Below are 72,089 nucleotides of genomic sequence, written 5' to 3'. Positions count from 1 at the left end.
AAATTGTTATTATCCACTCAAAATCCAATAGTCCAGTGAGAATCCTCTTGGGGGTGTACAGCGGTGCCCCGCAAGACGAATGCCTCGCAAGACAGAAAACTCACTAGACGAAAGAGTTTTCCGTTTTGGAGGTGCTTCGCAAAACGAATCTCCTATGGGCTTGCTTCGCAAGACGACAATGTCTTGCGAGTTCCTGCTGGTTTTTTTTTCCTTCCCCCCCCCTTTTTCTAAGCCACTAAGCCACTTATCAGCTGATCTGAACAGCAGATAAGCCGCTAAAAGCAGCTAAAAGCCGCTAATAGTGCTAATTGCGCTAAGCCGCTTATCAGCTGATCCGATCAGCAGATAAGCCGCTAAAAGCCTCTAAAAGCCACTAATAGCGCTAATCCGCTAATCCTTCAATGGGCTTGCTTCGCAAGACGAAAAAAACCGCTAGACGAAGAGAATCACAGAACGGATTCTTTTCGTCTTGCGAGGCACCACTGTAATGATTTTAAACATGGTGCTGGTGGAGTGAGCAACTGGTTTTGGGCATTCACAAGCAAGGGAGCAAAGGCGAATGAAAACTGCGGCCCTGTGCTCACTTACTCGGGAGTAAGTTCCATCGAACCTCACTTGGATTCACTTCTAAGTATACATGCTTGGAAGCAAATTGCAGGATTTGAAAAAGCCAGGCTATGACTCTCATATAAAGAGAACATATAAACCTATAAGGAGAACTTCAAACTCTGAGAATGTTCATTGCTTGATCCTACCTCGAGCTTTGTTCAAAGCCAGATTATCAATTAGTTATTGATTATTATAAAGCAGGATGAGCCCAGAGGTAAGAAGCACTGAGTGATCCAAGCTACAGTCTTTTCTTCCCCGCTCTCTCTTTAAATCAGATTTTTAAATTAAAAGCAAAATGAATTTATGGTGTATCATTATTCGGAGACCTTATGCGGTGTATATACTTCACTGCCTACAGATACGACCTCAATCATATCTTAGCATTAAGCAGAGCCAGTGTCCCAAAGTGCCCTGCTTTCTTCATCCTTTTAAGAAAGGGCTCTGTTTAGGCAAGAGGTCAAAAATTGAGATGAGCTGCATGCTGCTCACAAGTCCCTCATCTGCCTATTAAGGAGAGAGCTTGAGCTTTATGGCTGCAAGGCTTATGTCAGCCAGCCATCATTAACCTAATTTATTTTGGGGGTGATGACTGATACGATGGAAACAACTTATAGCTACGTTGCCCTGACAATACCGTGTGTGTTTATTAAAAGCAAACCTGCCTCATTAAGTGCCTTCATAGTCCTCTCTCTGTAGAGTCACTTAAGGAGGCACAGCTACTTGTTATCATCCCCATGATCAAAACTTTCCTTCTTAATTCTTCCAGCTTGTCTCCCTTCACATTCTATTCTGAATCAACCACCTTTGACCTGTGCTCTTTTCCCTTCCGCCGCAGACAGACAATAACTTTACAGAGCGCTGCGATGAGGTTAATAGAAGCATTGTTGCCTTATAGAGGGTGCATATCACTTTGGATACACAGATTTTTTAGGTCTTTGCAACGTTTTACAACTTTTCCTGTCTCCATCCCCCCCCCCCCGACTTTATTCCTTCTTCAGAGTACGGCAGAAGCTTGCCATTTCAAAGCTCTTCCTTCCACTGGCTTATTGGGAAGGATGTTCTGAGCTGATAAAGGCTGGAGACAGAAAATGGTTCTCAATACCAGCTGCTGTTCTTATATTGTGGATCATCAGAACATCATGATACCTATTCTCATGACATATCCAGGCAAATATGTAGAAGTGGCAGCAGGATCCCAGCTCAGTTGGTTGTCTGCTGCGTGAGGTTTTCCTGTCAGAGGGAAAGAGCCTTTCATATGTACAATTCTACACTAGTAGACTCCATGAAGACATTCAACTGAGTGCATATAGCAGTGGCGTAGCTTGGGTTGCCAGTGCCCAGGGCAGCGTGTAGTGGGGGAGGGAGGGAGACAGAGTATGCATGGGCATTCAACCATGAAATATACTCGGAGTCGAGTGTGGATATTCAACTCAGTACATAACAAACCGCCTAATGGCGTCCATGTCACCCAGGAGATCGCAGCTACAGAGATAAGAAAAGAAGAGTTGCTCCATTGTCTGGAGAGGTCACTTCCTGGTTGGTGAGGAGAAGCCATTTTCAATGGAGCCCAGCAATGAAACCGCTCGGCTGTATTAAGGCAGCACTGGGTGTTGAATGTTTGCGCCCCTAACAATTCTGCGCCTGGAGCAATCACCCCTGTGACCCTGCCACACACAAACACACACACTATGCCACTGGCATATAGACATCCCCTCCACCGTCTGCATTTATCCACTCTATCCACTCTATGACAATCAAGTTTTCCAGACAATGTTGCATTTCCTTTTTCCAATAATAGCTTGAGTGTTGTTTTTAAGCCCAGGACTGTTACAAGGATCAAATGCAGTTTAGTGGGTTAACCGTGTGGGAGATCGTTCTGTTCCAGCTTTATGAACTAGCAATGATAGCACAAATATTTTCTAAAGTAAACATGAAAAGAGAAGGTTGAGGGTTTTTTAAGGCACGAAAGGGCAGTTGGGTGCTTAGCAGCCACTGGCGGAGTGGAAATGGACGTCTTATTCACATTGCGTCCTTTGAAAAGCTTCACTGAAATATTTTAACAAAAGGGGAAAATGTTCCGCAGAGAAATGTGAGGGAGAATGTCTGCTTTCAGTGGAAAAATATAATATAGGTAGCTACAAAGGCTTCAATTCTAGGGTCACACTGTAGGACTTAATCTAATTAGCAGGGCTGATTGAAAGGGGATACTTGGTTCAAATGGATGGGGGGAGCAGAGAAAAGTCTGCAGGAAATGTGTCTGATGGCTTAAATATTTGGACAAAAATGGCAAGCGAGGAAGATCTCCAATTGTGATTGTAATAAAATAGGATAAAAATAGTCGTGAATCTTCTCTCCCTCCACCTCTTTGCTAACAGCAACACAGAGAGATATTCACAAAGTCCTTGACATGCAGAGTTTGGTCCCTGCACTTTGCGACTGTCACATATTATCTATCTATTGTGGTTTGACCAATTCAGTATTTAGTTAGGGAAGGCAGGGTTCTGGATGCTAGTATGTCCTGCTGCCTTAAAGGCTCCTGCACAGTTACAGACTTTTCAAAAAAAATGCCCTGTTTCCATGCTTTCATGGGTAACCTTGCCCAATAAGCAGAAACAATTTTAGTGCCGGGCTGTCTAGGCGAGGAGGAATGGTTGGAGGCCACAGATGGGGAACCCCCTAGGGAAGCATCAGAGTGGGAAGGCTCCAGGAGACTGGTGGTGGGATACAGGAGACAGGTCAGAGGAGGAAGGGTGGGGGTGGGTGAGTTGGAGGCTGAGGAAGCAATAGGTTTAAGTGAGAGTGAGGCAGCAGAGGAGGAAGAGGAGGCAGAGGCTGCAACAGGTCCCCAGCAATTTGCCAGTTCCACTGTTACTGTCTCCCCTCTTCCTCTGTTCCCAAGAACCAGGAGGGTGTTAAATGCAGCAGAACAAAAGGCACAGACAGTCCCTCCTCAATGGAGTTTGCGGCTGTCAGGAAGGCAGCTGAGGAGGAGACTTTAGGAGGACATGGGAGGCCAGCGGCGTAGCGTGGGTTATCAGCACCCGGGGCAAGGCAAGTAATTTGCGCCCCCAAACCCGGGGCAAGGCAAGTAATTTGCGCCCCCTAACCCCTAACCATGGTCATTAATACTGACGGCTCTACTCTGGGGCAAACGTCGTGGTGACTACTGCCCTCCGTGGTGTTGTTTTTGCAATTAAAGGACCCCTGCCTCAAATAAAGCATCTTGGGGATTGGGGACTGGGATTTGCCAAGGGAGCTGGAAATTGCAGTTCAGTGGCGGGTCAGGGGGAGAGGGTCCCTTCCGCGTCTGGGTGCCGCGGGCCCCTTTGCGCCAAGACGCACATCTTTGGGCGTCGCGGCGCAGCCTTCTCAGTCTCCCTCCCCGGCCCGGCTAGTCCCGACGCGGCTTCTTTCTGGCGCGGGGAGGGGGCGGCTCTGGGGCCAGTGCGTCGGCCGGCCTCCGGCGCGGGTGAGGGGGGCCCGTCAGGGCGGGTGGGCGGTCTTGGCGCGCAGGCACTAGAGCGCCGCCGATGGTGCGTTTGGCGGGCTGCGCGCGTCCAGACAGCGACCCGAGCCTGGGCGGCGTGGCGCTTGGTGCCGGAGCCTCCGCCCGCAGCGCCCCGTCGGGAGACCCGGCCGGAAGGAGCCTCGAGCCGGCTGTCGGACGCGGTTGAAGCAGCCAGGGTGGCATGGCAGGCGGCGTGCACCCCCTGCACCCCCCACGCTACGCCACTGCTCTCTGCCCCACCACCAGGCTTCGGAGCAGCCTTCCGAAGGCTGGCGGCGGGAGGAGGTCTCTCCGCCTGGACAGTGGGGTTCCTGCTTCCTCAAGGAGGGCCGGCCAAACGTGCCCCCCCAAATGTTGCGCCCGGTGCGGCTGGCACCCCTGGCACCCCCCACGCTACGCCACTGTGGGAGGCTCAGATCCTCAGTTCTGGCAACTGCTTCATCGGGCTAGTCCTGCCTGTGGAGCTCTCTGTTGTGTTTTGCCTCTTTGAATAAAGAACCAACTTCTTTACTGCTCATCTCTTGAGTTGTTGTGCTGAATGGTAGCTGAACCAGCCATTCCATTTAGCAACCTAAGAGGTGGAGCTATGACTCAAGAAGTCTTCTGTTTGAACGTTGACTCCATCCTCAGTAAACTCACAGAATTCACCCGAGATGTGCTACACACACTCTCAGCTCTGCTCCCCATCTTCAGTACACCCAACCCCCAACAAAGCAAGTCCTCAGGGAGCTTTTTGCATCACCCAAAACTTCTGGGTTTGCCCCACCTGATGACGTGCATGAAGATTCCACACTTTTCTGCTACATATATCTCGCTGAAAAGTGTGTTTTAGCTCAAAACGTATCCGGTTTGTCAATAAGCTCTCCCCCCCCCCCCCGCCCCACTCTTTCATTTTGTGCACCTCTGACTTCCTTTGACTCTCCACCCTGAGTGGCAGCCATGAAAATTACAGCAGCCATGTCGACAGCAGCGAGATACAAGACCCAAATCAGCCTCTGGTTAGATTCTAAATGGGTTCCAGCTCTGACAAATAAATTTCCCTTAGTATTCACAATTACGTCCAGAGATTTCATCACCTCTTGAGCTTTTCTCAGTCTCTCTGCCTCACCAATTTCCCATCTCTTTTCAGATCTCATCAGGAAACTCAGCTCATCCCCACTGCTTAAAGCTCTTAATTTCTCTCTCCCTTTTACCATTATTGCTTAGCCGCAATGGCATTATCTAATTCTACAAAGCCTTTTGAATTACGGTAGTTCCTATGAAAGGCACAATACAAAAACTGTAAGTATTGTACTACGCAGTGTTCTTTCTTTGTCTAGACTGTTACTTGAAGTCCACTTAGTTGTCTGTTCACCAAGACAGTCAATCTGTAATGAAACTTCTGTGGGGCTGGTTCATAGGCAAATTAGCATGTTCATCCTACCAAATCAGGCCACAGAAGTGAACCCTCCCTGCCATACACCATTTATTGTGAACAAAGCCCTCTGTTCTGCATGCAGAATGTCCTGGGTTCAACCCCCAGTATCTCCAGGTGAGAGATACTCCCTCCAGGTGAGGGAAACCCCAACTGAAGCCCCAAGCAGCTGCTGCCAGTCAATGCAGACTGAACTAATGGACTGATGGTTCCTGTCTTTTGTCCAGATTGAGTTAATTGCATTTCATGGCTCCATTGGACCAGCAAGGTACTGTGGGCAGCACTTAGTTCCTCAGGCGTTTTAATATTTAAGGGTTTATGCATGCAGGGAGAAAGGGTTGATTCCGGTGTGCTGTTTAATTTGGGCACCTGCAGCTAGCAAAGCATGGGAGAATGAGTCAGCAAGTATGTCTGCCACAGAAGGGCAGAACAACTGTGTTCATCTGATCTTAGTTCTGTACTATCCAGGTTCAGAAGCTCAATATTTTCGCAGGCATTTTTTTTGTACTTGGCAGGGGACATATTGTTGTCAAGAAATTCCTGAGCAGCGGAATTGTCTTTGTTGTGTTAGCCTTTTTTATTCAAGGACGTTAGCTGAAGTGCACCTCAGGGAGAATGCATGTCCAATAGCTTAAGGGGAAGATGGATGGCCGCTGACTGATGGAGACAACTTTGCAAGCTTTCAGTATAGGCAGGGCTAGTACCTACACACACACACACACACACACACACACACACACACACACACACTTCTTTTCACCTTCCAATTCCACATGAATGGAATCCCCCAATTACCCTTGTGTGTCATGCAGACTTGTAGTCGGCTTCCACTGTTTCCTTTTCTGCCTTCTTCTGACATCCTCTTCCTTTTTCCTATTTCTGCCAGTCCGTTCTCATTCCTCTGCAGGATACAGATGGTGCAAGGTACAGCAGCCAGTGCTACTCTTGCTGGGTTTGAGCTCCAAAGCTGAAATGACCCCCTGATTATTGTTGAACATCAGCCATCTTGCAACCAACTTACAACCAACCTGGCTCCCACCCAAACTGATAGCAATTCCTGCACTAACTGATAGCAAGTTCTCTTCAAGCCCATGGAACATGTCCAGAAGATCTCATGCTCCCAGAATCCATCAGCTCTAGAGTCCAGTACCTGAGAGGCAGGAGGTGATGTTACCTGATCCAAACATGTGAGTACAAGTTGGGGAGGCTGAATCAAGCTATCTGAGGCTGCTCATTTCCCCATGGGTACCAAAGGAGAAAGATCAGTTCACGGTCATTCAGTGACTCCACAGTAGCCAGCTCTGATCCAAAGTGCTACTCTTTTACATTCCCTGTAGTTTCATTTGACAAAGAGGACTTTAAAAAAAAATAATGAAAAGTTTTTATTGTTAAAATAATTCAGCATTTATACACACATATTACGAATATACAAGCATACAAACATACATTTCATACAATCCTTAAGAATATTCAAACATCCCTACATTCAGTCCCACAGATAATTCCTTTTCCCATCACTATCCACCACCCCTCACCCCACCTTTGTGTTAGACTTCCAATCTACTCAATTGCAATTTCTTTCCACTTCTATTACTTTCTTTCACACACCTTTAACCTAATTTCATGCTTCTTTTTCTATTACACATTGTTATCCATCTTATTTAGTATTTCAGTATTTAAAACGGAACTTGTTTATTCTAATAGGAGTTCTGATTTTTCAATATGGTTTTGCAAGTATCCTTTAAACACCTTCCAATCCCTGTCTATCTTCTCTTTTGAGATCCTTCCAATTTCTCCCATTGTTTTGGATATCTTGTAGTACTCCAATAATTTGGCAAGCCACTCTATTTTTGTCGGTATAGTACCACTTTTCCAATTTTTCGCAATCAATAGCCTTGCGGCTAATGTTGCGTACAACATTTGACAAAGAGGATTCAGCAGTTCTACTTGCAGATATGAGGGCTTATCATCAGCCTTTTCTGGGGTGCTCCCAAGTCCTGCAATCTGGACACACACACATAGTGCTGGTGATGCCATGAGGTTGAAGGAACGTTCTTTCACATGTGGTGGACCTGTAAAAGGGCAAAAAAGCATTGGGAAATAATCCATAATGAACTGAAAAAAATGTTTTAATGTACTTCCCCCCCCCCAAAAAAAGAGTCCTTTTCATTGGGGATAATTCAGACCGAAATTCCCAGATGTCAAAAAAAGGTTATTTATGTATGCCACTACGGTGACCCGTGTTTTGTTAGTCCAAAAATGGAAAACAAGCAAGAAGAACAGCAACCTAAGCTGACAGAATATGCGCAGCTTGCAGACTTAACATATAGAATAAGAGAACAAAAAGAACATGCATTTAGAGAAGATTGGAAAACATTTATTGAATATATGGGGGGGGGAATATTGAATGATTTAGTTTTTGTAAAATATGCAGGGATTTATGATATGCAAAATGAACAATGGAAAGAGAAGAAGGGAAGTCATTGATACTTTAAGGATGTTTAAATGAGTATTCTAAATTGTAAAACAGAAAATTTAATTAAAATATGAGAGAGAGAGAGAGAGAGAGAGAGAGAGAGAGAGAGAGAGAGATCTGGACATACACAGTATGTGGGGCAGAGATGCTTACTTGACTTCCCAGCAGGTGAGCCACTGCTGCTGGGCAGGTGGAGGCAGCGTCAGGAGTGACAGATTGGCTCCGCTATTGTATCTACATTGTGCTGCCCTCCTCAATGCCTCATTGCTCCACTTCCTCCCAATAAGCAGCCGTGACGCATCTTAGCACAATAGTAGCTTCTTCTGCTGGATGGCTCCTCTATTCTTTCATGTGACCATTCAAGGGGGAAAAAGTGCTGGGAGGATATCCAGCAACTTTCCACGAGGCAGTCAAATTTTAAGCATTTTCATTTTAACTTTAAACATGATGTGGACAAGGGTTTTACTCTCTTTCAAAAAAAAAAAGTATTGCTGCTATCTCAGATGGTGGTTTGCATGCTCTCAACATGCTCTCAACAGCTATGCTGCTGTGACAGAATGCGCCACGGAAACAATGCTGCATTGTGATGTCGTGTCATGACCAGGAGAATCTTTAGAGTAAAAAAGATGGCTGCTTACATTAGCCAATACTGCTGTGCTTAGAGGCCTGCAGGCTTGAAACCTGAGTGGAACAAAGCACATGAGATCTGCGGTGTTGGGGAAGGCAGCAGTTCGGTTCTAGAGCTCATGCTTTGAGTGCAGAAGTTCCCAGGTTTGGTCCCTGGCCTCTCCAGGCTTAGGTGGGACAGACACCTCCCGCCCTCTAAAACCCAGAAGAGTGGTTGTGAGTCAATGTAGACAATACTGCACTAGATGGACCAGTGGTGTGGCTTGTAGAATTGTAGAAGTGGAAGGGAATCATTTGCCCAACATGGGGCTCAAACCCACGACCCTGAGATTAAGAGACTTGTCCTCTACCAGCTGAGCTGTCGGTTTTCTCTGTTCCACATGCAGTTCCAAAGCCAACAAAGAAACCAGGCATTGCAACCAGCTTCCCCACATGGATGTCTCTCTTGTTCTGTGGATGGACTCTTCATCCTTAACCTTAACCTTGACAACGGCATATTCAAGGTAGCCCCTCGCTGCTATCATCATGGAATAAACAGACAGATTCCTAAAAGACTTGCAAGGTGCTCTTCTCATATCCATTTATGAGCTTAACACACTTCACGGAGAATAAAACTCTCCTCCCTGGTCCTTGACGTCTGGAACAGATTGATTTTTATAGGTGCGACTCAGAACCAGTCATAGTTACAGAAATTAAAACCACCTTCTCTCCATCCGAATATGATTTTCTTCCAAATAACCCTGATAGATATTCCTGTCTTTTTCCTCCCTCCCCTTCCCTGCTCTACTGTAAATTAGCATTTTAGGGTGAAGGCACCACATTTTTCATCCAGTACACTGCACAGAGAACGGGAAAGCCAGCATGCTGGAATTTCAGCTACCCCAGGGTCCATCAGTGGGGTGGAGGGAAACAAAACAAAAATAGTAACTTAAACAATTCAAGGAAAGCAACATGTGTACCACAACCCGTTACAAAAGTGTATTTCTAGAAATGGCAGTGACTCTGGTCCTGTTGGGGGGGATTGGGGGGGTGTTCTGTGTCCAAATGAACAATACAATGAGAAATGTGTTACTTGAAACATGAACAGAAGATGTGGACAGGAAGGGCATGTATGTATGTATGTTTTTTAACTGCATGCATCTTTCAGAGTTATCTTACACTTACATTGACAATTGCCCTGATGGATTGAATTAACATTCCATCTTGACCACCATTCTGTTTCTGACATCGACTATTCAAATGCTTCTAGAATCTCACAAGTATATATGCAGAGGTAGAAGGCCAGCTAGGTCAGTGGCGTAGCGTGGGGCCCACGGGGAGGTTGCCCCATGTGCAAAAAATTTTAGGGGCGCAAAATTTCAACACCCAGTGCTGTCTCAATACAGCTGCATGCTTCCGTTGCAGGGCTCTGTTGAAAACAGCTTCTCCGTTATAAGAATTTTAAGGTTTCAAATATAGAATAAATACTCATAAAGGCACACATATCTAAATATATGAACCATGTATATGAAATAGTATGGGAGAGCAATCCTGAAGGCATTTTGACTCTCCCATTGACCTCAAATATTCCTCTGCAGTAAGGGAGGCAAATGGGCAAAGCCTTCCCATTGTCTTTTTGCTTACAAATATTGTCTTAAGGGCATATTTGTATATGAATAGGGTGAGCCTGTGACCTGGATTCAGGAACTAAAGTATTAACCATCACAAAGGAATGGCCAGACTGCCAAAGTAATGCAATTAGTGGCCATTATCAGGTATCCTGGCAAACAGGATTTCTGCTGTAGACCGCCTCCTTCTGTGATGTCTGTATGATGTTTTGGGGGGTGGTCTTGGGCTACAGGGTGGGCAATTTCAAAAGTCTATGTAAGGGCTTGCACACCATTGTTCAGGGTTCTCCTTCCTCCTTCCTCCTTCCTCCTTCCTCCTGTGGGGACCCTATTGCAATGAGTGGGGACCCTATTGCAATGGTTCCTTTAATAAAGATTTGGCTTACTAGCCTGTTTGCTTCTCAATATACTCTGGTTGGCCTCTGTTATTTTCTCCTACTGATAGGGAACCCACTTAAGGACTCTATACGCACTCTGGATTACCCCATAAGGGAAAAGGAACAGTTTTTGTTATAACACCGTGCAAACCAGGAAGTGACTTCTTCAGTCAATGGAACAACTCTTATTTTCTTGTATCTGTGGATGCAATCTCCTGGGTGATACGGACTCTGTTAAGCAGTTGAATGTGCCTGCCTACTCCTTCCCTCCCACCCCTCCACACAGCCCTGGGCCCTGGCAACCCATGCTATGCCACTGAGCAGGGTGCTTGTAACTGAAAGTTTCTGTTGAATCAACTCCATGAGGCTGTTAGTGAACAAACTAATCTGGGACATAGATCCACCACTCTGCATGGACAGCCATCCAGCGCCAAAGCAGTGGTGAGGTTGGAACTAGCCGGAAGATAGCACACCATACCATATTGATGCTGTCTAAATAACATGTCTGATAAGGGCAGCAGTAATTGCCCGACATTTTGGAGCTTGAGTGAATGCCGAAAGCCCTTGACACAACCTCTTAAATCCAAAGGGTGTTTTTTTGTTTTGGTTTTTTTGCTAATTGAATTTAATTAGAATGACCACCATGCAAATTGGATTACTGCCCAATAAGTGAGTGAAATGAATCACAAGCATTGAATAAACTAAATACACATCTGCTTGCTCCCAGGTGTGCGTTTTTTTAGCCAGTTTGTTATGGAGTGGTTGGCTGGGGGGAAGTTCTTCTGAAGGCCAGGTGGCAAGATGTCAGGCCTTGGAAATAAGCAAAAGCCACTCACCAAACCATCCAAAACAAAGTGGCTCCAAGGAGATTGACGAAACACTTCACCACCTGAAAGGAAACCTCAAGAACCTATTTCAAAGATGCCAAGCTGGTGGCAAGTTTATTATGGCCTTGTCATATATTTGGAGGGGGTGTGTGGACACCCAGTGTTACAACAGATGAGATTTAGCATGAGCTGAATCCCATGTGCTCTAGTTGCCTGCAGTTCCTTCAGGGAGGCCTGTACCCTTGCAAAATGAGTCAGGCCATTGCCCAAGCTGCCACTGAAAGCTATAGAGTTTTGAAACCTTTTCAGCTCCATGGGACTCCCAAGGACGAACCAATCAACTCTTTCAGGAGGCCCAAAAGGACCATGGGAAAGCGACAATCCTGCTCCCACAAAAGTAATGATTCAACCCTGGAAATAAACAAAGAATCAAAATGCCTGTTTGGGGAGCCTTACAAAACAGCTTGCCGAAATGTGTACATTAGTCAAAAACTGCATACAAAACATATTATTAAAATTATTAATAATCATTAATTTTTGTTGCTGCTGCTGCTGTTATCTGCAGTACCTGCTCTTCCCCAGCAGTTCCCTAATATGGAGAAATTTGCACTAAAATGCTGAGGAGTTTTTACAAGAATTTCTTTTCTTTTCTGCAGAAATGTGGAGAACTGAATTTAAGGTTGGAAAAAGAAGAAACTGGGAGAACCAAAATTGACAGCTCCTTCCATCCCTTAATCTAGGAGGGGCTGAGCAGGAACTGCCTTTTGTGTATAGTGGATATTTATGGGTGTGTTTATCACGCCTTTTCATGGTTACCATGGGAAGTACCAAAAGGCACACTGGCACCGGTGGTCATCATGTTGGTTACCTCTACACTAGTTATTTTCTAAAGGAAAAGATAGAGAGGTCAAGCATAGCTGAAAATCGTACCCCCTGACCTGGAAGACCAGTCCAGTAGTCTCTAATTCCCAGATAATTCTCTCACCCATTTCTTCCTTTTCCCCGACTCCGGCTGGGATCGTTATCATCTCCATGATGTGCAGCACACCTGGAATCCTGCTTTTCACAAGAAATTGGGGGGGTGGCTGAAAGGACTGGTTTGCACGGGGGCAGGGGGGGAGAGAGAGAAACAAGAGAAGCCACTTCTGACTCATCTCCCTACAGCAGCAGTTTGCAGAGGTAATCTCTGGGTTGCAACCTGGCAGCCCTGGAGATAAATGGTAAGTGGTTTCTGGTGAGATAAATAATGCACCGTGAGGGCTGTGCCGCTTCCCTCTGCCAGCCGTGAGAGTTTTGTTACACAACAGACATTTTGGCACAACCGTTTTCAGAAATGAGTGTCAGGAAACTGGGGGGGGGGGTAGCCCTGTTTCACCCACCCTCCCATCTGCTTGCATCCCTGAAATTCCCCCATTGTTTCACTTATCGCTTCTCCCACATCTTTCCTCCCCGCCGCCCCTCCCTCGCACGGTGAGCGTAAGTGCTGCTTGTCAACGATAAGCCTGTGGCTCAGAGAGCTCCTTCAAGTGGTCTTTATAAATGTAAGTCTTTCAGATCATCCTCTCCTCCCGCATTCAGCAAAGATCAGACTTCCCATTTAAAATGGCTGATTGGGAGCTGGGTGCGGAAAGGAAGCAGTATCTCCTCCAGACTGGCTCTCCAGGGTCACGGCAGCGAGTGTGGCATTCTATTGTACAAGGAGGGGCAGAGCTCTTTTGAGCACAGAAGCTATTTATCTGCCAGCCTGCGCATGGCTTGCATATTTGAAAAGCTGCTCTCTTTCTTACAGCCGGCATGTTCAGAGCCATTTATTTCCTTAGCATTTCTCCCTCAGCATCTCTTTACCCTACTGAGTTTTTCTCTCCCTCGCACCCCCAAATCCGAAACTACATCCACCCCAACCGCGACAGCTCATCAGAAATGCCAGGGCTGTGTGTGCACCAAATGGCACCTGTGGGTGGTTTTCAAACAATGCCCCAAGGAACTCTGGGATTCCTCGGAAGCCTGGAGCGGTGAGTCCTCAGTGAGAAGCTTGATGATGCTGGACCAGCAAGCATCCCAGGTGGAGGCAGAGGGCGGCATTCGACTCTTCAGGGACAGCCTGGCTGTGCCTGTTGCCTCACAGTCCAGGTAAAGAGGGAGGCCTCCCTCTCTTGACTTTGGGAAGGAGGCAGCAGGGTCCCAGGATCCAGTCAGAGCATCACACCTCCTTCCCTAAGCTGGGCAAACACTCCCTGGGCTTGGGGAAGGAGGCGTGATGCTCTGATGGGGTCCAAGAGCCCTCCCGCCTCCTTTCCCTACCCAAAAAGTCCCCCCATAAACATTGCATACTGCCAGGGAAAAAGCACTGGTTGTAATAGCTCAGGATAAATTGAAGAGGACTTCCGAGAGGGAGCAAGGGAAAGCTTGACCCAAAATTTTCAGCAGCAGCCCTGCGTTCTTTGTAATGGGAAGGTTGGAGTATTTCCTCAAAGGAGAAGATCAAAAATGTACCATAGCAGCAGTTGGTTCCTGAAAGAAGAAGAATGAAAAACAGTGAAGGATTATAGTCACAAAACCTAATTCAAGGGGAGATTAAAGCATTTGGATTTGCAATTCTGTAGCTACTGACTTCCTTATCCACAGAGCCTTCCTGGAGCTTTTTCCCTTGCAGACAGTGTCTGCTGCTGGTGTCTGTCGGTGGGCAGGCTGAAATCCCCTTTGACTGACCAGGGCTCTGGCAAGGGTTATTGTGATCTCAAGGAACGCCTGGTTCCTCCTCAGGGCTGAGCGAGCTTTGCCCATGACCGTCGCCATGTCAGGCAGGCTGCTTTGATATGCCAGTCACATCCCAGTCCTCCATCCATCCAGGGACCACGTACCGGGGACCTGTTAAGAATGCAAGTCACATCGGCCAGTCGGCTGCCGCAGTGAACTGATTCATGCTGGGGACTTGATGCAAATAACACGGAACGAAGGCCAGGAGATGTAGGATCCTGTCTGTACAATACAGATGCTGTTCTTTTGAGCTGGAGCGCTCCGATTGCTCCCTCCTCTTGCAGCTACGCGGTGTATTATCGACATGGGTTCTTAGCCTCTGGCTGAAGAATGAACCTGTGCAATGCAGAAGGGAAAGCCAGAACAGGGTGGGCACTGCAGGGAGAGAAAACTAGGGACAGCAGGAGGGAATTTAATCATTAAGCAGCTTCAGGTGTGTGTTTTTTCACTGCCGTGACACAGCTCCTTTCTCTAGAAGTGATGTGTCTTCCCCACATCATTGCCAATGAATGAAACCCTCTGAGCTGCCAGTTAAATACGGACCCCGTGGAATCCACTGGGCAGAGTATCCTGCCACCAAAATAAACAGATTTCCTTAGCATACACCAGGGGTAGTCAACCTTTTTATACCTACCGCCCACTAATGCATCTTTCTTGATGGTAAAATTTCCTTGCCACCCACCTGTGCTCGATGGAAGAAGGTTTCAGCTTGTGTCGTAGAGCCCCCTACTGCCCACCTAGAATCCTGAAACGCCCACTAGTGGGCAGTAGGGACCAGGTTGACAACCCCTGGCATACACTGATTTGTTCAGATTTCTTGACTACCGTGGGGCCTAATCCATCAGGAATTTCCCCCATGCAAGTTTCGCTGGTGGAACTATCTCCGACTAAGAACTTTTTGTCAAAAAGAGCTGTTCAACAGCGGGATGGCCTCCCTCGGAAGGTGTGGACTCTCCTTCCTTGGAGGTTTTTAAGCAGAGGTTGGATGGCCATCTGTCATGGATGCTTTAGCTCAGATTCCTGCATTGAAGGGGGGTTCGACTAGATGACCCATTGGGTCCCTTCCAACTCTGCAATTCCATAGTCTATGGTTCTATCTGCAACTTGTTATTGAAGAACGGAGACCCTTTTTGGAATATTTAAGAAAGAACTATAGTCAAATGAAATCACAAAGCAGGATTTGAATTATGAGCAGCAGATTGAAAATGATACAATAATATATAATAATAATTTATTATTTACACCCCGCCCATCTGGCTGGGTTTCCCCAGCCACTCTGGGTGGCTTCCGGCAAAAGATTAAAAACACATTAAACACATCAGTCATGAAAAACTTCCCTAAACAGGGCTGCCATCAGATGTCTTCTAAACGTCAGATAGTTGTTAATTTATTTGACATTGGATGGGAGGGCGTTCCACAGGGCAGGCGCCACTACCAAGAAGGCCCTCTGCCTGTGTGCTGGTCCCGAGGGTTAACCGTGTGGCGAGGTCCGAGTCCAGTCCGAGGTCAAGGGTGCGGTATGGAGGCTGTCCATCAAAGCTGAAGCGGGGTCCAAGGCAGGGAGTCGGGTGAGGTCGGGAACTCTGGCAGAAGAGCAGGACAGGGTGCAGGCAGGAACAGGCTACCAACTATGTTGCTCCCACAACCTGGGACTGGGCTGGCTGGCTTTTATCTGCCCCGAGGCATAGGGTGGCCCCGGTCCACAGGTGACTCGCCTCTCCTGGCCTGGAGGCGAGCACTCCTCCTGCGGGAACTTAGTTCCCTCCGCCTCTCTGCCCTGAGCCTCTGCAGCTCAGGAGAGGCTGGAGGGTTACCGGACCCAGAGGCAACCTCAGCTTCCCCTGACAGGGCTGAGAGTGGAGCACCTGCAGGCAATGGGTCCTCCATCACCTCAGGAGCCAGAGCTGACTCAGCTGGTGCCTGCACCTGAGGATCCAGCACAGATGAGGACCCTTCAGGCTCAAGCCCCAGCCCCAGCTCAGCTGGTTCTGGAAGCAGAGACTCCTGTGCAGGCTGGGATTCCTCAGGTTCAGCCTCCGAGTCCGAATCCCAGGCCATCACAGCCTGGTTCCCTGTAACTGTGCTTCTCGCAGTGAGGGAACCACCAGAAGGCCCCCGGCGCTGGACCTCAGTGTAATAAATGTAATAGTGGAAATAAGTATTAGATATATTTTGACATATAATGCAGCAGAATCTGGGTTGGGAGTGAACCTTCTTCATTTTTGTAAGAGGAATGTATATTGAATTGGGAGCTGATGCATGTAAGTTTTCAAAAATGAATAAAATTCACACACACACACACACACACACACATATATGATTCTATCAGTGACCTCCCTCTGCTCTATCATCCTACACTGCCAAAAGTCTTCTGCTATCTTAAGTGACTCTATTACATGACCTTCCCCTGCGCTGCAGTGCCCAGAACTTCCTGGATCAGTTATGTAACACAGTCTCTTTCTCTCTCACATACCCAGACACTCTCTCTCTCTCTCTCTCTCTCTCTCTCTCTCTCTCACACACACACACACACACACACACGGGTGGCGACATGGTCCAAACCACTGAGCCTCTTGGGCTTGCCGATCAGAGCTCCTGTTGCTCTGTCCCAGCTCCTGCCAACTTAGCAGTTCGAAAGCATGCCAGTGCAAATAGATAAATAGGTACTGCTGTGGCAAGAAGGTAAACGGTGTTTCCGTGAGCTCTGGTTTCTGTCATGGAGTTCCGTCACACCAAAAGTGGTTTAGTCGTGCTGACTACATGACCTGGAAAGCTATCTGTGGACAAACACTGGCCTGAAAAGCGAGATGAGCACCGCAACCCCATAGTCACATTTGACTGGACTTAACTGTCCAGGGGTCCTTTACCTTTACCTTTTACCTATGAGAAGCCCATAAGCAAGACCTGAGTGCAGCAGAACTCTCCCCTCCTGTGATTTCCAGTGAATTTCAACTTTAGTTATCATTGCACTTTAACCCTCTTGTTTCCTGTCAGTATCACATCAGACTTGGCTTTCAGTCCAGTTAGCACACTGTTTATCCCCAACCCACAGATCAAAATCTAGAAAGCTTGATGTCCCTTCCCTTGGGATAAGAGGAGCCAAAGTTTCCAAGCACTTATTGTTGGGAGCTGCCTTGAAGTTCCGTCTGAAAGGTCCAATTTCTCTCTCTTTCTGCACTTTCGGTGACTGCTGGCAGTAGCTACCATCTCTCAGCTCTCCATCTGGGCTTGCAGTCATGAGCACAGCCTCCGCCCTACAAATCTGGCTCACACAGCCGGTCACACATATGGAGGAGTTCCTGATCTAAGGAACCCCTGGGATTTCCATTGTGCGTTTGAGTGACAAATCTAAACAAAAGCAGCTATAAAAAGAGAGAGAAAGATCTGGGTTTGGGTGGGTTTCAATGCTGTTTTCTTGTACCCCAAGCTCTGGACGTTTTACTATGTAAGAAAACAACTGGGGGTGTCAGATAAACCTTGTGCTTGTCTGCAGTAAAGACCCCAATGAAAGCCTATGTGGTCCCTGTCCAACAACAGCTCTTTACATATGGGGCTTTTCTCCATAAGGCTAGATAGAAGGGAAGCAACACATTCACAGCTGTTTTGCTGGCCCAATACACAGCAGTTTCCCACATCCGCATTGTCTCTCACAGCATCAGACCCAAGGTATAGGGGAAATGGCCTCTTCCAGCCAAAATTAAGAGCTGGTTCACTCGTGAATGTGCATTACCTTATTTTTCCAAATGACTCCCAGCTGTGAATCACTTCTTTTAATCTTCTGTCCATGATGCTTCTGCACATATGAAAGTTGCCACAGTGCTGAAGTGATCAAATGGTGTACACTGAAGTGTGGGGAACCTGTGGCCTTCTAGATGATTCTGGACTACAACTCCCATCATCCCTCCTCATTGATCATGCTGGCTAAGGCTGATGGGAAGTGTAGTCCAACTAGATATAAGGTGTCTTATTGCTGTGCACACATACATACCAGATGTCCACGCATGTGTGAACAAGCCCTTGGTGAGTGAATATGTGAATTAATTCCACTGAAATGCAATACATCTAAGGTGGATATGGACATTCTGTCTCTGCTATTAAATCAGAACAAGAAAGAACCTTCCATGTCATTCCATTGCTGCCACTCCCAAAATAAGGTAAGTCTGTCCCAATTCCTGAAAAATCTAAATGGAAAATTGGACCCCAAATAGTATTCATCCATACCTCTGTTCCACCATCTACTTATAAGCATATTTAGATATTTGGATAAATAATTGCCATCATGTGGAAATTTGGCATTAAAAATTTGGCTATTGAAAATATGCAAGCTACTAGTCCAGAGATGGAAAGAAGGGTCCCTACCAGAGAGGAATGGCAAACTAAGCTGTTAGACTACACTGAAATGGCAAAACTGACTGGAAAACTCAGAGACCAAGAAGACAAGAGATTCAAGAAAGAATGGGGAAAGTTTATAATTTATTTAGGAGACCATTGTAAGCAGATGAAAACATTAGCAGGATTTTAATCTCACTTGTAATGTAACAAATACTATGGACAATATGGATAGACCTAAAATATAGATTACGAAATAATATGCAGTTGAAAATGCTGACAGCCATGGAGGGGATGGGAGGAAGTCCCAAGATTCAGAGTAATCTCTTTATATGGATGCATATTTGGTAATGGTTATTAATTCATATTTATAAAATCAAATAAAAGTGATTTGCTACGAAAACATGCAAGTAAGATGAGAATAGAATATTGTGGTGCACACCCCAATTTTCAAGTGGCAGGGGGCTCCAGGGATGCCAGCGCTTTACCTAGAGTTCTCTTTCTTTGGAATGAATGTCAAAGGAGACTGTGGTGCCCATAGGGTATATGGCTTTATTTGCACATATATATAACCTGAGCATAGGGCTCACCTGATGGAGGGGCTCACAGCATTCACACGCCAGCAAATCTTCCATCCCCATTAGGTTCCCAGGGAGACCTCCCAAGCCACAGCTTTGGGTCCAGCAGAGAGCAAGACAGGTCTCCATGTCTCTAGCTTACAGAATTAGCCAAAACTCACACACAAATTCTGGCTCTTCTTCTTCTTCTACCTTACACGGTGATGTCGCTTCTAACTGTGGGGGAAGGTCACCTCCATTTGTCTCTAGGACAACTGGGCCACTACTTTGGACATGTAAATGGAGGTACTCAGTGGTTAAGGCCATTATCTTTCAAAGAAACTGGTCTGACTAGTTCAGCAGCCTCTTCTACTAGATTCTAAACTTCATTAGATACAGAATTGTATGCCTGGAAGGATCCCATAGATATCATCCAGACTGACCCCCACATTCAAAGAAATATACAATTACTGCTTACCAAAATAATAATTAGAAAATTAACGAAAGTTGCTTAATACAGCAAGTAACCAACTCCCATAAATGAAAATGGGACTATCATGAATCAAGAAACAGAAACATATAATGAGATTACAATATAGAAGTAAAAATTAGCAACTGAAATATGAGATTAATAGTTAAAAGCCTTTATTAGCAGTTATAAGATTACAATACTTCAGAGGTTATATTATCAGTCAGCAATTAGGAGGATGACATGACTTAACTATAGACAAGAGATTTTTTACTTAAGCTTAATTAGAAGATTTTAACTTAAACTTAATAAATTGAGAAAGATTTTTATCAAGCTTAGCCAAAGCTATTTGCATCATAGACAGGAAGTAAAGAGGCAATTGTGTGGCACCTCATAAGATAAGGTGATAACTGAAAAAACCAAAAACAAGCCCAAATTCTCCTTAATTCTTCAAAGGCCACAGATGTTTGGGAGATCATGAGACCAGGTAACTAAAAACGCAAGCCTTCCTCAGCATACTACACACGTAAATTAAGCTCCATTAATAAGGTTCTGTTCGGGTTATCAATTTTATGCACACAAGAGTAGCCTTCATTCAAAGCAGGGCCTTTTCAGCAGTTGCCCCAATGTCACAAAATGTTTGATGCTCACTTGATGAATCCTGGAGGCTCACTTTGCCTTACTGTTTGCCTTTTTCCAGAAGCAGGGAAAACTAGGGTGGCCACTTCCATAGTGCCAAAAAAGAAGACTAGAGGGCACGGATTTGCATAAAGTTTGCACGTACCAATTTTTAAATATAGGGCTAAATTGGGGGGGGGGATAGAAATCCAATATCGTTTTTATTTTTTAATTTGGGGGGGATACAAATATACCCTTTCCTCCAACCTGAAGACATAGTTCAGATGTAAACAATAATAGCCAAATTTATGCAAGTGGAAAGAGACCGAAAGTTGCTAAAAAGAAGGAAGGAAGAGAAAGATCAGACCTACTGGTCTGTTCTGGCAGAAAAAGAAAAGAAAAGAAAGAAGAAAAAGAAATCAATACAATATCACCACAGTGGGATAGATTGTGAGCAGGTGACCTGTGTGTCTACTCAGTCTGCTGTCTGGGATCTAGTTGCTGGTAAACAACATCAGGGTGCCTGCTGTCCCTCCTAGTGGTTCATCATCTTCAGACCAGACTTGGACAGGACAGCCCTTCAAGCAGATCTCTTCAAACAGAGGACAGTCTCTTGATGACTCTCCAAAGAACACTGTGCACTGCAAAGGAGGACACATATGGATGAGTTTGGGGACCCTTAGGAGAAGGGTTGTAGTTCAGCAGTGAAGCATCACTTTGCATGCAGAAGGTTCTGGGGTCAACCCCAGGCATCTCCAGGTGGGGCTGGGATTGGCCCATCTGAAATCCCATTGGGAGCCACTGGCGATCTGTGTAGATGATACTGAGCTAGATAGCAAAAATCATGGGTAAGGAGGAACCTCTGGCCAGCTGGCTGTTGGGCGTTTGGGAAGTGCTGCACAAAATGCAAAGCCCCTTACACAACAACACTTCCCAAAGGCGCAACAAGCAGCTGATTGTCTGGTGTTTGGGGAGCAAGTGCAAGTTGACAGGTGTCAATCACGTGACATCATTATGGCATTATGACATCAGAGGATTGTTCAGTGGGTGGTCCCGCCCCACCTGTCAAAGTTGGCACAAGGAAGTGGAGGGAGATACAGGTCTGGCCAGCCAAAATTATTCCCTGCACCAAATAATCAGACCAAATATTATAAGCCAACTTCCTGTGTTCCTATGTACTGCTCTGAATAACATCGCTGGGGGGCAACAGAGTCCAAAAGGAATCTAAGAGGAAACAATTTGGGTTTTACAGACCAGTTCCAAGCCAGACTAGGGGGATTCTATCCATCACTAGTTGAGATGGGAGTGCAGACTCTATACACACAATCTCTGACTCATCAAACTGCAGGTTTCACCATTAAAAAGGTAAAGGGACCCCTGACCATTAGGTCCAGTCGTGGCCGAATCTGGGGTTGAGGCACTCATCTCGCTTTATTGGCCGAGGGAGCCGGTGTACAGCTTCCGGGTCGTGTGGCCAGCATGACTAAGCCGCTTCTGGTGAACAAGAGCAGCACACGGAAATGCCGTTTACCTTCCCACTGGAGCGGTACCTATTTATCTACTTGCACTTTGACGTGCTTTCAAACTGCTAGGTTGGCAGGAGCTGGGAGCAAGCAACGGGAGCTCACCCCATCATGGGGATTCGAACCGCCGACATTCTGATCGGCAAGTCCTAGGCTCTGTGGTTTAACCCACAGCGCCACCCGCATCCCAGGTTCCGCCATTAGGCACTTACAATTCAGTAGGCTCGGTTCCCGAAGAAGCAGTGACTGTGTGAAGGCCAGGGGTGGGAACATCAAGCTCAATCAGCTCCCTCTCCTATGCAATCTTCCAGACTGTGTGGAAAGGGATGGCGTGGGAGGCGATTCTGCTAGTATTTTGGGAACGGTGAAGGGAAAACTGGGGAGCAGATGAAGGAAGTCAAGATCAAGCCTATAGTCTCTCTCTGTCTGTCTCATTTAATATTCCCATGTGTTTTCTTGCAGCTGAACTAATCTCAAACACTCCTATTGTTTTGCCCCAGAACCTGAGCAAGACGCTGACATTTCAAAGAAGTGGACTGACTTGCCACCGCTAGCACATTATCACATAGCAAATGTAGTGAAACACTAAGGCGCCAGGGCAATTGTTAGCTGCTCCACGAAGCATGACATCAGAGGCCTGCTGATGCTATTTGATCTTCCAGTTTGTGTCTGGCTAATGCTCATGGCATTAAATATCACACAATTCACAGGGACGAGAGCAGAGCAAAACTCCACTGAGTAGACATTTCTGCAGAACTCAACTTCTCCCTGTTATTGACTCTCTGTCCAGAAGCTGGTGTGTGTTGCCTGGTACCTAAGTCACTTCCAGATGACCTGATTATTGACCATTCATCCTATTTTGTTTGCACAAAGCTTTGAGGGAGGTGATGTGATGTCTGCTGCTCTTTGTTGAGCATTCATTTGGATTCCTTTGTGGGGAGGTTATACCACAGGCAGGTCTCAATCTCTGAACACAATGCATTCTCGGGAAATCATTTGTTAGGCAAGCGTTTGCATGACAAATGGGCTGTTTCCCCTGATTCCTACGGGGAAATTTCTAATACATTCCCAATCATGGAATTTTCACCAGAGAAATGTTGGAGGGCATGCTGTCTTCCTCCCTCAACTCTAACGGCAAAACCCTTACAGATCTCCATCAGCAGTTCGAGTCTAATGCCCCAGGCTAGAAGAGCAGCACCCCAGGCAAACGGGGAATTGGGATTTCTAAGGAAGTCTGTTAAAGCACACTCTTCCCCAGACAAACCCCAAACCTCAGTTTTTCCACAGATGACGAAAAACAGACAGCAGGCCTCTTAGTATTTATCAGTGCTGCACTGAAAATTTCGCCTGCATTCTCTCCCCCCGCCCCCAATCCTGGCAAAGAAACTCACCACATTCTCCATCAATTAATGAGAAAAGAAACGTGAAATTCTCATGGACTGGTTACAGGGGTTTCTTCATGCTTAATAATAATGATGATGATGATGATGATGATGATTTATTATTTATACCCTGCCTATCTGGCTGGGTTTCCCCAGCCACTTTGGGCGGCTCTCAACGGGATATTAAAAAAACGATAAAAATAAAATATTAAAAACTTCCCTAAACAGGGCTGCCTTCAGATGTCTTCTCAAATTCAGATAGCTGTTTACTTCCTTGACATCCAACGGAAGGGAGCTCCACAGGGCGGGTGCCACTACCAAGAAGGTCCTCTGCCTGGTTCCCTGTAACCTCACTTCTCGAAGGCCCTTGGAGCTGGACCTCTGTGCCTGTGCTTACTTTACCTTTAAGGGCTCTTTTTGAGCATCCTTGCCTTCATTCTACAAGTCATTTCATGGGTGGTCTGTACTCTGTGACCTTCCTGGGTGCCCACCCTTCAATTAAAAGCCCACAGGTGGACATCATGACACAACTCTTCCCACAGAGCCTTATTCATACCAGAAAGTACAGATCATATGGGGCTTACGCTGCCCAGTCCTATTTCCTTCTGGCTGAAATAAACACAGTCCCCAGGCAAGACCATACTGCATACTTCGGCAGAGAATGCTCCCACATTAGCCCTTTTCTGTGCAGCTGCCATCATGGTAAAAGTGGTGAAAAGTCACCACTTTTTACACAACATTCACAGGGCACATTGCATTCCAATGTTTTGGAAATAATTCTTAGGGGTGGTTTTTTGTTGGTTTTTTTACATTTCTGGTTATTTTGTGTGTACGATCAAAAGCAACAATAACAGCAATCTGCCCACTGTGGACAGGGAAAGCAAGCTGGACTTACCGTGCCTTTAAAGTTAAACTCCTTTCCTTTGCATAACAGCTTGCTTTATTGCCCCCTGTTCATTTTCAACAAACGGCTTCTGAATTGCCCCAGTGTCAGTTTCCCTTGCCGCAGAAGAAGGTTTTAATGAAAGCTTTTCGGCGCTCATTGGCCGGCTGGTCTCACCCCCTGGGGAAAGCCTGTCCAAAACCTTCCGGCACTGGTCAATCACCGGCAGGCGAACCATCCATCCCAGCCATTCGCCAGATCACCGCTGTGACACTGCCCACCATAGAAAGTGAACAGATCATTACTCCTCCTCCCCCTTTTTTTTTAAACGGAGAAATTGCCGTTTGTTATGCTCATTGCCAGCCAGACAACAATGCAGACCTCCAGGTCTTCAGCTGCTGCAAACCTTCCTCTTCCCTGTGGGAGAGAGAGATGGACTTGACACGCACCACAATTCACCATGCTCAAGCGGAAAGCTTTGCTTTTCTCAAAAAGGCAATTTTGTGTTGTTGCTGTTGTGTGTGAAATAACGCTGTGATTTTCATAATGCTGAAATTTCCCTCTTTCCTAAAGATCCCCTGTACTACTGCTCTTGCTTCCCCATCGTGGATTCTGTGAAGAACATCCTTGGAGATCATTTGTAGTTATATTGATAGGGCTTCAAAGACCATTGGGAAAAGGTGTTCATATTAATCTGAAAGGGAGGGAGGCTGGGGAGCAAGAGGGAAGCATTCGCTGTGCTCCCCTTTCATTCAAAGGAACCGTTTCCTACTTTGGCACCCAGTTCCTTATTTACATTATTCAGATGCCTTCTTGTGTCATCAAAAGATTATTATTTTTCCTTACTGCCTTTGCTAACAGCTTGTTTCTGGCAACAAGGGACCAGAGGGGCTCTGAATAGAAGGTACAGTTTGTATGCTTTGCTTCGGCAGGGCCTGAAACCAGGGGAACTTTTTATGAAGCTTTTGGATTTGTTTGTGCATATAAATGCTCTGCCTTTCTTTCTGCTAACAAATGGGCTTTCTAAACATTGCCTGTTGTTGCTAAGATGCAGGTGCGTCAGATGCAATTTCTGAAAAAAGACAAAGATGCTTGAACATCTGGTTATCTTCCATAGCTGCCTCCAGTGACCATGGAAATGAGATAAATAAAATTGGAAGGGGAGGGGCTGGCCACCATCATAGCTGCGTGTATTTCTTCTTCTTCTTCTTCTTCCTGTTTTCTTCACTTAAATGTTTTAGATAATTTCCTTTCCTTTTTATTGTTCGCAGGTCTGCAGAGAGAGAGAGTGGGTATTTTGCCTGGTGAAAAACATGGCTTTGAAGTACTTACACAGTGTTCTGAGCTTTAGGTTGTGCTGTAAGAGAGGAGACATTGTGGACCCTCTCGCAATGAGCAAGGCCCAGCCTGTGAAGGCGAAATCACTGGACAAGACAAAATTCTGGAATTTAAAAATTGGCCGCAACTTTATTGGTTTCAGATGTAGGTTGGACTTGGCTTAGGCCAAGGTGTGTATGCCTCACAGCACCCCTGGTGAATGACTGTGGCATGACAGGGTCAGGCCCAAGATTAATGGGACCTCCACAAGATGCAGGTCTACACGGATGACCCTCTCAGGCAGCTGAAGGAAGCTCTATGGCCCATCTTCCGCAAACCTTGGCTTTTGGGCAGAGACTTCCGACTAGGGCGTGATGGAGGACAGCAACAACCGGGAAGAGATAGACGTACCATTTTACAAGGACAGGAAGAAACATGACGGACAGAATAATTGCCACACACAGGAAGAATAAGGATATAGATTGAGTGCCTCACTTGTAGCTTCATAAATCATTTAATGTGTCAATACGAATGGAAGTTGTTAATGTTGCTATTGTTGTTTAAGGGATTGTTATCTTGACTGGAATGTAATTGAAATTAATAAGATTTTGGAATGTAGAAATAAAGAAAATAATCAAACCATCAATTCTAGCATGTGGAGGGCCACCTAAATTATATAATTTGGTATCTGAATGATTGGCATTAGTAACTGTATTATTATTTGGCATTGTTATAACGAGGCTATTATTGGACTGTAATTAAAAACTAATAAAAAATTGATATCAAAAGAAAGAGAGAGAGAGACTTCCGACTAGACCCCTGTAATGGGGTATCCTGATATTGCACAGTTCTGAGGTGGGAATGATGTTAGACTAGAATACAGTGGTACCTTAAGTTACCTACACTTCAGGTTACATACGCTTCAGGTTACAGACTCCACTAACCCAGAAATAGTACCTCGGGTTAAGAACTTTGCTTCAGGATAAGAACAGAAATTGTGTGGCAGCGGCGCGGCAGCAGCGGAAGGCCCCATTAGCTAAAGTGGTACCTCAGGTTAAGAACAGTTTCAGGTTAAGAATGGACCTCGGGAACGAATTAAGTATGTAACCAGAGGTATCACTGTAGTTCTTGGGGTTGGATGCAGTCAGGATGGTGCTCCCAGGGGCGGAGGAAGGGGGTGTGGTGGGTGTGGGCCACCCCAGGCGTCACCACTGAGGGGGTGACAAAATGCTGGACAGCACTCACCGTGGGGCCTGCAGCACACCTGAGCCACCTGTCTCTCCTGGGAGAGATGCAGTGGCTTGGGCGCGCGCAGGCTCCGCGCTGCCCAAACGGTCCGACCGCTGCCTCCCCCCCAACTGTAGGGCAGCTGCATGGGAGGAGACAGGCAGACTCTGGGGGCCCTGCAGTGCCCCTATGGGCGACTTGCCTTGCCCCAGGCGCCTGAGCGGCTTCCTCCGCTGCTTGCTGCTCCATCCTATATGAGGCTCCAAGCCTCGTCCACTCAGCCCAGACGGATGGCCGGAATGGTGGGAGAGTCCATCAATCCCCAGTGGCCAGCTAGGAATTTCCCCAACAGCCAGCTGCTTGACCCCTAGAGAGCATTGCTCTCTAGGGATGGGAGCCCATCGCAACTAGTCACACCACCACCCACCCCGTGACTGGGTAAGCAGCCATTATTCCACCATCGGCCATCTCCAATGCTTAGTAGATCCCTCTCCTTTTTCTCATCTAGAATAAATTCAGGTGTTTCTGCCCATTAAGATTTAGGAAAGAAGAAAAGGGGGGGCAAATTGAGAACACATTTGCCCCTTTGCTCCACCTGACTCGGTTCCCCCAGGGTGAGGGATCAGATGGGAAAGAAAACAGCCCCTGCCAATGTTTTTCTTCTTGAGAATCTTTCTTTGTCTTCTGCTGTTTTCTGTAATGGTGGCAAAAAGGTCTGCCAATCTGGTAGTGGTCTCTATGTCCCCCCATTGTAGTCCTTGTTGCCTCAAGGTGCAGCATGGAGAGAATATGTATACCCGAAAACATTGGGAGAAGGGGCGTAGCTCAGTGATAAGTCACCAACAGAAGATCTCAGGTTCAGTCCCTCACATCTCCATGTAGCGTTGGGAAAGACTCTGGTCTGAGATGCTAGGCAGCTGTTGTCAGCCAAAAGAGATACTTCTGAGCTCTAAGGACTAATGGTCTAACTTGGTGTGAGAGTACTTCCTATGTCTGATAGCTCCCTGAACTGGATCCCACTCCCATCCCCTTTAAGGTTGCCTCCAGACTGTCAGTATTTTACAGGAGGCAATCAACTGTACGCTAGTAATTTAAGTTTGTGCAATTAAAATGGATTAAAGTGCTCTGTCGCAGTAGCACAACAAATCCCTTAAAAAAAATAGCAGCCTTTTTGTGTTGAGAGAAGTAGTGGTGAATTATTAACGGGAAGAAATATGCACAAGGTTTGAGCAAACCAGGACAGAGGTTCATTATTGCATAACCTTCAAACAATCAGAGCAAATGTTCAGCATAATCTAACCTCAACATAAGCTCTGTGCAAGCGAATCAAGAAGAACACCTCGTAAACAGTACATGGTGACAACATATCCCTTCTCCCTGTCTCGGTTTCCCCTTAGGGCTACAACTCCCTGCCTCACTTTCCCTCCCCAAGACTGCAATGTGTTCTTTCTTCCTCAGTTTCCAAACCCAAGAAAGGGTCACAATACTTGCCTATCTGCCCTACCTGCAAAGACCGCCCTCTCTCCCACCCACACCTTCCTCGAAAAGGACAACCTCTCCTTCCTCTTTCCACTCTCTGGTTTCCCTTTCTCCGTCTCTCACTTTCTCTCACCTGTGAGAAAAGTCATAAAGGTAAAGGTAAAGGGACCCCTGACCATTAGGTCCAGTAGCGGACGACTCTGGGGTTGCGGCGCTCATCTCGCTTTACTGGCTGAGGGAGCTGGCGTACAGCTTCCGGGTCATGTTGCCAGCATGACTAAGCCCTTCTGGCGAACCAGAGCAGCGCACGGAAACGCCGTTTACCTTCCCACCGGAACAGTACCTATTTATCTACTTGCTCTTTGAGGTGCTTTCAAACTGCTAGGTTGGCAGGAGCTGGGACTGAGCAATGGGAGCTCACCCCGTCGAAGGGATTCGAACCGCCGACCTTCTGATCGGCAAGTCCTAGGCTCTGTGGTGTAACCCACAGTGCCACCCACATCCAGAGAAAAGTCATACCTAGACCCTAAAATGTTCAGTGCGTGAATAATGTTTCTTGTGCGCTATCGTAGCCTAAACTTCAGGCTGAATGCTTGTAAGGACATGAATGCTAAACACAAAATGTAGTTGTCATCCTCAGAGTCCACATTCCTTTCTTGCTTGGGTGTTACACATTATTCAAAATTATGCAACATAACCACAGTTACTTTAGCCTTCCTGACCCCATATACTGGCGCGCACACTGATTTTTGCTTTCACGCTACACAGTTTCACAGAGGGAGAATGAGAATTGCATTCCGGGTAATCTTCCCATAAAGAAACATGTTTATTTAGGCTGGCAGTGTGGAGAGATGCTTTTAAAGTCACATCAGTGCCCCGCCACCTGTGGCAAGCTGCTTGTTTTTGCAACAGAAGAGTGCTAAATTTGTGGATGAGTGGCGGAAAAATTAATTAAAACTTGCTTTGGAAAACAAATGTGTCCTCCAAGTGTCTCAGGAAATGTATGGGCATCATCAAATTCATTAGCTGTTTAAAAAAAAAAAAGCAGGAGGGAAGATAAAAAAAAAATCTTTTAAACTATAAATGATGCATGTGTGCATTCCCCCCCACCCCTTAAGTTATTCAGATTCTCTTGGACCTTCCACACAGTTATAAGGCCCCTGGAGTGAGGCAAACATGAGCAACCATCTGTTATTTTTGCCTACAAAATGGCAACTTCTCTCTGCCTCCCCTGCCCCCCCCCCACGCTGAATCTTTGACAGCAGTCAAGCAGTGCCATTGAGTGACTGCCAGAATTGGGGGGGGGGGGAGAAAGAGAGATCTATATAGATTCAGGCTTCCCCCCACTCCTTCTTGCTCCCCCTGCAACGGCTGCCCCAAAGCCAAAGAGTTAGCTACCTATTTACTTATTAAAAACAAATTTTGTCTTTTCCCCTTTTTTATGATGCTCTCATTTAAATCACGGCAAATGAAAGGAAGTGGCAACTGGCTTGGGGAGGGGAATGAACGCAGGGAAGGGGGAGAGCAATTGAAGAGCCTCCTGAGGGAGCATTTGTAGCGCCAAAGAGAGGTTCATTTTCTACAACCATCTGTCATGATCTACTTGGAGCGCTCTTTCCCTCTCTCTGTTTGTTTTCTATCCACAGTCCCACTCCTAAATATGTATTGATATGGGGGAGAACCACCCTCATGGGGCATAGCGGACTCTCAAGAACTAATACCACAGCTATGGCAAACATGAACGAAGGCTGCGTACACGCCATACATTTAAAGCACATCCCTCCCACCGCCCCCAAAGAATCCTGGGAACTGTAGTTCACCCCTCACAAAGCTATGGATTCCAGCACCTTTAACAAACTACCATTCCATGGATTCTTGGGGCGACAGGGGAGAGAGAAATGCGCATCAAACGTATGGTTTTTGCATGTTCAGTTGTTTTGGTTTTCTTCTTTGAGCTGTTGGAACACTTTAAGTCTTGTTTGTTATACATTTAAAAATAAATAAATTGCTATGGGTGGAAGGTCTATTTAGACCCGTGCTTCCCAGTGTGGGGCACATGTCTCACAGGGGGGCAACTTGATTTTTAAGAGGGGCAATTTGAGAATGAGTTTTAACAGTTAATGGCCTCATAGGCTTCCTCTACGTGGAAAGTTCACTTTTTGAATAATAAGAATTATATGTTGGGGGGGCATCAGGATTTAAGAGATGCTTAAGGGGGGCATGGCCAAAAAAAGGTTGGGAACCACTGATCTGAAGAGTCCGCCATGAAGTTCTCTCAGTGACCTTGGGCCGGTAACTCTTTTTCAGTCTAACCTACCTTACACGGTCAGACCTTCCAAGTCTATAATTCGAAGCGTCCCTATTTTCCTAGCACAGTGCCGGACTGACAGAAGCCGCCCTGGTTTCTGATTTGACCCCGAAATGTCCCGCTTTTCCTTAGGACATCCCTATTTTCATCGGAGAAATGTTGAAGGGTATGGAGTTAGGTGATTGCCGAGCCAAGGAGATAAGTAGCTATGTTGGAACCCATTAATTTATTGGAAGCTGCCCAGAGTGGCTGGGGTGACCCAGTCAGATGTCTGGCATATAAATAAACAAATCATCATCACCTTTAGAAGACATCTGAAGGCAGCCCTGTATAGGGAAGGTTTTTTTAAAAAAAAAAATGCTTAATGGTTTATTATGTTTTTATGTATGTTGGGAGCCATCCAGAGTGTCGGCAAGGCTTACTGGGCATGGGCCAGATCACTCCCACAGAGCTCCTCCATGGGCTGGGCCAACGCAGCATGACGCCAGAAATTGCGTCTGCGCATGTCCATGGCTCCGGAAATCGCTTCTGCACATGCCCAGATGCTGAAAATCGCTCCTGCGCAGAAGCAATTTCCCCACGCCACGCTGTGCCCATTTAGTGCAGCGCGTGGGGACTCGCCAAGTGGGCGGCTCGGTTGGGGGGCAGCTCATGGGGCCAGTTAAGCGACCCTCATAGGCCGCTTCCGGCCCATGGGCCTTAGGTTGCCGTCCTCTGGTTTGGGGCAACCTAGTCAGAGGGGCTAGGGGTAAACTAATAAGGGCCGCCTTCAGATGTCTTCTAAAGGTTATATAGTTATTTATCTCCCTGGCTCGGGGGTCACATACCTCCATATCCTCCAACATTTCCCTGATGAAAATAGGGATGTCCTAAGAAAAAGCGGGACAATCGGAGATCAAATCAGAAACCAGGACAGCGTCTGTAAATCTGGGACTGTCCCTGGAAAATAGGGGCACTTGGAGGGTCTGTTGTTATTCTCTAAAATATCGCAGTTGGGGGGAATCAGTTTTTCTTTGGCTTAACAGCTAATGCTGCTGTAATAATAATAATAATAATAATAATAATAATAATAATAATAATAATAATAATAATAATTTATTTATACCACCACCACCCAGCCACTCTGGGCGGCTTCCAACAAAACACTAAAATACAATAACCTATTAAACATTAAAAGCTTCCCTAAACAGGTCTGCCTTTAGATGTCTTCTAAAAGTTTGGTAGTTATTTTTCTCTTTGACATCTGGTGGGAGGGCGTTCCACAGGGAAGGCGCCACTACCGAGAAGGCCCTCTGCCTGGTTCCCTGTAACTTGGCTTCTCGCAGCGAGGGAACTGCCAGAAGGCCATCAGCGCTGGATCTCAGTGTCCGGGCTTCATTGGAGCATGGTTGCTTGCTTAAATGAACATTGCTGGCTTTTGGTGGCTGGTGGCTACTAGCTGTAATGTACTTCACCAGAAGCCTGGAGAGAAACACTTTGCCAGCTAGTATATAACCACTAGGGAAGGCAGAAGTCTGTTTGCGCCAGGCTACCAAGAAGCAGGCATTGTCAAAGTCCAATGTGCTTCTGCTTTAAAAGCTAATGCTAGGAACCTGCCTATTCCCAAATATTGCAAGCTTCCAATACTCTTGCCTCACAAGGAAATGGATACCCTAAAAGGTCGAGCCTTGTAAATTCCTACCACTCAGAGAAATTGAAAACAGCATAATACACTTTCCAAAGTCTGGAGTCTTGGCAAGCGTAAGCAGCGCTTAAACATTGTGATAAATTTACATTTGTTTGTACCACATCAAACATCATAAATGAAAGCTTTTGTTGTAAAAACTGAAGTACAATTTGGTGTGCTTCACCTCTTCAGTTGTGCTATTAAATCATTTCCCCCTCTTTCCAGAGATACACATGTTGAGGCATAAGGAGCAAACTGTTGACAGATGGCGCTGAAACACCACAGTCCCATAACTGAGGTTTATTTTCACACAGCCTTGCCAGTTCGAAACCTAATTGCCAATAAAACAATGCTGTGATGGTGCCACATCTAATTCCGTCATATATTTCTCTAAAGCTATCCTGAAATCTACTAGCAAATCCTCATCACCCAAACACTAGCGTTCCCTCCCATTTTCATTTAAAGGAAGGGCCATAAATCTAGGAGCAGGAATAATATTCTGAATGAGAACTTGTTCACTGGAGCCCCAAAAGAACTCTTGTGTGGTTCTTGCTTGGGCCATTAGTAGGGTAGAACAATATTTGGCCTTGGCAAACACGTGTTTCAAAAGCCACACAGGCCACGGGGACATGAATCCAGGAAGTGACATTTGTAGGGGAGAATCGTTGGGTGAGAGTGCTTAACCCTTCCCTGCCTTCTGTTTCTCTCTTGTAGGTGCCCACTGAGGCCATTCCCCTCACCCAGTATCCATGTTTACTTCCATCTCAGAGCCCGACTGAGTGGAAACAGACTACAAAAGTGGCTGTGGAAGGAGGTGTTTATCAGGGAGAGTCGGTAGGGATGGGTTAAGCACACTCGCACACTGACCACTGATCCTTCCCTGCAAATGCCACCCATTTCTGCATTAATATTATGAAGCCAACACTGGATTGGGGAAATTGTGTCTGCATTGTAACATGAAATTCAGCTCCTCCAACCAGACCACCAGCTATTGTTCTATGTCACTGAATATCAGTTGCTAGAAACTGCAGGAGCCAATAATGCTCTTGTGCTAAGCTCCTGAAATATACTCAGAGTCGCAAAGTGATTTCATGCTCTTTATTCAGCTCATAGTGGTGAGGAGGAATGAATGAAAGTCCCCTCAAAGTATCTGCTTTATATACATTATTTACACAATGGGCTGCACATGATTGGCTAATTCTGGAATTCTACTGTAAGCCAATCAGGTTGTGGATTCACTTATATCTGGAGGATGATTGGGTGGTTCCTGCCAACCAATCATACTGCTGCATTGTTCTAGGACCAATCAGACTGCTGCATTCTGAATCCTATTGTTCTAGGACCAATCAGACTGCTGCAATTTGGATCCTATTGTTCTAGGACCAATCAGACTGCTTCAGTTTGGATCCTATTCAACTCAGTACATAACAGCTCCTGTTTATGGGTTTCCCACAGGAATCTGGTCGGCCACCGTGAGTTACAGAATGTTGGACTAGATGAGCCTTTGGCCTGATCCAGCAGGCTTTTCTTATGTCCCTACTCATTTGCAGAACAGATGCAGTTTGTTTCCTTTTATCTGTGTGGCTATTGGAGGGTGGTATCCAAATAAACGCTGTTTACCTTCCCGCCACAGTGGTACCTATTTATCTACTTGCACTGGCATGCTTTTGAACTGCTAGGTTGACAGGAGCTGGGACAGAGCAATGGAAGTTCACCCCATTGGGCGTTTTTCAACTGCCAACCTTCTGATTGGCAAGCCCAAGAGGCTCAGTAGTTTAGACCACAGCGCCACCTGCGTCCAAATAAACTGTTTTGGTACTGCGAGCACTTTTGGTGCACAACAGAACTTCCTCTCCCTGCCAGCCTGCTGCACCCTTGAAATATATTCTGGGGTTCCCTCCAGAGTTCAGTCAGACTACACAGGGAGAGGAGAGGGAGTGGGTTTTCTGTTGCGCAGCCCAAAGTGTTTGCGCAAGTAAAACTGCTCAGTTGGCTGACGCCTTATATCCTGTCCTTCAGCCAGCAAGGCTCCCCAAAATGAGGTGGTTCATTTTAGCAGGGAAGAGTGCTGCTGGGGTATTTTGGTAACCTTTATTAACAGCACACCTTCTCTCTCAGAGCACCACCGCAGTTTTCCTGAGTATTTCCAGTTTGAATGGAGGAGGTTTTGGGTGTGGAAAGTGCTAACTAGGGGAAGAGTAAAGATCAGCATCAGGAAAAAGGTAGGAAAGAGCAACATGGGGAAGGAGCTTGGAGTGAAGATATGCCCATCCAGTCTTGGAAATCATTCACTCCCATGTTTTCCCATTCACTGCTTAGACACATGGAGTCCATGGGTATCCAATGGATTTATTCTGTTAGCAGAAGAATTTCGCCTCTCTAGAGCCGTGTCCTGCCCCTTCCCCAAATCTGCTCCTGAGGTTTTGGGAATTCCCACCACCCCATAGAAGTTGTGTGGGGAGAGGAGAGGGGCAAAATTCTGTTATGCAGGCAAAAGTAGTTGTGCTGATAGCTTGTTGAATACAACTATGCAACTGAAGCTGTCATGAAAAAGTACCTGCTAACTGGATGGCAAACTAAACTGTTGGACTACACCGAAATGGCAAAACTGACCGGAAAGCTTAGGAACCAAGAGAATAAAAACTTTAAGAAAGAATAGGGAAAATTTATAATTTATTTAGGAGACCACTGTAAGCAGATGAAAACATTAGCAGGATTTTAGTCTCACTTGTAATGTAACAAATACTACGGACAATAAGGATAGATATAAAATATAGATTATGATATAATATGCAGTTGAAAATGTTGACATTAGGACCCATGGGGGGATGGAAATGTGTATTTGGTTTTGTTATAAATCTATATTTGAAAAATAGAATAAAAATGATTTTTAAAACCACAAAGTAACTTCAGTCAAGCGCTCCATAGAAAAGGTTACATTAAACTCTAAAGTATAATCTAAGATTGAACTCCATAGATATCTTTGTAATGGCCAGTAGGATTTCATGTTGTAGGCGATATTTCCTTAAAATAAAGGACTTGAGACAACCAGACGAGATATTCAGATCAAGATGTCCGATCAAGAGCTTATCCTTAACACAAAGAATATTACATTGGCTAATCCCTTTTGTAAAAATGGACTCACGCTTCAGTATTAATACACACAAGTGAGATGGTATCTTCCATTGGATTAAATGGTGCTTGGGGTTGGTTTGGTACTGGGATTAGGTGTTTAAATTACATTAAACTCTTCTTCATCCCTAGAGTATGAGATCAAACTTGCTAGCAAGTCAGCTTCATTGTTTTCTAGTTGTGGGGGTTTATTAAGCCTCTTCCATAGTCATGGAGATAGCCAAGGTCAACTGCAAGCATGACATTCTGATGCCATGTATGATGTCATAAATGGGATAAGCTCCAAGTCTTGGCAAAAGGAAAGCAAGCTGACAGTCAGACAGAGGCTTCATGCTGTCGAGATGAGTCTCCGGTGCATTTTGCACCAGCCAAAGCTTCTGAACATATTTCAAGAGCATCTCTACACAAAGGGCACTGTGTCCATGAAGTTTTAAGCATGGCGAAAGCGAGAGGCTACGGGTATTAAAAGTGTCTGTGTAAGGTAGGAAGCATCTGAGAAAAGGCGTTAGAGATGGAAATACCAATGCAAATGCCAGACATCACGAAGGCACATAATCCTGTTTAACATGAAGCAATTGGTCACTAGGGGGACCTTTAGTATGTGATCTTCTATTACTTGCTGCAGAATTTCTTTCTTTCTCGACTCAAAGGCCTCTTTCCCTTAACATGCCCGGCAACCCTGAGCATTTGAAAGATTGAGTGTGAAATTTAGATGAACATTAGCACGATAACAAAATGTTTAATGGAGGAGAAAGACTATAGTGGGGTTACTGAGGTCTGCAGAGGAGTGGGGTGGGGTGGGAGATGAAGAGGATGTCAGAGAAATGGAGGCTTTGGCTTGCAGAAAAGACAGCCACTCATATCAACAGGTCAACCCATGTCATGTTCAAGGACCCTGTCTTGAAACTCTTTGAGCAACGTCATGGGCAGGGGGCTTCCAGCTACCCCACCTGCTGCCTTTGGAAGCCTGATAGGGGGACTGTGAGCAACATAATGAAAGAAGTGTTTCTGAGACCAAGGTGCGATTGTCCATCTCACTTCTTGTTTTGGCCATTGCCCGGGAGATTTAATGTAATCTTGTTATATCTATAGTGCTGAAATGTAATTTGGGAGGGGGGTATGTTGGTATATTTGCTATCATGTCGTTGTTTTATTATGTTATTACAAAAGTGTTCTTGTGGTGGCTTTTGAGATGTACCACAGTGGAACTTTGGTTGTCAAACGTAATCTGTTCCGGAAGACCATTCAGCTTCCAAAACGTTTGACAACCAAGGCACAATTGCTGGTCAGCAAACTCCATTGAAAAAATTGGAGAAACGCACCTCAGAAGCCATAGGACTTCCAAGGCGCGTTCGAAAATGGAAGCATTCACTTCTGGGTTGTCGGCATTCTAAAGCCGAAGTGTTTGACTTCCAAAGCGTTTGACAACCGAGGTTCCACTGTATATTCCTGCTTTCTTTGTTGCAAGCCACCTGGAGCATGATTCTTTTTGTGGAACAGTGGTATACAAACAAAATAATGGTGGTGGTGGTGGTGGTGATTAACAGAAATATTTTAGGACAACCTCTCCAGGATAACTCCAGGGTAGAGGATTAGTTGAGGCATTAGTATTTTATTTCAGCAACCCCTTTCTTTTTTTAATAGTGAAATGTTTTGTGTTGACCCTTAGACCTTTTTCTGTTGGCTGTTTAGCAAACAGGCATATTAGAAGGGGCCTCCTGTCTCACAAACTCACACGTACACACCAAGCAATTGTTTACTTCATGTTCATTCTCACTCGTTTTTAATCCTATGCAGCAAGCCTCAAAACATCAGTGAGCTCCTGACAGCTTTAATTGGTTCAGCCAACAACGTGAGTAGCATCCTGCCTGAACAAACCATGAATGGCATGAAGAAGACAACAATAAGCAGGGCCTGACCTACTGTTCAGCAGTGAGGCATTCGCCTCAGGCGGCAGATGCTGGGAGGCCACAGTGACAGCCCGCCCAGCATTTTCTCCTGAGCCTCCTAGCCATTCCCACCTTTTGGAGATCAGAGGTGTGTGCCTTACACCTTCTAAACAACCTGCTGACTGCTATCCCATTGCCCAGTCAGCTTCTGTACATTTAGGGTTGCCATGTTTCAAAAAGTAAAAACCAGGACATCCCAAAAGTCATTGAGCACAATTTTTCAATTGATTTGATTGACAAAGCACTGCCTTTCAGAAATCCCCCCCCCCCACAACATCAGTTCCGCCTTTGAAATTCTGGTAATGTCCAGGAAAATCTGGATATATGGCGGTGTGTGTGTGTGTGTGTGAGAGAGAGAGGGGGGGGGGAGGGAGTCTTTGCCTAGCTTGCCTAAGGCAGCAAAATGTATTGGGACAGCCCTGATAGTAAACACAGTGGTGACCTGGTTAGATATTAATATTCTGCTAAACCAGTTTTGAGAACGTGCACTCTTCCTCATTATGAAAATACATTAATGTCTTACTTGTCCAAACTGCTTGGAGGGGAGCATCCAAAATACTTAATGAGTCATGAATTCAAAAACAAACAAACAGGAGTTCTCTTTATCTAGGCTTGCATTGACATGGTGGGCCACTTGATGAATTTAGAGATTATGCAGGGGGTTTCAGTTTGCCAGGGTTTGATCATGTGGATACTCTTATGTTTTGCTTTCTCAGTCTTGGACAAAAGTGTAAAAAGCAAGAAAATAAAAAGTGTTCATAGAGGAAATAGTTTTGGAGTCAAGTGAGCCATTGGAAACGGGCCCCTTGAAGATGCAGCCCTTCAAATAAGGGTTTTTATTTATTTTATTTTTAAGTGGATTTGAAGATTCCACCATAATGTTGCAAGGTGATGTCAAACAGGCTAATTTCTAAAAGATAATAATACAGATATTAGAGTTTGGAAACCATACTGTCTCACCAGTAAGCCTCTGTAATCCCAGGTATGTTGTTTTTCTTCTGTTCAAGTTGAACCCTGACCACTTGGGCTGCTCATGAAAGGCTCGATAAATCTGGTATTGCTGCCTGCTTGGGTCTGAAAATCAGGGAGCTTGTCAAGCCCTTGGCAGTTCAGAAGACTTGACGGGTAAACAAGGCCATTTTGTATTGTTGCAAGTCTTTTCATGTGATATGCTGGTACCTCTTTTTTGTACGATAGGGTCTCCACAATCTGAATGCAGCCAGCTACATTCTGGCAGTCATCCAGAACCACTCCAAAACAACAGAGATATTCTTGCAGTCCTCCAGAAGCATGGAGATATTCTGGTAGTCTTCCAGAGCTACTTCTTAGCACATTTCATCATCAAACTGCTAGAGATCTTCCAAAACCAGCTGCTGTCACATCATAGCACGTTTGGTGTCCTCAGAAAACATGCAAGCAAACATGTTTGGGGGGGGCCTGATCTTTCAAAAATGGTGGGAAAATGAGTGAAAGCTCTAGGCAGGTAGAGTCACTACTACATGGATGAACCTCAAGATCTTGTCTGCCATATAAAGGGCATTTTCAGTCTTCCCTGTTGTCCAGCAAGATTTAAAGTGCATTTTTTTGAAAACCGTAGTACAATTATTTTTGTTCTTCTACATATTAAGTATGTAATTGATGCACCTGTAGAATTGACCGTAAAATTGGGCAATTGGAAGTCATCCCCATTGAGTATTATTGATGGGCCAGTTATAATGGGTCAGTTATACGGCAGCAGTTAGTTTCATAAAAGGACAAGAGACACTCAGACAGGGGGAAAAGAAGTAGAAGTTCGAAGTTGTGCAATGTGAAGAAGTACTCCAGGTCCTTTGGGACAGGGATCACATAAAGCTCTGCAAATGAAATTATACTTGGACGCATAACATTTATAGCTCTTATCCCAGTTACAGATAATGCAACTCAAGAGTAATTATATTGGAAGTAAATGACCTGAGACTAATTTTGTTAAAAAAGCAAGATCAGCATCAATATTTTGTTGCAGACTAGGAAGGGGGGGCGGGAATCAGTGCAAGGAACAGAAAGAGACTCTTGTGGATACAAAGGCTGAGCTGAAGCAATGGGACAACGACAAAGCATGGAAAAGTTGAAACCTTACCAGTTAGATTTTTTATTGTGGGGGGATGGATGATGAGCGTAGGCCTCTGTTCCCCCACAATTGATTGGTGGAATTTCAACAGCAACCTCTCTTTTTTTAACCCATATTATTCTATTCTCACAATCTAGATTTCTGTCTCGTTGGCCAACTCTGCACGGCCCATTGACATATCAGAGCCATGAGAAACCGCCGTTGCTTTTCTCGCTGCATCTACGGCTCTAGATGCAGTTGAAATTGGCTGTGTGTACTTCACAAGAGCTGGTGTGACTTCTGCGCATCAGAACAAGGCGACGTGATCTCAGACAATTGGACTGTTGCGCTACGAGGATTCTAGGTCAGCTCTCATCAGGCACTGCCTGACCCCGGGTCTGTGCGAGAAGCTTAAACATTTCAGAGGGATGACATGGAACGACAGCAGCTCGGTGAGCACAATGAAAAGCCTGCGGTCAAATCATGGCCCCAATTGAAGTCCGCGGCAAAGCTCCCATTGACTTCCACCGGGTGAGATGTTCACCTCAAGGCGCCGGGGGTTAACTGCCGGCTGTACGTTGATTAGACCTTCTATGGTTGATTTCCTCAGCTTGCCTGGAGAGATGATTTATGGCAGCTAGGCTGCTGCTCTTCATCTGGGTCTCAAGTAAATCACATCAGAGGGGCAAACACCTCCTTGCCTCCATCTTGGTCAGAGCAGTAAATTTCCATGGCTCACTAACAGACCGATACAAAAGGATATTGTAGTAAGCTTAGACAGCGATGCCTGTCCTTCTTGAAGGTAGACTTGAAAAGACCAAAAATGATTGTCGTAATACATCATCGCTAAAGGTCTTTCCCCCCAAAGGATCTCCTGATTTTTCTGTCCAACATCCTACATTTCTCTCCATTAGTGGGGTCATTACTTCTTCTTTTTAAACAATAATTTTTATTTGATTTTACAAGTGTAGAATACATGTCCATCTTTAGAGATTTCTCTGAATCTCCTGACTTCCCACCACCCCCTCCATGGGTCCTTTTGTCAAACCTTTCAACTGCATATTATTTCATAATCCATGTTTTCTATCTCTCCACGTTGTCCATGATGATTACTACAAGTGTTATTAACATCCTGCTAATGTTTTCATCTGCTTACAGTGATCTCCTAAATAAATTATAATTTTTCCCCATTCTTTATTGAAGTTTTTGTCTCCTTGGTTCCTGAGCTTTCCAGTCAGTTTTGCCATTTTGGCGTACTCCAATAGCTTGATTTACCATTCCTCTCTGGTAGGGAGTGTTTCTTCTTTCCATCTCTGGGCTCATAGCATCTGTGCAGCTGTTGTTGCATACATAGAAAGTCTTTTCTGCTCCTTTGGGGATCTCAGTACCTACAATTCTTAATTTAAAAAGCTTCTGGTTTGTTTTTTTTAATAAATGTTATTTTAAACATTTTCCCATTCATTATATATCATTTCCCAAAATGCTTTTATTGCCTTACATGACCACCACATATGATAAAAGGTACCTTCTTCTTTACATTTCCAGCAGGTATTTGTACTTGTTTTATACATAATTTTGTTTCAGCGTACAACAAGACATGTTCATTAATTTCAATGTGTACGTAAAACTTAGCTGAATACCACCCACCTTTCCCCAGAGGTGTAAATGGTGATTTTTTAGAGGAAAGAAAAAGGATTCGTAGAAAATTGGGAGCTCAGAAAATAAATATAGATGTGTTTTAGTGCAGCTACTAAGGGGGAATTTAAAAAAAAATCAAGAAAGGAGGGATGGGAAGTCAATAAGAAAATGTGTAACAAAAAAAAGAGAGGTGTGCGATTGGAGTTATGCAATAATTTGAAAGATTTAATAAAAATCATTACAAAAAAGAGACTACATAAAGATGGAAGCTGAGCCCACTTACTGCGCTTTTTGGCTCCAGGCACTGAAAATGAATCTTGTTCATATCTGCACACTCCTCCATTGTCTCCTGAGACAGACAGATGGCAACAACTAACCTACATAGCTCCATCCAAGGTTCTGTTTCTTGGTTATGCTATGCTAGAGTATGATGGAAAGCTGGGAGCTCACCTTTTTCTTTTTTCTTTTGCAAGAGAGAGAGATTATATAGTTAAAGGGTTTAATTTGCCTCTTAAAGCAGGAACAGTTTTGCGTTATTGGCTGGGATCTGAAGAACTAACCCCTTGCTCAAAAACGGCTTTGGGTAGATCCGTCACGTTGCTTTTGAAGCTGAGTGAACTCTCCAAAGCCGCTTTTGATATACAGTGGTACCTCGGGTTACAAACACCTCGGGTTGCAAACAGTTCGGGTTACAGACTCCGCTAACCCAGAAGTAGTACCTCGGGTGAAGAACTTTACCTCAGGATGAGAACAGAAATCGTGCGCCAGCGGCACGGTGGCAGCGGGAGGCCCCATTAGCTAAAGTGGTAGCTCAGGTTAAGAACGGTTTCAGGTTAAGAACAGACCGCCGGAACGAATTAAGTTCGTAACCAGAGGTACCACTGTATAACATGTGGGTGACTGTTTTATAAGGGGAGATGGGTAAAAAAAAAACACCCACCAGGCCTGCCAGAGTCCCACGGTGCTGCTCAAGTAGCTTTTTGAACCCCAGCATCTGTGTATGTTCAGTACCAACAGCCACATAAGTCAAGGAACTGGCAGGGACTTCCAACGCTGAGAACGTACACAGGGATCTGACTGAGACAACAGAAGCATTGTTTGGAACAAGTCCTCAAAATTTCCATTTTCCAGTAGCTGGGAAAGCAGGAAGGGTTGCCAGCAGTGACGTTTGTTGCCCATTGGTGCTCATTGGGTTTGGTAGGATGGAAGGCAAGGAGCCTACCAGTAGGTGGAGCCAGAGCCAACTAATTCTGGTTTTGCCCCCATCCGCCTCCCTGACAGTTAATGGGCCAATATCCTATTCACCCTAACAGACAAGGCTCCATTAGTTGCCCACTCCCAACCCCAATAAAGCACTTGTGCTTTTGACAGTAGGTATTTGTGCTCCGGCGCAGACAGAATCGTAGCTCCAAAACTGCAGAGACGTTTTAATGCAATTACTGGCTGACCAAATGATTTAGCCCCTGTGAAGGCCGGGCAGGCTTTAATGCTCTCGCGTGCATTCAAATCAGTCACTTCCTGGCTGTAATTTTTGCTTGTTATCCCTTGGCACTGGCCAAGTCAATCAATTCTTACATTCAGAACCCACCGCTGCCATTGCCGCTGCTGCTGCCGCTGCTGCAGGATACAAAATAATGAAGAAAAATAGGTGGGGTGTTGAAGGAGGTAAGCCAGACTGAAGACGCTGTGATGTGGAATGAAAGTAAAAGCCGGATGAGTCGAAACCCCTCAGGGGTTTTCAAGTTAGAATGGCACAGCAATGTTCAAATCTGGATTTACATGATTCACATCCTTGTGTGTGTGTGTGTGTGTGTGTGTGTGGAGCTGGGGGAGGGTGGCAGTAGTTTGCTAACATTTACAGTAAATATGAAAAGAGGGTTATCAAGAGGTTTTTCGTTTAGACTACACTAGCCAACAAGGCTATGGGCTCCATATATGAACTGCTTTTCTGTGGAAGCACTGAGAAAACATTAGTATAATGCAGTTGGGATCCTGGGCAGTCCCAGCAGCAAAGGTGGCAGCAAAATGGCACCTCTGCAAACAAGAGCTGATGCAGCAAACCTTACAAACACTTTCCCAGCTTCCATGGCAATTGTCAGGGATGAGCCAGCTCCTAGTGGAACTTTACAGCCTGCTACAGAACAGAGAGGCTTAGATTTGACGCCAGGCTGAGCAAAGAACACAGCAGTCAGTGGTGAATCCTCTGGACATTGGAATGCCGGTTGCCAAGGGAACAAATGAGAGTGGGCTGGAACACAGCCAAAGTTCTCAGGAAGCTCAAACAGCCGCAAACAGACACAGAGACAGTCTGTCAGAACAGGAAGAGGCTGGAGCTAATCCAATAAGTCTGAAGAGTCAGTGAATGGGAGGGCTGCTAGATAGGAAGCAAAACAAGAGACGTAAGGGGCAATGGTTCAATATATTCTGTAGAAACCGGAAGAAGTCTTCCGAAGGGTCATCTTGAGTGATAATGCTGGTGGCTGCGTTAGAGCCGTCCGGAGCTATATGTTTGTTTTTGCAATACATCCTCCTTTTTAATTAACTAAGCTTACTATGTTATCAAGCTGGGAACCTGGACTCCTGACAGCAATGTTGTTGGCTCCCACCAGTCATTCTGTCCTGTGCTGAAAACATTCCCATATGGATCCCTGATACTAGAGCTCCACTGGTGCAAGGAGTCAGTCAATATCCTATCCTTATTCAACCAGTCCACATGGAGAATAGATTTGCACGGCAAGTACTTCCTCTTGTCACCAATGAGGGTTAAAGGTGCTTAAAATTGCCTGGGTTGTGCCCTTTGTGACCAAAACTGGAATTGTGGAATTTGTGTTTTTGAAACGCGTCCTTTGCAGGAAACAACAACAACACACTACAAAATCCAAAATAGATAATTTAAAAGTTGGTAAATGGGTTGAATATTTTGTGTGATTGTCATCGATTTATTTGTAGCTATTCAACAGACTTGTAGCAAAGTCACTGACCCCCAAATAAACACCAGGCTCAGACAGGAACAGAACCAGCCTAACACATTTTGCTGCCTGAAGCAAAAGAGAAGATGGAGCAATGCAACAATATTATCCATCACAGCTGGAACAATGGGGCAGCTTATGAAGTGCAGAACTGGCTAGCTAGCCCACCGGGGAAATAATAGGAACACTGTTGCCACATCACAGCCTCTGACACATGAGGCATTCTGCTTAATGGTCGCACTGGAGGGAGGAAGAGGCCACTTGGTTTTATTCTGAGGAAGGTGCTTTTCAAGGGCTGCGCAGAGCAGCAGCATTCAAAAGAGGAGCCTGAAGTATCAGTCATTTCTTTCAGAATGAGGAGAATAATGAAGAAAGAAGGGGAGGCAGATGGGGAAATGCCAGTATGAAGATTTATGCAACTCTAAGGTGATTAAGTAGCAATTATGAAAGCTGACTTGCAAATATTAGCATAAAATGTCCTTCCTGAAGTACTTAAATGCCTAAATGCACAAATCTCTTTGTGCATTCCACATTGGCCACAATATGTACACACATCTCAAATCCCAAATGTAAAATGTGGTCCCACTGCTGGTTTATAAGGACTGTCAGTCAGCCATGTTTATCTACTGGTAAGCAGATCCCTGCTCCAGCCCATTTCATAAATAATTGGGAGTAGAGTGGTACCTCGCAAGACGAATGCCTCGCAAGACAAAAAACTCGCTAGACGAAAGGGTTTTTTGTTTTTTGAGCTGCTTCGCAAGACGATTTCCCCTATGGGCTTGCTTCGCAAGACGGAAACGTATTGCAACTTTGTTTTCTTTTTCTTAACACCGTTAATACAGTTGCGACTTGACTTCGAGGAGCAACTCATAGAACGCGCTGTGGTAGCCTTTTTGAGGTTTTTAAAGACTTCGGTGATTTTTTAAGCTTTTCCAAAACTTTCCCGACACCGTGCTTCGCAAGACGAAAAAAATCGCAAGGCGACAAAACTCGCGGAACGAATTAATTTCGTCTTGCGAGGCACCACTGTAGTCAGGTCGATTCCCTGCATGCCCTCTAAATGTCGGGAATGCAAATCTGGACGCCATATTAGTGACGACATCATTCTTGCACATCACAGCTTGGAAGCCACAACCTTTCCTAGGTCTTAATGCCAATGTGGCTCCCTCCTTATTGCCCCATTGTGTTCCTTCTGTTTTCATGGATAGCCTGTGTTCTCTTGGCTCCATGTATCCTGTGGAAGGACCTCTAAAGCCACAGCTTCCCACTTCAGATGTCATGGGAAATGGCAGTATAAGAAATGGATTATTATTGTTGTTGTTGAAGCTGGATGCATGAGGAGAAGACAGGAGGGATGAAGAGGAAACATGCAGGAATAATGCTTGTTCCCAATGCAATAGAACAGGGTTTACTGTACCGAAATGGTTACATTTGGATTGGGCCTAGGACCGCCATAAATTCTTGCGGCTTTTGCCACAGGTTGTGCCACCCATGCAGCAAGTATTCTGCTCCTATTTTGATGCCATTGCAATTGATGACGTGGGTATTCCCTGACAGAAAAGCAGGGGAAATCCCACTGTAACGACATCCATACAAAGCCCTCTGTTCACCACCTGCCTATGCACACCTGCAAGATCAAGATGTCAGGTGCTGATTCTAACCACACTTATCTGGAAGCAAGTTCTGTTGCAATCTCTGTACAATTCAATGCTGTTCAATGTGCCAGTTCCCATAACCAAAGTCCTTGAAGTGGCAGGGTTACTGGAAAGGATTCTCGTGGTTCATCTCTTCAGGGAGCTGAGGGGGGGGGAGCTAGTAGCTCTCTCTTCCTTCCCTCGCTGAGCATTCAACAAGGAACAAAAATGAGTGGGGACGTGGAGCAGCTTCTTCCTGCTGGGCTGTATTGTGGGGAGTTGCGGTCGAACTAATCGGATCCATTGCTTGTTTGACCTACTCACGATGTGGCACATCCCAAAGCAGAAAGTGTGAGATCTGGCAGAAGCAAGCCTGTTTGGAAGCTGGAATATGAATGGTCCAAGAATACTACCTTTCCCAGGGCTCAGACTTTCTCTGAAGAGGTTGTGCATGTTTGTGGATGGGTGGGGGCCAAATGACTCTCTCCTTCCTCGCTATGTTCTGAGAATCCATGAGGGTAACAGATGTGTCCTTCTCTGGACCTTCTTGCATGTTCCTCAAGAGCATGGAGAGAGCTGTCTGATCCTCCTACAGGTAAGCTTTAGGTGCATGCATAGGTGCCAATTCTAAAGGGCCCAGGTCACTTCGGGGCCACCAATAAAATATTTGCCCCCTCCCAATGCTGAGGACAAGCAGGAGCAGAGGTGGTCAAATGAGGAGCCAAGTGTGGTGTGGCATGGCTTCTGTGGCTCCTTCTCCTGCCACAAAGGGAGGGAGAAGCATCCACAGGCCAGTGGCAGGAGGAGGAGGAGGAAGCCAAGTGCCCAAGAAGAGGAGCCATTGGCCACTGAAGTTGTGCCCCCACAGCATTTGATACCACCCCCTGACTCCTCCTAGCATCCTGACATCACATGCATCATCAGCACCCCTAATCTTCTGCTCAAATCAGTGCCTCTGGCGCATGGTTCTTTCTGACTTATTCCAGGGAACCCAAATCCTAATGAATCTATTGCATGGCTTTCTGCGAGTTACAGTTCATAGCTCAAAAAACGGGGCGATCCATTGTCAATTAGAAAATTAATCCATATGGCTTTGCCGTTGATACATTAATACTGTCAAATCCCAGCGCCATATTGATCTGCATGCTTAATTATCTTTTGTAAACAGAGCATCCAGTACCGACTTTTGAGTAAAGGATTATTGGAAAAGGTGAGAGATTTGTTGATACATTCTGAAGTCTGGAGCTCAGGGGCGGTCTCTTCGACATACGTCAAGCTCAAGGGATAGCTGGTCCCTAAATGTCGGGTTAGCACAACCTTTGACTGAGCATGCTGAACACAACGTCCGAGCCATGAACTGAAGCCAATTTGGTGTTTCTCAGCATCCCTGTTTGTATATTAGTCTGCTGAGTGGCACTTTGACTTAGCTGGTCCCAACTTATATTAAGACAGTTCTTAATTCTCCGTTTTATTATGCTTCTGTCATTGCTAGCTAAAGGGAACTAACATTCATTGGAATAATCAAAACAAAAAGGCAGCTAAAAATGCTTTTTTTAAAAAAAAACCCACTGCATTTTGTGATCTGTTTACATTAATATTTAATTTAAAGTAGTTTGAAGATTAATGCCTGCAATTCTTTCCCTTTCTTTTCTTTTTTAAGCTTTATTAACCAAAGATGCTAGAGGATAGCATTTTGCCCGTTGCACTGCAGAAAACCGCGCCAAGGAGGAAAATGTGTTTGTGGCTGAAATCCTACAAAACCATCCCTTTCTCATCCTCCGCCCCTCTCCTCCTTCCTAAATAATAATAATAACAAAACACCAATCCATGGGGTACTAACAGGGCTCTGATTAAATATTCTGTGTCATAATTTATGCAAAAGCAAATCCCAACAGGAATCAGGAGCTCTGAAAAATCTGTTGTGAAATAATTATCCTGAATGACATTGTCGAAATGGTCCACAAGGATGTTGTCAATAATACATTACACAAAATCGGTTGGAAATAAACCTTGAAAATTACATGATATTCCTGGAACCTTGAAAGAATTATCTGTAAACAAATTTAATCAGTTTGATGTTATGCATCCCACTCAACCTCTTATTATCTGATCATCTAGGTTTCAGAACACTATGGGGAGTTGAATGACAATGAGCAGCATCTTGTGAGAGATGACTTGCCGATGCTTGTGTGCGCTGGTTACTGAGCTACCTGGTCACCTTTCTGACCCGCTTTTAATTTGCATTCCTGCCTTGTTGCTTGGATGCCTTTGGTGACACCCACTAATGGGGACGTGGCTGTTTGTTTTACTCCCCTGACAAGAAGGTAGCTTGTTAGCCAAGGTGTGAACTTGCTCCTTTGCCTATGATTTGCAAAAGTGGTTACCTGATTTTGTCTGTTTGGCATTCTCTCTTTGTTTGTTTGCTTGCTTGCTTGAAACATGATGTCTCCCATGATTAGTGATAGATACTATATGGGAATGAAATTTGGTATACAGTGGTGCCCCGCAAGACGAATGCCTCGCAAGACGGAAAACTCGCTAGACGAAAAAGTTTTCCGTTTTGGAGGTGCTTCGCAAAATGAATTTCCTATGGGCTTGCTTCACAAGACGACAATGTCTTGCGAGTTCCTGCTGGTTTTTTTCCCTCCCCCCCCTTTTTCTAAGCCGCTAAGCCGCTTATCAGCTGATCCGATCAGCAGATAAGCCGCTAAAAGCCGCTAATAGCGCTAATCCGCTAATCCTTCAATGGGCTTGCTTCGCAAGACGAAAAAACCGCTAGACGAAGAGAATCACAGAACGGATTCTTTTCGTCTTGCGAGGCACCACTGTACATGGTCAGGACTAGGCCTGGGCGATATCTGTTTTTCAACATTGCAATATACTGACATATCACAATGTCTGAAATAAGGATAGCGCTGTGTAGAGGCATTGACTGGCTTTACAGTTTTTCCTCCATCATAATTTTTGCCAGCGCCTGCTATGGTGATTTTCTGCCCCCTGCAGAGGAGAGCTAAGCCAGCAGAGTTAACAGGGGCTGCAGGAATCGAAAGCAGCATTTTCCAACATTGTGATTTTTGCATAGCATGCACACACACAAATGCATCATGATTCACAATATATTGACAGGTCAAAAATTATGAAACTGATTATCACGATATGGAGTTCAGATCGGTTTTGGATGATATATCGCCCATCCCTAGCCAGGACCCAAATTCCACATTTCAGATTTAAATACCAGCACAACTCACCCAGCTGTTTTCAAAGGATGGAGGAAAGTCAAGATATTGTTATAGATCTTGGGGGGGGGTTAACAGAGTTTGGGGGTGCAGGGGCACTTATAATATGGTTACCAGGTGTCCCCATTTCCTGGGGACAGTCCCCAGATTTACAAATCAGTCCCCTATCATTTCCACTATCATTCCGACTGAAGTTGAAAAGAGTCCCCGGATTCATTGAAAAAAATCTGGTAACCATAACTTATAACTGCTAGAGCAAGTGAGTGTTAGAAATTAATAAGTGGTCGAATTTGGATAATATTTGACGTATTGAAGGGAAGATGCCAGGCCAGGCATCTGAGGTAGAAATGGCTAAGAATGACAAAAGATTCTGGAAGCAAGTCTTTAACACATCAGTGAAAACCATCATGGGGATGAGATTCTTTGCCAGTGGACAGAATCAGTGCGGGGGGCGGGGGGGGGGAGTTCCCAAGGTTACTGTGGATGGAGAAAGTTTAGGATTTCAGCTTCCAGGACTTGGAAAACAGGGGAGGGGGTAGGCCATAGCTGTCAACTTACAGATTTGAAAATAAGAGACCAGCAGCCTTGAAAATAAGGGACCAGCAGCCAAAATAAGGGATTTTAGTCAACCAGTTAAAAGGGACCAGATAATTTTGGAGAGCAGCGCCGGTTTTTAGCCCTTCGTTTCCAGAGGTTGCTGCTCAAGACACCAGCCAATGAAACACTGCAATTAAATAACTACAAGCAGCAACCACTTTTAGCGCAAAACGAAGTCCAAGCTACGAAGATGCTGCTGCAGTTCTGTATCTTTTCTCTCGTGCTCCATCTGCAGCTCTCAATTCCATCAGGTGGGGCGGGAGGAAGGGGGGAAAATAGTGCCCGAAGTAAACCCGCAGATCAGACCATCTATGCTAGTCTACCACTACAAATCTATGGGAGAAGCGCTTGCGGTCCTTCCCTTGTAGCCCTTGGAATACCTGCCCGCGCCTCCGCCTCCTCCTCTTCCTCCTCTCTCTGAACTGCTTTCTCTATTGTTGCCCTCACTCTCCTCTCAAGGCTCCTTATCAATTCATAGACCATGCCAGGCTGCCCATCTCATCTGGGTCCTTCGGCAGCACAGCTGCAGTACGGCCTAGCGGGAGCGGGAGTGGGAGCAGCAGTGATGGGCAGAGGGGAGGCCCCAAGCAGAGACTCTCAGTTCAGCGGCCGCGAGGAGGATGGTGGCGGAAGGGCCCAAGGCTTCCACCAGTCCCGGTGGGGAGGGGCTCCCGGGGGCCGAGGCTGGTGAGAGGAGGCTGCAGGGGGGTGGGCCGGGTAGCCAAGCAACACAGTTGGAGCCTCCCTCCTCCCTGGCCGGCAGGGAGGGAGGGAGAGGAGCTGCTTCCTTTGAAACCCGGGAAATTTAAGGGACATCCATCAATAAGGGACAGCAGCGGGACATGGCGCTGGGATAAGGGACTGTCCCTCCAAATAAGGGACGCTTGACAGCTATGGGGTAGGCTGCGCCCAAAGAAGGTGAAAGTGTTGTTACACAAGGCTTGGGGCGGGGGGGGGGATTGGGGTTGGGCAATGGTTCTTGGGAAGGAGAAAGGTGGAACCAGAACTCCAGACAGAGGCCATGCAAGGCAGAAGCATACTGGCAGGCTGCAACAGACACGAAGATTGTAATGCTCTGAACTCTCTCCAAAGTAGACCCAGGTGTAAATATGTGAACAATATGGGACAGTATGGAACAATATGGAATAGTATGGGATGCGGGTGGCGCTGTGGTCTAAACCACCAAGCCTCTTGGGCTTGCCGATCAGAAGGTCGGCGGTTCGAATCTCCGTGACAGGGTGAGCTCCTGTTGCTCGGTCCCAGCTCCTGCCAACCTAGAAGTTCAAAAGCATGCCAGTGCAAATAGGTAAATAGGTACCACTATGGCAGGAAGGTAAACAGTGTTTCCGTGCGCTCTGGTTTCTGTCATGGTGCTCCGTTGCACCAGAAGTGGTTTAGTCCTGCTGGCCACATGACCTGGAAAGCTGTCTGTGGACTAACGCCGGCTCCCTCATCCTGAAAACGAGATAAGCGCCGCAACCCCATAGTCACCTTTGACTGGAATTAACCATCCAGGGGCCCTTTACCCTTTTTTACCTATGTGAACAATAAACCATTTCTCTTAAAGAAACCAGTCTCTGCTGTGCCTTGATTTCCCAATGGAAACATGACCAATCAGGGTGCCAGCTCTACTCTAGGAAGCTACCTGTGTGACTTAGAGCCCTGATTGTGATATCACATCGAGAATCAGCAAGTAAAGGAGGTTCTCTACACCAGACCTTTGCCATCACATTCATGCCAGCTGTAAACTGGGTAAAGCTCACATGCCAGAGGGGGTGGGGCTTGGCAGCACACTGCTGTTCACCCTCACATGTTTACTTACACATAAGTAAAAGGAAGACCCCAGTAGGGCTTTATGTGTATGGTGTTCCCTCTTGGGTTGCTTGCCAGGCCTCCTGAGATCCCAGGAATATTTTTAGAAGGTGGGCAAAGTAAAACATATTTTGCTGTTTTTATTTTAACTACTTCTTTAGGTGTTTATCTTGTGAACCACCCTGGGATCTTTCGAGGAAGGGCGATATATCAATCTAAATAAAATTTAAAATAATAAGTAATAAAGGAGGGCAGGGAGTGAGGAGGCAGGCTACTTTCTCAGAAAAATTAGGAGAACAGTGCCTGTTTGCCTCATGTCTCAAGTTCTATAAATGCTAGAAACTGGCTTTTTTTAAAAGGAAAAAAAGGAAAGCTGATGATTATGATTCCATACCCTCAAACATTTCTGCGATGAAAATAATTCCATTCTATACTGTACTAACAATGAAAATAATTTTATTATTTATATCCTGCCCAACTGACTGGGTTGCCCCAGCCACTCTGAGTGGCTTCCAACATATATAAAAAAACATAATAAAACTATACAGGGCTGCCTTCAGATGTCTTCTGGAGGTTGTATCTCCTTGGCTCAGGGGGTCACATAACTCCATACCCTCCAACATTTCTCTGATGAAAATAGCGACGTCCTAAGGAAAAGCGGGACATCCCTGTATCAAATCAGAAACTGGGATGGCTTCTGTAAATCTGGGACTGTCCTTGGAAAATAGGGACACTTGGGGGGGTCTGTGGTTCATGGGGGTGCAAGGAGAACTGCCTCCCCCACGGGTGCCGATTGGGCTGGGGAAACCCACTGAAATCCTGAACCGTCAGGTCAGTCCTAAGTCTGGCTCTCAGTCCTTTCCCTCTTCAAATGTAAGCCCCCCCCCCATGGCTGTTTCGTTCAGTAGCTTTGTGAGATGTGAAAGGAGTTGGGCATGCAATCATTTCTACATCAGCAGGCAGACTTGCTGTGCTAATCCTTTTCTGAATATAAACTGGGGAGTTCCGCTGCAAAAAAAAATTGCATGCATCTTAATTTAGATTTGGGGGGAAGGAAAACTACATTATGCAAGCATTTGGGACCCATTCCTTGTGGGATGGACAGACACCCTCTCATACCAGGATAGCTATCAAGTGTGGATGGCTTTTGGTAATGGGTGTTTTCACCTTTAGGCCTGGGGGCCGTGTGGTGACTTCCCTAACCAGTGAGATGGCAGCCATCATTTAGATGTTGGCCCTGATGACATGGGAGCTGTAGTTGTGTGGTCCTTGAACCAAAAAATTGGTTGCTAGGTTTCAAGGTGACTTTTTTGTGAAATGCTACTTGTTCCAAGCCCTAGATAGGCACACCTGTGTAGCCTCAATGTGTGGGTGAGATGGTGGCATCAGGAGGAGGGTTTGAGATCTGGTTCCTTCTCTAAGGGCAACACTTGCTTTGAGTCAAGAGCAGAAGTTTCTTGTCTTCATGTCCTGCTTATGGGCTCCTCATGGATATCTGGTTGGCTGCTTTGAAAACAGGGTGCTAGACCAGACAGACCTTTTATCAGATCCAACAGGTTGTGTGGCGAGTTCCCGCCTCCCCCCAGCAGAAATAAAGACACATGACGCAATTATTTAGGTTAATGGGCTAAAATGGCCACAACTTTATTGGTTACAGGTAATGAGCGGTATTGGCTTAGGCATTGGTCCTAATCAACTATCCGGCTTCAGCCTGTCTGCTCGAAGTCCGGGAAGGGTTAACCACCAGTAGGGGGAGTCCTGCTGATGCACATCAACTAGGAACTCCCCCAAGGTCACCGCTCAGGGGCGTGCCTTAGGCCCTCACCTCCATAGGCTTCGGACAGGGCCATGCCTCCCGGAATCCTTTATCTGACTACCCTTCAATATGTGGGGGAGGTGATGGCGCTTCCTCCCCCCTTCTATCTACATAACAATACCCTTACCAATGCCTACCCGCCAATGCCAAGGAAGTTGTGACACTACAAGGTAGGCGAAAAACCAAGTGGCTGGTGCCAATTTGCCAAGTGGAAAAAATTCCTACCAGGCCCCTTAACAGCGACCAACCGAGGTCTATAGCAAGGTCAAAGGAAACCTTAAAGGGAGGGAGGGTGGGAAACCAGAGCAGCTGAAGCAGTCGAAAGAGGGAGATCCCCGGCCGCGCCAGCGCTAAATAGGGCAGGCCACACACCCCAAGCCAGCCGATTGGCTGGCCAAGGGGTGACGCGCCCAGGGATTCCCTCAATCGCGCGGAGGCCCCCGCGCACGTGGAGGGGGCGTGAAGCCCGCAACCCCACCTCCTCTCTAGCTCGGAAGTGGCTTTCCTTCTTATAGTCTTATGTATTGAGACACAAGCCCCAGAGAGTCCCAAGGGATGCTTATAAGGATACAGTGCAGATGCAAATCCCGTTTGAAATGCAGTTCCATTCCACTGAATAATCCTTATATCGTCCATGTTTTCTATAGCGCAGTCTCCTACTTAATGTTACGGAGAAATACATCTTTCAGTTTTCTGGGGTGCTTTTTCTTTGTTTAAGGACAAAATTGCAGTTATTTGCTGGGCCACTGCCTGGTTTTGTGGTTAAAAAGAGGTCTGCAAGGGGCGCCGGTATCAGATGAAGGACACTCATTATAAGGAAGGGCGACGCTGGGGCTAATTCCCATGTCATCTAGATAATGAAGGCAACTCGGCAGGCTCTGCCCTTTGCCTGCTGCATCTCCGTCCCCAAGACCATGCTAGATAAAGGCAATAAAGCAAGATAATAACCCAGGAAGCCGTTTGCCAACCTGCGGTCACCTACGGATTTAAGAAGAGGGAGGATGAAAGCTGGGCTAACGTCCTCCTTTCTCACAAGACTTGAGAGGTACCTTTTGCCGTTAACATCAGAGGATAATGGACAAATGAAGCAGGGACACTGGTTTCCTTTCTTTCTTTTCGACATCTTTTATTACCTTTATTGGCACACACCTTTCTAACATCTGCATACACGCTGATCCCACGAGCCCAAAGGTTAGAGGAAAAGAGTCGCGTCCATGAAACAGATTGCTGCTAGTCCTTGGGTCAGTCATGGAGTTGGGTGAATCAACTCCTTTCCAGGTGGAACCAGATGTTGGGAGTCTGGTAAATACGTTGCAGAGATGTGCGGAAAGAAAGAGTCTGATAAGACTGCTGGTTGGAAGGATGAAGAAAGCTTAAGGTGTATCACTCATAGCTGGGGGAGAAAAGCCATTCCAAGTGTAGGTTTTGCCTGCTTCTTGGGAGAAAAGCAATGACAAACCTAGACAGCATCTTAAAAAGCAGAGACATCACCTTGTCAACAAAGGTCCGTATAGTTAAAGCTATGTTTTTCCCAGTAGTGATGTATGGAGGTGAGAGCTGGACCATAAAGAAGGCTGATCGCCGAAGAATTGATGCTTTTGAATTATGGTGCTGGAGGAGACTCTTGAGAGTCCCATGGACTGCAAGAAGATCAAACCTATCCATTCTTAAGGAAATCAGCCCAGAGTGCTCACTGGAAGGACAGATCCTGAAGCTGAGACTCCAGTACTTTGGCCACCTCATGAGAAGAGAAGACTCCCTGGAAAAGACCCTGATGTTGGGAAAGATGGAGGGCACAAGGAGAAGGCGACGACAGAGGACGAGATGGTTGGACAGTGTTCTCGAAGCTATGAACATGAGTTTGACCAAGCTGTGGGAGGCAGTGGAAGACAGGAGTGCCTGGCGTGCTCTGGTCCATGGGGTCACGAAGAGTCGGACACGACTAAACAACTAAACAACAACAACAAGCTGGAGCAAAGAAGCCAGCACAGTTGCATGGAAACTCACACTTGGACTAACTTGGAGGGGAAGCAGGAAGGAACAGAGAAAGAATAAGAGGGGGAAATAGGTTTGAACTTTCATAAAATCATAGAGTTGGAAGAGACCAGAAGGGTCATCTCATCCAACTCCCTGCAATGCAGGAATCTCTTTGCCCAACGTGGGGCTTGAACCCAAAATCCTGAGATTAAGAGTCCATTGCTCTACTGACTGAGCCTCTTTTATCACTGCTGCCGCTCTTGGGGGAGCTGCTTCACTGCTGGTCCCATTCATTCGTAGAGGAGATTGACAAGGACACCCTGAGCCATAGCAATGCCTCAGTCCCTGTCACTGAGATCTTTCTGGGAGGGGTGCCCGACATGTTTCTCTTTTGCTCTGCGCTGGTGGCAGAAGGGAGGCTACACCTTGTCATCATCGTACCCTATTTTTGAGCCTTTTCCTCTCGGCCTAATCTCACACTCACACAGCAGGAAGAACGGGAGGCGAAGTGGCTCCTTCCCTAGGAATGCAGCTCGGTTTCAAGTTGCTGATTTGGTTCTTTTCTTCTCCTTCTCAGAGTTCACGCTGAGGCTGTGCCGGTAGCACCCGCCGTAGCCGTTCGAGCTCGCTGGCCCAGTGGGACTAATTACTGCATTTACAGTAAAACATGCAAGGAAATGTATCTCCCTATCTCTGCATAGCCAAGATTACTGGAGGATAACCTACTACATTACACAGATTAATACTCCAGTGAGTAAATTAATCCTCAGAATTTCACTCACTCCTTGTGGCTTATAAATTTTAATTGGCTCTAAACTGCCACATGAATTTATGTGAATGTCTATTGATGCAGTGGAAGAGATCAGAAATTACTCTATCAGCCTTCGAACCTTCAGGATAAGAGAGCAGGCTACGCTGAGACCAATTTACAAACATATATTAAATGTCCGTAAGGTGGGGATTCAAAACTTTTACATATTACATAAATCTCAGAATTAAGAGGAACAAAAGCACTGCAGAGAGGAAGACAAAGGCTGCAATTTAAATGGACATATTTGCTCATTGTAGCTATGCACGGGTGTCTCCCATCAGCACATTGCCACAACTGAGTCAGTGATCTCAATTACCTCTTGATTGCTTAGATGGCTTAAAAAAAAATTAAATCAATACAGGATAAGTTTACCAACAGATATTAGTCAGGATAGCTAAACAGAGTATCTCTGTTCAGAGGCAGCATCTGGATGAGCTGAGTGAAATTTAGGGATAGAGAACTCGTGGTCCTCCAGAGCTGGCCAATGTTAGGGGTGGGAGAGCCAACAGCATGTGAGGGGCCACCAGTTCCCCATTGGTAGTGCATTCCTCTCCAGTGGGGGCAGGTAGCTCAGATGGCCAATGCAGAGCCACACTCTCCTTTCTCTCTGGGAGAAGGGAGTGTCGTCCCATACCCAAAGGCCTGGCTGTTAAGTTGTGGGTGAACATATCAGATGACACAGCGATTCTTCAAACAGCTCTTGTTTATTCACAGGCCAGAACAGAACTGAACTGAAGGGTTCAGCCAGCCAGCCTGCTTATATAGAACTCCAGTACAACGTAACTGTAACAACTTTCTGTAACTATCCAATCACTGAACATCACTTTCGATCCCTTATTTGCATATGTAGACCTGAACTATCTACAGTATCCCCCTGCTGGCCCAGGGTGAGAACTTCAGTACATAACACTGGCCCTGGCACGGCTTGTCTCCCCGCAGGGCATCTATCATGGGGGCACCTGGTTGTGCCCTCTTGTGCCCTCGGAATCACATGCCCAGGGCCCCCAACCCCACAGCCTCAGGCATGCTACACCAGTGCTCAGAGAATCTCACTATTCCAACAAAAGAAAGTTTTTCGACTTGACGTCAGGGAGAACAGTTTGGAAACCATTCATTTCTGTTGAACATATAGGAGTCATGGTTCTCTGTACGCTCCCCCAATCCATGATTTCCTTTTCCTCTCTTCATCCTCATTCTACACCTGCTCATCCTATGGCCCGCCAAGCCAAACACAGTCAATCAGCTTTCTATGGTGCCCTGTCAGGTGCTCGGCAATCCCCTATTCTTGCAATTCCAGACAGACAGCAAAACCAGCAGGTTTCACAAGACCCCTGGGGGCTGCCAAAGAGCATATGGCCAGAGAACCACATTCAGCTTGAAGGGTCAGGTGTTGCGAAAGCCCATTGGAAGAGGTGAAATGCAATGGGTTGTTGTCACTGGATTTTGTGCCAAGATCTCCCTTGGAATCTATGGGGGAAGATTTCAGTTACTACTCATCAGCTTGCTTGAGGTGTGGGTTTTTTTATTATTTAAAAAAGCTGCTAAATTAGGGTGATTTTATGGGAAGGAGGCAGTCAGCACGGTGAGAGGAAGAAGAAGGATCTGAACAATGTAACTGCTTTGGACTTTGGAAGAGAAGGAAAAGAGTGATGATGTTGATGCTCGTGTTTACTGGAATTGTGCAGACAACCAAGATTATTTGGTTCATTTCTAACTTTAAAAGCTGAGGGTCTTAATTAGTTAGATTAGAATGGCTCATTGACTCTGGTGAGCTTAAGATAGGCTATCAAGCAAACTGCTGGAGACCTTCAATTGCAAGAAAGGGGTCTTGCTTTTTCTTCTCTGCACCACTTTTCTCATCCACTCTAGAAAGATCACCCAGTGCCATCTGTCGGGGCTTGCAACAGGTTCAGATCAAATAGCCAATGCCTTGTGCAGTCATATCATGAAGGATGCCAGCCGGAAGAATGAAGAAAGCATAGCATCATTTGGGCAAGACTAACCTTTGAACGAGACCTTTGGGATACTTGCCTGGGAGGAAGGTCTCATCTCATGTTTAACTAGCCCTGCTCCATCCTCAGTGGTCCCCCTTTTCTCAATGAGTGTCTACTCCCATCACTGCCATGGTTTCCAGCTGCTAGGCCTACCATTGCTGCCTTTAGAGCACGTTTGAAGCACACTCTTCCCTCAAACGGTCATTTGTTAAGGGTTGCTGGGAACTGTAATTCTGTGAGGGGTAAATTACAATGCCTGAAATTCATCAAGGGAGTTTGTGGTTCACCTCAGGTGTCAAAATGTCTTGGGCCAGCCCTGACTCTCACTGTCGCTGCTGGATGGATTGGTGGAAGTTAGGAGTCCCACAACCTCTGGAGGGCTGCAACCCTTTTCTAAGACATACACAAAAGGCCCTTGAACTTCAAGAGAAGGTTTAACTTTATGGGGTTTGCTGGGCGTTACAGATAACTACGTGTAACTGAGCCTAAGTGCCTTTGTTTCCTTGTAAGTAAGATAAAATAAAATAAAAAAGCTTTGGGAAGTGGGGCTTTGAGTGTGAAAGTGTCAGGGGAGGTGGTGTGTTACCCTTTTCTCATACCAAAAGGGTTTCCCCAACTCAGTTAATCCAAACACTTCTGTACTACAGACAAATGTTGTGGTCTTCAGGTTTTGATGCCAGCCATGGAAGCTCCCAGTGCCTTGTTTTGCAAGCCTTGCATTTATTGTTTCCAAAGCAAGTAAGAACGTTTTTTACTCTTTAGTCAGAGATATATAGTCTGAACTCTTAATGTCACCTTAATGTTATTTGTCTGGGCCTAAAGAGCTGAACTCTGAATTGATGGGGTTTTCATTTCCTCTTACTGAGATATAATTAATGCTTCCTGAAACCAGTCAGGCTCAGGATATTTTAATTCAATTGTAACTATGCAAGGCTCTCTACAATTAACTCCATGAAGCAAAACCAGCCAAGTGGGTGCATTACTGCTCCATTTTGAAGTAAAGGTGCAGAGTTACTATAAAAGAGGGAGCTGCACAGACAGAACGGGTGGTGCCAGTTGACCTAGAGTGAAGACATGTTTAAGAAAAGCTGGAAGCCTCACAACACCAGCTATCTTTACAGCTCTAGCAGTGATTAGAGATAAATGAATCTGCCAATTTTGGTTTCTCCTGGTTTCTCTTTTTTTTCCCCAACCGTAAACTCAATTTGCCACATTTCCACATCAGTTTGCTAGAAAAAGAAAGCTGTGATGAGAAAAATTATCAGCGTATTCTCATCCTAATACATGCAATTGTTTTCTTACTCCATGTATTTTTACCTAATTCGTGCATGTTTGCAAGCTGTTTTCCCATATGTAATATGTAATGTACATATGTACATATGTAATATGTAATGCATATTATTTTTACAAAGGTATGCATTTGATAAGTGTTTAAATGGTCTTCTTGCAAACTCTCCAAAGGTCAGGTTCATGTGCTTTCCAATACACCAGTCAGAAAAGTTGCATGGGCAGTAAAATTCTGCTTTATGATAAAAATTCCTAGCTTATTGGTATAGGCACTCAAGAATGGCTGGTGAGAGCCATGCGGCTGAGCTGGAGCAAGCAGCTCAGACATGTTCACACGCTGAATTATAAGGTAAACTGAATACAACAATAGGCTTGATTACCTATATCCTCCCAAGGCGAGGAAAAGTGACAAAGCTAAGCCTGGTAGAACAACTGACTCTATGGTGTTAACCCCTTCATGCATTAATTAGACTTACGTAGCTTATATGAGGCTGGTTGTCCCACAGGAAGAGCGAGTGACTAGGCAGTGGCAAGAGGAAGAATGTAAGATCATAAGAATAGCCTTCTGCCTTTGGCCAATGCCCCATCTAGTCTAGCATCCTGCTCTCTCAGTGGCCAACCAGATGCCTGTGGAAAAGCAAGGAGCAGGAATAAGTGGACCCACTCAGGTTTGGGGGTCCACCAAGATCATTTTGCCCAAACACCTTCACAAAAGATCCTGAAACTAACACTGACTATACATAAGCAGACCAAAGGGAGCAGGTGTCCCACCCATCCATCTGGGGGGACGGAAGTACTCTGGGCTGCTTCTGTTTCCTGCTCTACTGGTTGACCAACTTCTACTCCATCCCTGGTGGGAGAAGAAAGCTAACATTTTTACTGGGAGGGTTTCTCGCTTTCTTCCATTTTTGTGACTTATGAGGCACACAGCCGTGCGATAGAAATCTCATCGCTTACCCTTATCTAAAGGATATCCTCTAATTTGATAGGAAAGTACAGGAGTGTTTTGAAAAATAGATCTCAGCACAATTTACTGCAGATGCCCTTCAAGCCTCTGCCGGAGGAATCATTTATCAAATATGCGAGAACATGTCACAGCAAGGATTTCTGAGCCTTATCCTAAATTGCGCTTCATATATGGATTAATGAATGAAGTAATAAATCAGGAAAGATTGCTGGTAGCTCTTGGTTCACCGGCTCTTGTGGCTTCCTTTCGCAGCATCCTCTCCCGCAAGGCAGTGAGGCAGAGGGTGCTGGGAGTGAGAGGACTGAAATGTATCGGGTTTCCTCTTCATACTGAAGATCGCCAGTCCTGTTGGCCCTTTCTCTTCGGCTGAAGATCAAGGTAACACTTGAGAAGCCATGAGGCTGGTCAGGAGCAGGGCTGGATTTAGGTTTGATGAGGCCCTAAGCTGCTGAAGGTAATGGGGCCCTTTATATGTCCAGCTGTCCTTTGTCAACAACAAATTGTCACTGTTTTTTGTGTTGAATATATGCTATATGGTAATACAGTGGTACCTTGGATTAAGTACTTAATTCGTTCCGGAGGTCCATACTTAACCTGAAACTGTTCTTAACCTGAAGCACCACTTTAGCTAATGGGCCTCCTGCTGCTGCCACGCCGCCGCAGCACGATTTCTGTTCTCATCCCGAAGCAAAGTTCTTAACCTGAAGCACTATTTCTGGGTTAGTGGAGTCTGTAACCTGAAGCGTATGTAACCTGAAGCGTATGTAACCTGAGGTTCCACTGTAGGTATCTAAAGCCATTTGCAACCAGTCCATGCAGAATGTAGGCACCCTATATATAGAAATGAGCAAACCAGTGATATTATAGGGAGCAGGCTAGCAGGCGGGGCCCATTACTTATGTCATAGGAGCTGACACGACACAAAACACTGTTGCTGTATGTAGGTTTTATTTTATTTGTTTTTTATCTTATATTTTGGAAATGTACATCCAGGTGTTTTTTCCTCTACATTTTTAGGGGGGCCCCAAGAGAGTGGGGCTCTAAGCTATAGCTTGTTTAGCTTGTACGTAAATCCGGCACTGGTCAGGAGGCACACCCAGTCTTTACCGTACTTTTCCTATCTAAGGTTAAAGCTTTTTAAAAATGGCCCTGCACGTCTGCAGCCAAAACCAACAAACGGCTGCTACCACCCATGACAAGGATAGCTGCACCGGGGTTGCTGGAGAATGAATGCTCTTGCCTCTTGAATGTGTGTGCCATCGTTGGCTTTGCCACAACCACTGGCAATGTGTTCCTCAAGTGCCTGTCCACCCACTGCCACGTTTTGCTCTCTAGGGGCAAAAAGGTTTATCTGCTCCACAGTGGCGTAGCGTGGGTTGTCAGCACCCGGGGCAAGGCAAGTAATTTGCGCCCCCTAACCCGTGGATTTGCGCCCCCTAACCCTAACCCCCAGATGTTGCGCCCGGTGCGGCCGGCCCCCCCTGCACCCCCCACGCTACGCCACTGCTGCTCCAGTCCAGAAAGACACAGTTTTCTTCTTCTTCTTTGTAATCATTTTTATTGGCTTTACAAATACAAAGCAGAAATAAACACAAACTAGTAAAAACAAATCTGTATAAGGAGATTCTCCAAATTTCAAGACTTCCCCCCCTCCATCCCCTCCATGGAGTCTTCCTTTACGCATCTACAACTGCATATTCATCTGTACTCCAGTTTTTATATCAAACCATATTGTCCATACTGTTGTTTCCACTACAAGTGAGTCAAAATCCTGCTCTTTTTCCCATCTGCTTACAGTGGACTCCTAAGTAACTTATAAATTTTCCCCATTCTCTTATAAAGTTTTTATCCTCTTGGTTTCTGAGTTTCCAGTCAGCTTTGCCATCTCAGCACAGTCCATCAGCTTGGTTTGCCATTCTTCTCTGGTAGGGACTTTGTCTTCTTTCCAACTCTGGGCTAATAACATCTGGGCAGCAGTTGTTCCATACATAAAGAGTCTTTTCTGCTCCTTTGGTGTGTTGGTACCTGCAATTCCCAATAAAAATGCTTCTAGTTTCTTAACAAAGGTTATTTTAAGTATATATTTTTTCATTTCATTATATATCATCTCCCAGAAAGCTTTTATTACCTTACAAGTCCACCACATATGATAAAATGTACCTTCTTTTTCTTTACATTTCCAGCAGATATTTGAACTTGTCTTATACATTTTTACTAACTTAAAGGTAAAGGGACCCCTGACCATTAGGTCCAGTTGTGGACGACTCTGAGGTTGTGGCGCTCATCTCGCTTTATTGGCCAAGGGAGCTGGCGTACAGCTTCCGGGTCATGTGGCCAGAATGACCAGAGCAGCGCATGGAAATGCCATTTACCTTCCCGTCGGAACGGTACCTATTTGTCTACTTGCACTTTGATGTGCTTTCGAACTGCTAGGTTGGCAGGAGCAGGGACCAAGCAACGGGATCTCACCCCATCGCGGGGATTCAAACCGCCGACCTTCTGATTGGCAAGCCCTAGGCTCTGTGGCTTAGACCACAGCGCCACCCGCATCCCTTTTTTGCTAACTTAGTAGGAGTCAAATACCACCAGTACATTATTTTCATATAATTTTCCTTCAATGTACAAGAAGCCGTAAATTTCAAATCTGATTTCCATAACCTTTCCCAATCTGCCGTCTGAACATTATGTCCCATATCCTTTGCCCAGTGTAGCATTACCGACTTGATCTGTTCAAGACACAGTTTACTTCTGAGTGAGCAACTGGATAGAAAACAGCCTTGATGCTTTCCCATATAAGTGAACGTGATCGCAACTTACCTTCACAAAATCTGGGAGGAGGACAGGTTCCCTTTGGCTATGGACCTGAAAAGGAGGCATCACACCGGAAGCATGAGGGTGAAGCAAGATGGACGGCTGACCCAGTGTTCGACTTCACAAATGTTATATTAATTTTGAAGATGGGGAGGAGTCAGAAGCATCCTAAGCAAAGTGGCTGCCTCAGGCAACAATTTTCTCGGCACCAAAATCTATATATGCATAAAATCACAATCAGCTTACCCTGCATCTAAGGTGTTCAGTGCAATTTCCTTTTTTATTTTTTTATTTTATTCTCACCATAAACCTATGTGGCAGGTTTGGTTGAGCATAGGGATGAGGTGGGAATTTGACTCGGTTTGCACTGAAAGGCAAACCTCCCTAATTCACACTTCCCAAAAGGATATGAGAACCTAAAGACAGCTGTCCCTCAAAATTTCCACTTTTCTGAATTTTTCACTGCAGTTCTCTAGCTAAGTAATACACACAAAAATACGTATGTACTGCAGTGAAGTGTGCATAAAATATTGCTGAAAATATTGCACAATATCATTGTTTTGCAGAAATGTTTGTGTTGGGCAGAATTGCACACGTGTATTAGGAGAAATTCGCACTGAAAAAGGCTGATTTATTTGCATGATCTTTATCTTTTCTTTTCTTTTTTTAAAGACTCTCAAGCTGATGTGGAAATGTGAAGGACTGAACTTAAGTGAGGAAAAACGAGGAACTGAAGAAAACCAAGACAGAGATTCACACATTCCTAGCTGCCTGAGGTAAACTTGATGGCTGAACAGAGATACATCATTTTTATTCACTACACCACACTTTCGAAGACAATGCAGAATGACAGCTTATGGGAGGCTGCTCCAAAGGATAGGGGCCTGATTCCACTATCATACGGACTGGAACTGCTAAGATATTATCTGCTGGAGGCCCAGGAAGGCAGCCATGATCCAAACCCCCAGCCAGCGGTTCTTAACCTCTGGGTCCCCAGATGTCGTTGGACTACAACTCCCATCATCCCTCAGCTCTGGCCTTGCTAGCTAGGGATGATGGGAGTTGTAGTCCAACAACATCTGGGGGCCCCCCAGGTTGAGAACCGCTGCGGGCCCTATCCAAAACCAGGAGCCATACAAAGGAGTTTGGAAGCCCTTGATCTCTCAAGAAGTTAAAACCAAAGCTGCTAAATTACTTTGGTTTACTCCTCTGTGTTTACGTGGCCCCTCTTTGCGTGCAGTAATTTAGCCCTTGGAAGGAAGCAAAGGCAATGTTACAACCATAAAAAAAAAATACACCGGACTTGGTAGTTGTCTGGGACTTAACTATGCCTGAGTCTAAAAACCAATGCTTTTGTCTAAAGTTAGCTTTGCTGGTGTGGCATTGATCAAGTTGTCTAGAAATAGTAAGAACATGGAAGTCATGATGTTTTATTTATTTATTATTATTTTACCCTTCCCTTCCTCTCAAAAGAGCCCAGGGCTAATAATAATAATAATAATAATAATAATAATAATAATAATAATAATAATGTGGTTATTTTGAAGATGGAGAGCACTGTGGAGGCATTTCCAATAGTCAATATCAGGGGACCATATGCTGTTTCTATGGAAATTGCTTGTGAGCTGGCGGGCGGATCATTACCTAGCTGCTAGGGGTGTGCAAAATCCCACAACTCTGCCCCAAGCACCAGACAGGTTTTGTTTTCGTCTCTCTCTCTCTCTCTCTCTCTCTCTCTCTCTCTCTCTCTCTCTCTCATTTGCATCCCTTCTCTTTTATCCGCATGTAAACAGGAGCGCCGTGTTCTGACAGGTTGTCACCAGCCTCATCTTTATCCTGAGGGCTACTACTGTGAAGTACAACTGCTCCCGACAGTCCCTTTCATCTTGTCTACACAGAGTTAAGGAAGAGGCTGAAAGATTTCACCGCGAGAAGCATGTAAAGCCCACTTTAGCATTAATGCGACAACCCTGGAAGAAGCGGAATGAGAAAGCCCCCAAGTGTGGCATCCGTCGCGGGAGCCTTAAGTTTGTCACAAAACAGGCTGCCTCCACACTTAATGCCGCACGTCTCCAAAGGGCTTGGTTATCATATCAAGTGTTTGTTTTGTTCCCTCAGCTCGTCTGTGTTTGTTGTGAGGCAAGGAAAGGTGAAGAAGAAAACTCCTTGAGGAACGGCAGAGGAGCCAAATAAACATCCTTTTAAAGTATTCCCACCCACCCTGCCTTGCATCCTCGAAGCTTCATAATCTGGGCTCAGGGAGGCTGGGAATCAAGATTGCCACGGTTCCCCCACATTGGTTGCCTCCCACAGAAGGAACACAGCTTGGTGATAATTTAAAATCAGAGATAGCATAGGTTTAGCTGCCTGGTGTTTGTTCCAGGGTTGCTTTGTTAACATTATGAGAGTTCCTAGTCCTCATTGTGGTTGTGGAGCGTCTGAGCAGATTTCCATCCTGGTTGTGGGCTTTCTGTCCCCAACAAGCTCGGGGCATTTTCAGAAGCAACAATGGGAGCACTTACTGTCACAGAGCGTTTGTAAATGTGGTTAATGGCAAGATGGCACGCGAGAGAAATCCATAAATCAAATCATTCCAGTCCAGTGCAAGGCCTGAAGGTCCTGTGAAGCATTACCTCCTGCTGAACCCGGATAGGAGACCACCTTGGATCATTCATGCTCCCTACCTTGAGCTCTGTTAAGGAAAGGTGGGCTAGAATCGATAAAAAGAATAGCCAAAGTAGCTTTTTGCTTTAACCATCACATTAAATTGCTTCAGAGGAGATTGTTGGCGGTGAGGGTCAAACCAAGGCACATTTAGCTTAGCTGGATCAACCACGAAAGGAATAGGATCATAGGAGGATCTGGAATGCAAGGGGCAACCAGGCAAGGGACCACAAACTTGACATGAGCCAACAGTGTGACGCGGCAGCTAAAAAAGCCAATGCAATTCTGGGCTGCATCAATAGGAGTATAGCATCTAGATCAAGGGAAGTAATAGTGCCACTGTATTGTGCTCTGGTCAGACCTCACCTGGAGTACTGTGTCCAGTTCTGGGCACCACAATTCAAGAAGGACACTGACAAACTGGAACGTGTCCAGAGGAGGGCAACCAAAATGGTCAAAGGCCTGGAAACGATGCCTTATGAGGAACGGCTAAGGGAGATGGGCATGTTTAGCCTGGAGAAGAGGAGGTTAAGGGGTGATATGATAGCCATGTTCAAATATAGAAAAGGATGTCACATAGAGGAGGGAGAAAGGTTGTTTTCTGCTGCTCCAGAGAAGCGGACACGGAGCAATGGATCCAAACTACAAGAAAGAAGATTCCACCTAAACATTAGGAAGAACTTCCTGACAGTAAGAGCTGTTCGACAGTGGAATTTGCTGCCAAGGAGTGTGGTGGAGTCTCCTCCTTTGGAGGTCTTTAAGCAGAGGCTTGACAACCATATGTCAGGAGTGCTCTGATGGTGTTTCCTGCTTGGCAGGGGGTTGGACTCGATGGCCCTTGTGGTCTCTTCCAACTCTATGATTCTATGATTCTATTCTATGATTCTAAGGACTGTTAATAATCTGTGCATACCATCGTGTGTAGAAGAAGACTCACACTCCCAGTGGCCCTGCACCTCCACATGCAGGTGTTACCTATAGACAGTCTTCCATGTGTTCAGAGTAAGTGCAGAGTGGGTCCAGGTTTCTTGGTCCCAACCCTGATATCCAGCCCTATCCATGCATTCTGTGTGACATCTGCAAAGGGTTTCATACATAGGGCAGGACACACACACAAACTCCTCCCTTTGCAGTGTTGTAACCAAGCGGGTCCAGATTTAGGTCTCATGTGGCCCTAAGCTACTGAGGGTAATGGGGCCCCTTATATGTCCAGCTGTCCTTTGTCAACAACAAATTGTCACTGTTTTTTATGTTGAATATATGCTATATGGTAATTTTTGGACCTAATTGGCATCTAAAGCCATTTGCACTTAACAAAATATGTACAGTATTTTATCAAAGTAATTGTCGAAAAGTCCATGCAGAATGTAGGCACCCTGTATATAGAAATGAGCAAACCAGTGGTATTTTAGGGAGCAGGCTAGCAGGCGGGACCCATTGCTTACATCATAGGAGCTGGCACAACACAAAACACTATTGCTGTATGTAGGTTTTGTTTTATTTGTTTTTTATCTTATATTTTGGAAATGTACATCCAGGTGTTTTTTTCCTTTAATTTTTTAGGTGAGGGGGCCCAAGGGAGTGGGGCCCTAAGTTATAGCTTGTTTAGCTTGTATGTAAATCCGTCGCTGTACCCAAGCATGGATGGTGAAGGGCAAGGCAGGCAGAGCTGATGGGAAGGGTAAGGGAGACATGTGTTTGCATCACGTTAGGTGCATCATCCAATAGGTGAACCACAACGCAGCAATCTTTCAAACCTAGCGCTTCTCCGGGTTTCGCAAAGCAATTCTCCATCCAAAAGATGTGAACTGGGGGGGGGGGAGCACATGTAAGGTGAAAGCGCACATTAAAATGCACCTGTTAGCAAAAAGAATGAACCAAAATGAATTCCATTTAGAGAAAATTGCTTGCCAAATGTATACATTAGGCCAAGTTCACATATTATGATACACGTGGAGAAAAATGCATTTGCATTTTCCTACAGCCTTTTTTAAAAAAAAGAATTGCAAATGTATGTGGAAGTGAGGCAAACGGAATTTCAGATAGGAAAAATCTGAAACTCTTGGATATGGCTGTCCCTAGCTGAGGGTGAGGCAAGGAGACATGGTCCTTCTCCCCTATCTATAGACATGGAAGACTGTCTGAAGTGGACTTTTGCGTGCCCAGAATCTAGGTGTCTACAAGTAGCTCACAAGTACATAAATTGTGTGTGCCTGGGGGCCCTTTTCTGGGCTGAGAGCTGAGAATGGAGAGCTAACAGATGCAATGACTGGGTACATGGAGCCAATCAATGCATAGTGACTGGGGACAGCAGGCAAGTTCTCAATCTCCACTGGGCATTTCCAGATTGTCAGGGTTTTCAGGTGGGATTCAATTACATAATGCCAAATACATGTTGTGTGCAATTCTAGTTGCTTGGAAGGCCTCACACAACAAACCTGCTTCATCCAAACATCAGGCTTTTTTCAATAATGAAAGGGTTGGACGATACACTGGAATGTGCAGGATATGACCCTCACTTAGACACATTATCCAACTTCCCCACAAACAAATCAGAACAAATCAAATAGCCTACTGCTGTCTAATGTCCCTGCAAGCAAATCAGGATGGATGCTCAATTAGAAGGTGACAGGAATGCACCTTTTCATGCTGGAGGAACAGCCCAAACACCCTAGGTGCAACTCAGGATAGGTACACCTTCTGAAAGGGTGAAAGGTAAAAAGGTAAAGGACCCCTAGACAGTTAAGTCCAGTCAAAGGTGCCTATGGGTTGCGGCGCTCATCTTGCTTTCAGGTCGAGGGAGCTGGTGTTTGTCCACAGACAGCTTTCCAGGTCATGTGGTCAGCAGGACTAAACCACTTCTGGCACAACGGAACACCGTGATGGAAACCAGAGCGCACGGAAATGCCGGTTACCTTCCCGCCACAGTGGTACCTCTTTATCTACTTGCACTGGCATGCTTTCAAACTGCTAGGTTGGCAGGAGCTGGGACATAGGATTTGAACCACCGTGGTGGGGATTTGAACCACCAACCAGCAGAAAGCACAGGGTGTTAAGGTATGGCAAAGGAACTCTGCTGTGGTGATGGTGCCAAGAATATTTCTCTGCTTTAAATGGTGGTTGGGCCTGTCAAAATAAGCTCCTCTCCGCCTTAATGACAAAACAAAGAAAAAAGGGACACTAGACTCTCACTGAATGCCTTTATTTACTCTCTCATCTGCCCTAGCATTTGCATATCCCAAGTTTCAGGGAGGAAGCAGCGTGTGTGTGTGTGTGTGTGTGTGTGTGTGTGTGTGTGTGATAACACCCTGGTTCTAATGGCTTAATCCTCTAGGTAAGGATGGGAAAACATAATGGTGGGGTGGGAGAGACGAGAAAACCACATACGCACATACAACTTTCGAGCAAATGGGCTTGAATATTCATTAAACAACATTTAAATTAAAAACCCCAAACTCTGAAAAGCAGCAGCATATGGCCTGCTTTATTTCGCATAAACCGAAGAGGAGGTTGTGCCATTAGTTTCTGCAGACATAACGTTCATTACAAATGAAGTATGTTTTCCTTTAGGGACTGCGCCTCCATTTCAATAAGCTGCTATTCCCTGCAAAGGGAGCTCAGTAGACTTTGCATGTGAAGAACTCTCAACAAAGCTCTTCAAAATGTAAACAAAATTCCCATCAATCTGCTGCTGCCGGGGGGGGGAGATGGGGGAGGGGGAAAATGAACAAATGAAACTCTTTTAATAGCATTTTTTTTAATATAAAAAAAGAAAGGCTTTCAATTGGCAATATTTCATCATGGATTGGTAGGTTCTGTTATCCTTCTGCTAAGCCCTCTCTCCCCAAACACACATACATCCTCCCATTGGATATTAGAAGCAGTCGTTCCTTGTTGCAGAGTTATGGAGTCCCCTGCTGGATATATACCTGCTTTGCTCCCGTTGAAAATGTATTTTAGTCCCTTTTGTAAATCTCACAACATCTTGAGGGTACCCAGGGGCCTGAAATTTGGCATGCAAGTAGTCCAACATCAGAAGACCCCTGCTGGATCAATGCAAAGACCAATATAGTCCAGCATCCTCTTCTCCCAGTGGCCAGCCAGAAGCCCCAGTGGGGGGAAACACAAGCAGCACTCTCCCTACCTGCAATAGCCGGCAACCGGTATGCAGATAGACTGCCTCTGAGAGTGGAGTCCCGATATTAAAAAGGTAAAGGGACCCTGACCATTAGGTCCAGTCGTGACCAACTCTGGGGTTGCGGCGCTCATCTGGCTTTACTGGCCGAGGGAGCCGGTGTACAGCTTCCGGGTCATGTGGCCAGCATGACTAAGCCGCTTCTGGCAAACCAGAGCAGCGCACGGAAACGCCGTTTACCTTCCCGCTGGAGCGGTACCTATTTATCTACTTGCACTTTGACGTGCTTTCGGGGGGAAGAAAAGGAATGCAGACAGGTCTGAAACTAGGTTTGTACTTTGCCGAGTTGGGTTTGTTCCTTGCTCTGCTGAGTGTACGCATCTCAACAAGCTAAGCAAAAATTTTCGTTGCCTCAAGCCTATAGCACCAGGACATAATTTGTTTTCTACAGTTCTCCTGTAGTATGTACCCCTCAGACACTCTACATTTTTTCTTTTCTTTTCTAATAATCCAAGTCATTTCTGTAAAATGATTGTAAATACGAAACGGACAGTGAAGATGCGGTGGAACAAAGTTTAAAAAAGGTAAAGGACCCCTGACAGTTAAGTCCAGTCGCGAACGACTCTGAGGTTGCGCCGCTCATCTCGCTTTACTGGCCGAGGGAGCCGACGTTTGTCCGCAGACAGTTTTTCCTGGTCATGTGGCCAGCATGACTAAGCCGCTTCTGGCGAAACCCAAGCAGTGCACAGAAATGCTGTTTACCTTCCTGCCAGAGAGGTACCTATTTATCTACTTGCACTTTGAGGTGCTTTCGAACTGCTAGGTTGGCAGGAGCTGGGACCGAGCAATGGGAGCTCACCCTGTCGCAGGGATTCGAACTGCCAACCTTCCGCTTGGCAAGCCCAAGGCTCAGTGGTTTAGACCACAGCGCCACCTGCGTCCCGGAACAAAGTTAGCCGCAGGAATATTGACCACCTCGCCGTTTCTAATTGCGCTTCCTCTACAGATAATAGTCTGGGGGGAAACCTGACGTTCAAAGGCAGTCTATTAAAAATAGTAAAATGTGAAAAACCTTATAAGATGATAGCAAGACCCGGCCTTAACAAAGAAGCCTGAAGTAGGGCAGCTATCACTAAGATTGCAGCCTCTGCAGATGACAGATGTAGCAAGGTCAGCAGGAGATATGAAGGTGTCTTCAACACACAGTAGGAACAGCATTAAAAGCCTCCAATTCATCAATACCTTCCACATAATTGCTTCACCTCCCACAGGAAAAAGGGTTACCCACAGTATCATCACAGCACGAAGCTTGCAAAACTCAGCATGGTTTTTGGGTTGTTGTGGGGTTTTTAAATCCAGGTTATGAAAGGCTGATACTTATTTGGGCTGTGCTTTAAACACACATTTGTTCTGAAGAACACATTTGATTTTCAAACTGGGAGAATGTGAAAAGGAGAGACATAGAATTGTTTGTAATACTTTGATTTTTTCCATTTCTTTCTTAAAAATCTTCAAACCAAGTCCTTGACGAACCTTTAAAAAAGTCTGTAAGGCAGGCCAGGATGAGAGGCATCCCAGAGGTTTATGGGTGAGCTGACATTTGAACCTCATAATTTACATTCCTAACCACTACACCACATTTCTATCCCCATAGCCACAAAATTGTTCTTAACTTGCAGATACGGGGCATCTCCAGACTTTCGCCATTTTGCAGGAGAGATTAAAGTGCATACTTGGAAATTTAGCTTTGCACTCTGGCACCCTGGCACAACAAACCCACCTTTGAATCTAACCTGTGTAAATTTTGTGTGAGAAAATCAGGATGAATGTTCAGTAAGTTCTCTTAGAGAACCCATCATCTCAGCTTATAACAGTCTTTGGCTCATAATAGCAGTCCTTTCTGATACTATTTAGAACAGCCTTCCCCAACCTGGTGCTCTCCATCTGTATTAGACTACAAATCCCATCATGCTCAGTTAGCATGGGGTAAAATCAGAAAGATTTGCCTAATGGATCTTGCAGCACCATAAATTCCTCTGGTCATTTAAAAATCAGAAAGGATGAAAGCACGAGTCTGTGCCTCACTAAGTTTACCAACTCCTCATCTGGGGAGATCATCTGGTTCTTTAACATCTCCAAGACAGGAAGGGTTTCCACAGGGGCGGCCATATTCCATTTCTGGAAATACTTCATCCTTTATTGTGAAACTCCGCTCTTAAACAGGATCATGAGGCCCATGCCTGGAGAGAACTCCTTATGTGGGAAGAATTGCGCCAGATGAAACCCTTCTCTTACAGTACTGAGAATGGAAAAGGCACACTGCTAGACCTCCTCACAGCAAACAGTGCACCTCAAGCGTCCTCTTCAGGCATTGGTTGAATGCGGCAGAGCTATTTTGCCTGTCCTCCCAAGCTCACCCTCTCTCATTAGAGCCCTTTGCATCCAAGGAGGCTTCTCAACCACGTTGGGAGCCTCCATGGCTGCAAAACACCACCCACTGCAAAAGTTCACCCTCATCGCAATAGGAGCAGTTGTTGTACCCATCTTGACTTTTCCCTCAGATTAGGCTCAAACAGGGATTAGGTTCCACAATGCAAATGGTTATTTCTCAGGT

At 45.5% G+C, this 72,089-nt stretch overlaps 4 long non-coding RNA genes across 4 annotated transcripts; 3 read left to right on the top strand and 1 right to left on the bottom strand.

Annotated features, from left to right (window-relative positions):
• Positions 1-6,893: 6,893 nt before the first annotated feature.
• LOC310706686 lies at positions 6,894-9,636 on the bottom strand. Its single transcript, XR_014526066.1, has 2 exons — positions 8,161-9,636; positions 6,894-7,603 (listed from the first exon to the last, which is right to left on the bottom strand). It is a non-coding gene; the product is annotated as an uncharacterized lncRNA (long non-coding RNA).
• Positions 9,637-34,873: 25,237 nt separating this feature from the next.
• Positions 34,874-40,320, top strand: LOC310706914. The gene is made up of 2 exons (XR_014526242.1): positions 34,874-35,573; positions 39,286-40,320. It is a non-coding gene; the product is annotated as an uncharacterized lncRNA (long non-coding RNA).
• Positions 40,321-45,886: 5,566 nt separating this feature from the next.
• LOC310706751 lies at positions 45,887-47,339 on the top strand. Its single transcript, XR_014526146.1, has 3 exons — positions 45,887-45,963; positions 46,537-46,578; positions 47,029-47,339. It is a non-coding gene; the product is annotated as an uncharacterized lncRNA (long non-coding RNA).
• A 3,574-nt stretch (positions 47,340-50,913) lies between these two features.
• LOC310707609 lies at positions 50,914-64,885 on the top strand. The gene is made up of 3 exons (XR_014526614.1): positions 50,914-51,123; positions 63,349-63,452; positions 64,470-64,885. It is a non-coding gene; the product is annotated as an uncharacterized lncRNA (long non-coding RNA).
• Positions 64,886-72,089: the final 7,204 nt, after the last annotated feature.

The sequence above is a fragment of the Podarcis liolepis genome (genome assembly GCF_965112155.1).
Source record: "Podarcis liolepis genome assembly, chromosome: 5".
Taxonomy (NCBI): domain Eukaryota; kingdom Metazoa; phylum Chordata; class Lepidosauria; order Squamata; family Lacertidae; genus Podarcis; species Podarcis liolepis.
This window is presented reverse-complemented; position numbering and strand designations above follow the sequence as displayed.